The sequence below is a fragment of the Silene latifolia genome, chromosome X, assembly GCF_048544455.1.
Source record: "Silene latifolia isolate original U9 population chromosome X, ASM4854445v1, whole genome shotgun sequence".
Taxonomy (NCBI): domain Eukaryota; kingdom Viridiplantae; phylum Streptophyta; class Magnoliopsida; order Caryophyllales; family Caryophyllaceae; genus Silene; species Silene latifolia.
Window position 1 is genome coordinate 84,872,472 of NC_133537.1, and position 72,089 is coordinate 84,944,560.

Genomic DNA, 72,089 nt, shown 5'->3' on the forward strand with positions numbered 1-72,089 from the left:
ACGTAAACTAATTAATCTAGGTCAAGGCGAAAAGGAGTTCGGGGACAGAAGTCGTCTGGGAACAAAGAAGAGACATCTGCGCCCTTTGGAAGAAGCGCGCAGACGCTGCGTCTGTTCCAAGGACGAACTCGGGTCGTGAAGCCAAAAGCGCAATTGTTAACGTTAATTGGTGAATTTAATGGGTGATTTAGATTATGTACCCGGATGAAAGTGATTTCTGATTATTTAACATGTGATTTGAGTCATAAAACAATAAACATGGATGAGACGGAGACGAAGACAGATTAAACATGTGAAGGGTCGATGTTAATGAATGATCCAAACAAGCGAATAATTAACTAAACATGATGAATTGATGGCGGATTAACAATGAACATGATGAAAAATATATCAACAATGAATCCCAGAAACTCAACATGAACGAATTGAATCCCTAAAACCCGAATTGAATATTAGTGACGAAAACCCGCAAATATGAATTACTTGGGATTTAAGTCGGAACAACAATGAATAAAACATATTAATGATGAATGAATAATTTATTAATGATCATGTGAACGAATTAATGAGAAAACAATTGAAAGCAAATAAAAAAGCGAGAGACGAATTACGAGAGACGAAGAAGAAGAAAAGAAGCGAGGAGCTGGCGGCCTCATGAAGAGGCGCAGCAGTGCTTTGCGCTCCTTTGAAGAGGCGCGGCGATTCTTTGCGTCTTTTCTCGACTGTCTATCTACTGGAAATCCGCAAAACAGGTTTTAAAGACGGTTTTAGAAATCGGTTTTAATGAGTACTTTCGACATAAACCTTACAATTGTGATACGATAAATAAAATATAATAAATAAAAGGAGAGATTACACCCTCAGACTTACATGTTGACGGAACGAGAAGAACTAAGAAAATCGATTAGTGATGCTCGACGCGAATGCAAGGAAAGAGTGCCCTCTTAAGAGGAAAACGATTTAGCAAGTTGATTAATTAGATTGATTGAGTGTAGTGGTCAAATTGGTCGGTCATGCAACGGAGAGGCTGGTACCCGGAAAGATCCGAGCTTACGTGGTCGAAGGTTCAAGCACGTAGGCGCCAATTAGTAAGAACAAAGTCTAGAATGCAAAGGGAGAAGAGAAGGGCGGACACTCGCGTGAGAAATATGAGGAACGAAAGCTCCTATTTATACTAATCACGTGAAGGAATAGGGTTTCGGAGACTCTTTGGAAGTGAATCTCGGAAAGATATAAAAAAGATACGTAAATCATGCAAAGAAGGGCCTGGGAAGGCGCGCGCAGCCCACTGCGTCTCTTGGAAGAGGCGCAGTGCAGTGCCTTTGTTCCCGGGGGTTTCCTCCGCTTAAGAAAGATTTCGCGTTTAAGTTATGGTAGGACGGATTTAATTTGATTATCTTTTGAATATTACGGGATATTATTTGCCAAAAGATAAAATTTGATGAATATGGAATAGAAATATCCAGGAACATTCCGAACATTCCGACTCGGGATTTAACAAACTATCGAGAAAATGGAGACGGTTTTTGACCGGACTCGAATGTACTCTAATTATCGCCAAAACGACCGTATCGGCACGTAGATGACAACTAAGAGGTTGACATTTATATTTGAGCAATCACTTGACGATAATCTTACGAACTGTCACTAATCGTTCGCGAATCAAACATGCGGCCCAATCATCACGGGTGGTTTGCGAGGGGTGCGAAACGAGGTGTCTCTGAGCCCCCACTTTGACCGAGGCTTGGACAAGGCGAAAGTCAAAGTATAGCCATCAGTCAATCGAAGATTACAACCTGACGACTATGGCGACGCGAGGCGGCTCAAGGGGTCTGAGCCAAGGACCTGCCGTCGGGACCTTTTTAGAGCCTGTCGACTTTCGGGGAGGGTCGTTTAAAGTCCATTAGACTACGTAAGGAGGCTCGCCAGCCATAAGAAAGGACTATACCTGAGACTTCTTCCTCGAGATGCTTTCGGAGGTGCATAGGAGCTAAGGTTAAGACCTAAAGGTAATATATGAACGTGCTAGGGTGTGGGACCCTAAAGGAAAGCATTGACAGGAAGGAGGCCAAATATGAGTTTTGACCTAAAGGTAACTAAGGTTTGGGTATAGGAACTTACGGAGAACGACACCTGTCGAACTCCGCGGGGAAACAAGAAACATTGAAAGCGGCGGGACGTTGGTAGAAAGCTGCCGGGGGAATCCGCTTGCGTTGGTCTCGAGCGAACTCGGCGAAATTTGGAAGTTGAATGCTTGCGTCGGTCTCAAGCGAACTCTTGTTGGGGAATATGTCGACGACTAGGAACATCTTGATCGTCGGGGGAAAGTCTTGAGTGAGGATCGCAAAATACTCTGCTGGCCGGAATGGTTGAGCAATCTTGCGAAAATCTTTGCTGCGCGGGATAAAATGAATTTGGACAATCTTTGCGAAATCTTGCCGCCTTTGGATAAAATGCGGACCGAACGAAGGGAAATCATCGAAACGGACCAAAGTGATAAAATGTCATCGAAGAAGAGGCGCACCAAAGATGGGCCCACGAGTAACGAACTCATAACGGATTTTTGAAAATCCATCGGGAGGGAAACAAAGGAAGAGGCGCAGCAAGAGCTGCGTCTCTTGGAAGAAGCTTGGCCCTCTTTGCTGTCTGTTCCCAATTCAGAATTCGCGTAAAAACGCGAAATCGAAAGGTTTTCATTTCATTATTTGAAACATAAATCCTTCAATTTCTCTCTCAACTCTTCACCATTTCTATCAAGGTTGGATTCAAAAGCTTGCTTGGAATATGACTAATCGAGGTATGTGCTTTAATCTTGCATTAATCATTCATTTTTGTCGAATTTTGAGCCGCGAACGTTAGGGTTTTCGACCCTTTTGATCGAAAATTTGGGGCTTTTCCCCCAAATGGATTTGTCATGCCAAATTGATACTAGAAATGAGTAGTAGGCAATGTTAGGAACATAACCATGTATTTACTTCGAATTTTCATCAAGTTTTGAGCCCTTGAGCGAATTTTGAGACGGTTTCATGACTAGATCGAAAATTGCTTCGAAAATGGCCTTAGGATTGCCCATTTGTGATGAAATTTGATACTTGGGACCCTTGGATGATGGGTAAACTTCCTGTCATCTCGGAAATTTGGTTTGTGACAACTTTTTGCAGGACACTTTTTAGGGCATAATCGCCGTTATAGCGAAATCTTTGCCGAATTTTCGACTCGAACTCGGAACTAGGCTTTGACTTGGACTTGACTTGACCCTATTCATCACATGAGTGATTGGGTTTGGCGGGAACATGGCCAAGGATGGCCAGAAAGGGGCGATTTCTGGGCCTTGAAGGCTCGAAAACTACTTAACAAGGGCTTGTCGCCATGTGACGCGACCTGGATTTGCTTTAATCGTTGCAGGTGACGATGCTTCTTCTTCTGGGAGAGATCCCATGGATATAGACGCCGCTGCTGTTGAGGAGGCTTTAGAGCAGGCCTTCACCGCCGCGGTGATGGGGCTGCAGAGGAGGTCCCCGAGGAGGAGGTGGCGACGAGGAAGAGATCCGAGACGGGCCCACCTCGGACGAGGGGGTCGCCGGCTGAGAGGTGCTCTGCGTGGGCCGAGACCGGGAGAGTAGGCACCTTGTGTGGGCTGCAGAGGGTCACTTGTCCTACGGGACGGTGAAGAGCTTGGTAAATAGGAATTCCCTAACTCTTTACCTATCCTTTTCCATTTTTGTTCAAATCTCTTCTAAATTTATTCCAAAACTAAAGATAGCTTTGTTTCAAATTTTAATAGGAGGCCGGAAACATCCGGTCGTTCTCGGGGTATACGACGGCGATGGAGCACTACGAGCTACCTGCATCGGAGGAGGAGAGAGCCATGATTGAGCGCGGAGCGTTTGGTCCTCTGGTTCAGATTTGGAGGGATATCGTGAAGAGGAAGCTGCGGGCCAACCTTAGCCTGGTTCGCGCTTTCTTGGATCGGTCGGGATACGACTTCCACATTTCACCGCCTTTTGGTGAGGTGGGAGTCTCCTTGGAGGACTACGGCATGATTTACAGTCCGGTGCGGGACTCGAGGAGATGGTGTGGCCGGAGGCTGGCATGAGGGCGGATTCGGCCGAGGCGAGGAGGTTGATCGGCTGGAACTTGTCGCCGAAGGCTGTTGCGGTGCGGGTTTGGTACCAGTACCTATGTTCGAGATTACTTTGCGGGGAAGACCCCGACATCGGTGGTGATCGATGGGAGGGAGACGGACCCTCCTCCTGTCTGTACGGCCGAGCAAAGGGCCGTCTCGTGGCTCAGTGGTTCTTGTCTTCGATTTACCTCGGAGACAAGGGTGAGAGGTTGTCGACGAAGCTTCTCCCCTTTCTTTCGACCCGAGTTCCTTAGGGCGTTGGGACCTGGTCTTTGCTTTGGTTTTGCGGTCCTCATCCGCTTTATGAGGGCCCATGGTTCGTCCGGAGTTGATGGAGAAGGGGACTTCTCCGGTATTTCGGACCGGGCCTTGTTGGAGGTATGAACCTTCCTTTAGATCAACGTAAATTCCTTTCTTTTATCAAAGATCGAAAGATCGTCATTGACTATTCATTTTACGGGCGTGGGTGTACTCTTACTTTCCGGACCTCGCGCCCAAGAGGACGGAGCCGTTGGAGAGGGCCTATCCCGTGGTGAGGATTGGGTCATGTCGGACGAAGAGCAAGCGTTCTTCTCACAATGTCTACCGGCGGGATGTGAACGCCCTTCACCGGTGGCGGCGTGAGTATCCCATTTGTATTCATTCACATCTTCTCATATTTTGTTTTCAATTGATCATAGGAATGACCTTTGCCTTCATATTGTGACAGTGGGTGCCCAGACCTTGGGCGGAGTACGCTGGAGCGCCTCCCTTTGTTGCTGAGACCCTTCGTCCTAGGAGTTCGAGTCGGCTGCTGTTGTGGACGTCGATGGGTCTGTATGGTATCCGGGCGAGCGGTTAGCTCGTCGGTGCTTTCGGGCGCGTTGACGGTTCCCGTCGATCCTCCTAGGACGATGTTTAGGAGCCTTCGAGGCCGAGAGGGAGGCGGACCTGGCGGTGCCGGTGGCGACGACCTTCTTCTCCCTGAGGAGGATTACTCGGCGTTCCTTTACGGGAGATTGGCCTATTGGCCGGTAGTGGTGAGTATCCTTTGTTTTTGATTTTGAAAATTACGACGAAGGATCATCGATTAACGAGAGTTGTTTTGTCCTTGTAGGAGGTTGAGGCGGCGGGCATCGAGCCCCCAGAGTACCCCGAGACCCTCGAGTACACCGACGCGACCGGGAGGACGACGATCTCCGAGTTACGTGACTTTGACGTAGCGTGACGGATCTTGGCCTGGATGATCGGCAAGACATCGATTCGGAGGGTGAGCTCCCATTTTGCATGGTTTTCGTGTAAGAACACGTTTGACTGAATTTGTTTAATTTCTTTGAGGATTTCTTTGAAATGCGGTCGCGCCATCTCGGTTCGTGGCACTATGGAGGGTGGCCAACCGGCTACGAGCTACGGCCATTGAGGCACTCGTCGGCGGTCGGGGTCGTCAGGTATGAACCTTTATACCCATTTTTCGATCTTCTTTTTTTGATTTTTGGTTTTCCAATTGAGTTGATTGACGTGAGCCAATTCGTTCTTGTTTGCGGGGTGACCGCGAGTCGGGACGAGAGTTGGCCCGAGCTCGGGAGGAGACGGCTCGCTTGTCGAGGAGCTCGAGTTTCGGGATGCCGAGATCGCCGCTACGATGGCGAGATTCTTTGAGTTGGAGGGTGCCCAGCAGTAGCTTGTGTAGTTTTGTAGATTTGTACATTTTGATTTTGAAACATTTTTGGACTTGGTTTGGGGCGCAAGCCCCGATTTTCTTGGATTTTTGATTTGGTCGGGCGCAAGCCCCGGTTGCTTGTACATTTGGACTTGTTCGGGCGCGAGCCCCCGATTTGCTTGTACATTTGCTTTTTTTTGTATATATGATGGCACGAGTGCCTTTCTTTGCTTTGGGTTGTTTGTTTGTACTGCAGTTAGTTCTTGAACAGTTTGGTAGATGACGGTTTACGCCGTCATGTTACCGGAATTTACATGGACAATCACGCGATTCACACATTTTATATACATATAAGGCCTTTAATTAGTGCAAAATGAGACTCAAAAGGACCAAATGCAAAAATTTTTTAGGAAATGACCTAGGAAATGACAAATGACCGGACGGTAGGGAGGGTTACCCCTAAAAAAAGAAAAAAAAAAAAAAAAAAGAAAAATAGAAATTCATAAGTTAGAAAATGTAGCAAAAGAAATTAAGAAAATGAAATAAATATATGAAAGTTTGAATAATAAAAAGAATTAAATGGATAATTAAATACACAAATGTGATAAAACGGCGAAAATGTCAATGTCGCCTCGAAATGCGTGCCCGCGAAATTAGGAAATCCCAAAACATGGTAAACTTCCGTAGTTTACCCAAAATAAAATCCCATAGGAATAGGAAATCACGCGTGTTATAGAATTAGGAAAGATCCAAACGCGGAAATCACGGGGAGTGAGCACGGGGAAGAGGCGCGGCATGGCCGCGTCCTGTGCCGCCTTTGTTCCCGAGGGGTTTGTTCGACGGATTTTGGAAACAATAAATTAGTATAAATAGAAAGCGCTGCGAAGCTTTGAATCATATAATTCTTCCGTCTTTTCTTCGTTGCTTCTCCTAAAACTCCTAAAATAAATTTTCAAGAGAAAATTATCATCATGAATACTTTGGAGGTTCGCTTGAAGGAATGGACTAATGAGTTTTCGAACATGGAAAAGCACGACATGGGTGCTTATAATCTTGGGTCTTTATTGAGTTTGAAACTCATCAAGGTAGTGAAACCGTTCTTAGATGCTTGCCTTGATTATTGGGATCCAAATTATCATGTATTCGCCTTTCCAGGAGGTGATATTTGTCCTTTTCCGGAGGAAATTTCGCTATTGGCGGTTGGGACCCCGAACACTTACCTGCCATCCCTTCTACTGCTCAAGGGTATAAGAGTAAGTTTAGAGATTTGCTTGGACTTACTAGACTTGAGGTGGATCGCCTTGTTACTTCGAAAGGCGTGCGGATGTTGGATTTTATAGACCGATTCATCAACAGGGCCGACCCTACTGTCTCTTATGTTGCCAGGAGGAGAGCATTTGGCTTCTGTTTGTTGCATGTGTATGTCTTTCAGGGACATGTTGATGAGGACTTGAGAGGTGATCCTCGCCTTTTGAGCCTTATTGAGCAAATGGAGCTGCGCAGGAGCCCAGCTTGTCTGTGCTTAGGGGAGATCATTTTGGGTTTGGATAATAGGAAATCCAACCGCGATCTTCCGTTCTTGGGAAGTCCCGTTATCCTACAGGTAAAAGACACCTTCCTTTCTTCTTTCTTTTCGTGTTTTTTTTTGTTTTTTTTTTTTTTTTTTTTTCGTTTTTTTTCTTTTTTTTTTTTTTTTTTTTTTTTTTTTTTTTTTTTTTTTTTTTTTTTTGGTGTCTAATACCTGTCTTGGTAGGTTTGGCTCATGGAACGGCTCCGATTGCTTGAGCCCCCAGTTCATGCACTTTCCTATCATGCTCGTATGATTTCGATGAGGACGAGGTTGTACATGGTGGATTTCACTCGGGTCTGTGACTATTGGAAGAACAAGCTAAAGACTGATGATGGCCCTTTGATCAGGTGGGTTGTACCGTGGTGGCACCTCAAGTCTGTCACTGGGGTGTCTTCTTTAGATCCCACTAGGTCCGTGCGCATCCCTGGATTGGAGTTTATGGTGTGCATCTTCCCTGAGAGGTTGATGAGGCAAGTTGGGTTGAAGCAGATGATCCCTAGGCTTGACACCGTCCCGCAGACTGCCATGGCGTTGACTACCGAGAGCCGAAGAGAGTGGGCTATGAAATGGGCAAAAAGAAACATGTGGTTCCTGAGCTTCTCCTCCAATGCTTTGTGGGTGTCGGATTCTTATCTGAGGTGGAGGAAGGCTGCAACTTCGGAAGAGCGCGAAAGACTGAGGAAGCGCGAGCCCGTTGATTACAAGGTGCGCGAGGGAGAGAAAGAGAAAGAGAAGCATCTGACCGAAGGAGAAGAAGAAGCCGGCTTTCAAGTCATTCATCCTTCGAAGAAATCAAAGACTACTCTGTCGCGAGAGATGGTGGTTGACAAGAACGGGAGGGTCGGGCCTCGAGAAAGACCGTTGGTGATTAGGTCGAAGTGGTGCAAGAGCGCCGGCTCGGGGGTCGTGACAAGAAATATGACAAGAACGACAAGGGCAAGGGAAAGATGGAGGAATAGCCCAAGTCTTAGTTATTATTATTTGATTATTATTTATTATTGTTGTAATAAAAAGGAGGGATTTTTAGAATCCTAGCCTATCTATTTTTATTATTTGTCGTACTATTTAGAAAATGAAATAAAAGAGGTTAAATGGTTATGAAACCGTTGGCATTTTCTTTAATTATTCTTGTCGAATTTCAAGTGCAATGCAAATGTCCTTCTATTTACATTTATTTTATATATAATGGTGGGTTGAATCCCGTGAAGGATTGCCTACGTATTCACTTAAAGAAAGTGAAATCAAACCCTGGCGCGTAGTTCGAGTAAATGTAAAAGAATAATTGTTCGAAGCAAGAGCTTGTAATGAACACAGAAAATAAGCATGAGCTTTGCTTACTCGGGAGGTGCGAATTTAGTTTGTTTGATGATATGAGGATGACAAGTTTGCCAAGATGCAAGAGCATAGTGACATTCAAATGGGCAGGGGCGTTTATTTAGTGCCACAAGAGCGACACGTAGGTTTACGCGAGGCGCGTTTGTCTTATCCTAGGCATAGTATCGTTTCGAGTTGGTCGAGATTTGTGGGGTTTGAAAACTCATTTCCATCCAGTCCGTGATTCTAACCGCACCCCCTGGGAGTATGGATTTGACTAGATATGGTCCGGCCCAATTAGGTTTGAATTTCCCTCTCGGGTCGACAGGTAAAAGAGCTCTAACCGATTTGAGAACTAAATCTCCTTCTTTGATATTTCTTGGCCTAACTCTCTTGTTGAAAGCTCGTTTGATACGTGCTTGATATGTTTGGACATTATGTAAGGCACGTAGCCTACGTTCATCCAAGAGGATGAGTTCTTCGTATCTGTCCCTTTTCCAATCGGCTTCCGGGATTTGACTTTCTAGCAGAATACGCAAGGATGGTATTTCTAGCTCAACTGGTTGTACGGCTTCCATGCCGTAGGTCAAATAGAAAGGAGTAGCCCCAGTGGGCGTCCTGACTGATGTACGATACCCCCACAAAGCGAAGGGTATTTTGCTTGGCCAATCTCTATAATTGTCAGTCATTTTCTTGAGGATCGTGACGACATTTTTGTTAGCAGCCTCTACCGCGCCGTTAGTCTGTGGTCGATAGGGCGAGGAGTGATGATGCTTGATCTTGTACTTGGCTAGCAACTGTTCGGTTTCGGCTTGGAAGTGGGACCCATTATCGCTAATGATTTCATGTGGGCAACCATATCGACAGATGATGTTGTTTTGTATGAATTTGGCTACATTTTTGGCCGTGAGAGCGGTGTAGGAAGCCGCTTCTACCCATTTCGTGAAGTAGTCAATTGCTACTAGGATGAAACAAGTGACCTCTGTTCTACTGGGGTTATTTTCCCAATTATGTCAATTCCCCATGCGGAGAATGGCCAAGGAGATGTCATCGTATAGAGCAACGAAGGAGGGACATGTTGTACGTTCCGAAGATTTGTGATTGTGGCAATGCCTCGCATATTTGATGCAATCGGATTCCATTGTGGTCCAATAGTACCCTAGACGTGTGATTTTCTTTGCCATCATAGGTCCACTCATGTGAGGACCGCATTCTCCATCGTGGACTTCTTCCATCACCTTTCGTGCCTGTGAATGATCAAGGCAACGTAGGACTACACCAAGAGGTGTTCTTTTGTACAATTCTCCTTGCATTAGGATGTATTGGGAAGCTAGTAGGCGTATAGCTCGTTGTCCCCTTTTGTCCATTTCTGGTGGATAGGTACCGTTAAGCTTGAAGTTTAGGATTGCTTGGAACCGGGGTTCTTGTGCGATTTCTTCTTCATCGGTAATTTGATGGACATACGCCGGCTCCGACCGTCGTTCGATACACAAAGGCATTTCCATCATGTAATCTGGCATGTTTATCAAAGATGCAAGTTTCGCAAGAGCGTCTGCAAATTGATTTTCCTCTCGAGGTAGGTGTAAGTAGGTTACATGATCAAAGAATTGAGCCACTTGGTCTATCCTGGCCTGATAGGGTGCAAGGCTTTCACTTCGGATTTTCCAGGATCCTGTAACTTGGTTGATGATCAGTGACGAATCCCCGTGCACCCGGAGGTTTTTGATGCCTAAGCTTACTGCCGCTTGTAGTCCAATTAGACAAGCCTCATACTCTGCGGCGTTGTTTGTCACCTCGAAGTCGAGTTTGACAGCGATCGGTGTATGCTCACCTTCAGGAGAAATGAGCAACACTCCTATCCCAAATCCTCTTAGGTTTGATGCTCCATCGAAGTATAGATCCCAAGAATCTACATCAGTTTGAAGTATATCCTCGTCGGGAAATGACCAAGTATCTATGGTTTGTGCGTCGTTGATGGGATTTTCTGCGAAGAATTCGGCGACGGTGCGACCCTTTATTACTTTCAGTGGCACATATTTGAGGTCAAATTCTGAGAGCATCATGGTCCATCTTGCCAGACGTCCGTTGAGAACGGGTTTCTCGAAGAGGTATTTATTTGGATCCATTTTGGAGAATATCTTGTGAGTAGCTAAGCATGTAATGACGTAGCTTCTTTGTTGCCCACACAAGAGCGAGGCATGTCTTTTCGAGTTGTGAATATTTGCACTCGTATTCCAAGAACTTCTTACTTAGATAGTAAATGGCTCTTTCTTCACTTCCTACAGTTTGAGCTAGCATAGCACCCATGGCGGTTTCAGTTACTGTGAGATATAAACCAAGAGGTTGATCTCGCTGTGGTGGCATGAGCACTGGTGGTTTAGCCAATATCTCCTTGATTCTGTCGAATGCCTTTTGACAATCGTCGTCCCACATGGTGTGGTCTGTTTTCTTGAGCTTCTTGAAGATAGGCTCGCAAATCATCGTAAGTTTCGATATGAATCGACTTATGTATTGCACTTTTCCCAGAATCCCTCGACTTCTTTTTCTGTTTGAGGTTGTGGCATTTCAATTAGAGCTTTGATTTTGGAAGGATCTATTTCTATGCCTCGTTGGCTAACGACGTACCCTAGGAGTTTGCCAGATGTCACCCCGAATGTGCATTTTTGAGGATTGAGTCTCATGTTGTACTTTCGTAGCCTTGCGAAGAACTTGCGAAGGTTCGCAATATGTCCCTCTCTTTCCTTGGATTTGACGATCATGTCATCTACATATACCTCGACTTCCTTATGCATCATGTCATGTAGAAGTGTAGTCGCGGTGCGTTGGTATGTAGCCCCGGCGTTGATCAATCCGAACGGCATTACTGTATAGCAATAGGTTCCCCATTGGGTGACGAACGCGGTCTTATGCATGTCTTCCATGGCCATTTTGATTTGGTTGTAACCCGCATATCCATCCATGAAGGATAGTAATGCATGGTCTGCAGTATTGTCTACCAATATGTCGATGTGAGGTAGAGGGAAGTCGTCTTTTGGGCTTGCTTTGTTTAAATCCCTAAAGTCAACACAAACTCGGATTCTCCCATCCTTTTTGGGCACGGGCACTATGTTAGCTACCCAGTCAGAATACTCGGAAACTTTGATGAACCCGGCTTTGAATTGTTTGTCAACTTCTTCCTTAATCTTCAGAGCCCACTCTGTTCTCATTCGTCGAAGCTTCTGTTTCACAGGTTTGAAACCTGGCTTAATCGGAATCCTATGTTCGGCGATATCCCTGTCGATCCCTGGCATGTCTTTGTAGGACCAAGCGAAAACGTCTTTGAATTCATTTAGGAGGTCTATGAAATCGGTTCTTTCGGTTGAGCTCAAGGTAGTCCCTATCCTAAGTTCTTTGGGTTCTAGTTCGGTTCCAACATTGATGGGTTCGGTGTCCTCAATTACAGGTCCCTCTTCCCCTTCCTGTAGTATTTCTTTGGCTACGTAGGGAGGTATTTCGGTCAAGTCTGGGTTTTGGTCATCCTCAGTATCATCATAAACAGAATTGCACTCAAGATAACGCAAAGAGTAAGCAGAACCTGATTTATTCATATTAAGATTTGAGTAAAGTTGAAACAAAGAAGCCAACGATCCAAGGATAGTGGCGGCAAAGGGACGATGGTGGGGCATTTCCCGAACTACGTGACTACTCGAAAATAAGCTAGGAGAAACGAGGGGAGTGGGGATGACGACGGGAGTAGACTCTCTAATGACTCCTCTAGACTCGACTCGACTCCGACTCCGACTCGATTCGAATTCGTCGTCTTCGGTTCTTCTTTGAACATCTCTCCTTCTCCGGTGGTGAGCTTGAAGAGTCTTCCTTGATTGTTGGTCCATTTGATTGATTTCCTCCACCCTTTTCGCCGCTTTGTGTCGATTTACGTGATCAATGCGGTGGGGTTGAAGCGATCGTCTTGAAGTATCGTAGTAATGATCTCATCCTGCGCGGCCCTAACAAATCGGTCCTCTCCAAACAGGAGGCTAACAGCTTGTTCGTCTAAGCAAGGTGCTTGACGGTTTTTTGACGGTAGGAACCGTTTCTGGAGGGATGAAGTAGCAATCGTGAAAGATCTCGATTCCGGCTAACTTCTTCTCGAGGTAATGCCAAGGTTCGGGAAATCCATGAAAGAGTTCCGAACTTCCTTCTTGGACGAAGTATCCATTGAGGGTAGGAAGATATGGCCTCATTTGGACTCCTACATACTTGCGGTTTTGGACTTGGGCGAGCATTTCGAGAACTTCTTCTGTTGTGGGTTTGTACCCTAGTCCAAGTGGTATTCTTGATGAGTTGCCCTTCTTATATGGCGCGAATGTGTTCTCCCGAATTGGGTTCAAAGGCATTCCAGGGAAGTATCCCTGGTTCTTGAGTATGTGGTTGACCACCAAGTTGGAGTAGGGATTATAGTATAAGGATGCCAACTCACTTTCTATGACATTTACGCTTTGGAAGCCCCCAAGTTCGTATATGGGATCCGCAAGGACTTGATTATTTGATTGCTTCTCGATTATGGCCTTAATGGGTGACGAAGTGATTGTCACAACTTTGCCATTTAGTGGGATCTTGATCTTTTGATGAAGGGTGGATGTTACCGCTTTGGGAGCATGAATCCAAGGCCTTCCCATAAGTATGTTGAATGAAGCTTCGATGTCCACTATTTGGAAGTTGACCTTTCGTTCGATTGGTCCCGTTGCTATGGTTAGATTGGCAAGTCCTACCACTTTTCGTCGTGTACCGTCATATGCCCGTACACCTTGATTTGTAGGAGTCGATCCGACTCTTTCATGCCTAGTTTGTATGCCGTTTTGAGGGGTATGACGTTGACAGCGGAGCCATCATCTACCAAGGTCATTGGCACATTTTTCTTTAGACGGATGACGATGTGATATATAGAGCAAGGTTGTGACTAGCGCCGAAAGGTGGCAAGTCTTCGTCTGAGAAAGTAATAGGATTACTTAGCTTCGGGGATTCTTGGAAGACCAAGTTGACTACATCTTCAGGAGTAGAGTTATGTGCCACATTCAATTTGGCCAAAGCTTGCAGTAAAGCTTGGCGGTGTGGAAATGAGCTTGCCACTAGTTGCCGGCCGAAAGATCAGCCTTGGTTCTTTGTAATTGCTTGAGCAAATGGTCGGTGGGGTCATCTTCGTTGTCATTTGGTGTGATGACGTTGGTTGGACCGTTTTGAGTAGTGTTTTGGTATGGACGACCCGAACGAGTTAGGTGATCCACATCTTGGTCTTCGCCATTTTGGACTATTTCCTTGACTAAGGAGTTTTCAATGAGATATTCATCTTCATCGTCATCGGCCCAAACCCCATTGATCGCGGCTAGTTCCCTCATCCTCATGATGTCACTTTCTAGTTGTATGATTTGATCGACTAGTTTATCGACCACGGCGACTACTTCTTGCATAGTAGCATTTTGAGAGAAGATCAACGGTACGCGTTCTTTAGGTGTTGCATTGGGATCGCGCAAGATCATTACCATGCTTTCTAATTCCCACACTTGTCTATCTACACTCCTTGCCCAGGCGATGAAGTCGGAAATGGTAGGGAGATGGTAGAGTAGAGTCTTTCTTTCTCAATTGCCGAATTTCATCCTCGGCGGGAGAAATGAGATGTGAGCAATCTAAGGTAGATTCATCACTTGTAATCACTAGAACTCCAAGAGGATTCTGAGTGTTATTAGGCTTACCTCCTGGTGGAATTGGAAGTCGACCATCTTCAATCATATCTTGAAGCACGTGTTTCAACTTGTAGCATTTTTCGGTGTCGTGCCCCTTACCCCTATGGTATTCACAGTAGGAATTTTCGTCCCAGAACTTGGACTTCCTTTCGGGTTCGGGAGTAGGTCCAATGGGTTGGAGTTTGCCTTGCTTCACTAGCCTTTTTAGAGCATTGGAGTACGTATCTCCAAGGTTTGTGAACTTCCTTGGTGGGCTAGTTTTCTTGGATGGCTCGAGAAGGTTAACCTCGTCGGTCTTGCTAGTAGAGCCGTATGAACGACTTGTGGACCCTTGATATCCTCGACCTACCGTTTTGGACAAGAGCCCTTTGCGGATGTCATCTTCAATTCGTGTCCCCAACATGGTTAAGTCTTTGAAAGTCTTGATGTTTTGATATCTCAAATGGTTGGCATATATGGGCTTGAGATTGTCCACGAATTTCTCCACAAGAGTGGCCTCATCCAAGGCGTTCTACTAGTTGAGTACTAGTCTTCCTCCACCTACTTAGAAAGTCGGTGAATCCTTCTTTGTCATTCTGGGTAAGAACCTCTAGAGTGCGCATATTGACTTGGATCTCGGCATTATCCGCGTATTGTTTTGAGAATTCGATCGCGGCGTCCTCCCAAGTAGCGACCTTCTTGTGATCTAGGGTATAGAACCATTGCTTCGGGATGGTGTCGAGAGATGAAGGAAAGATCCTTAAGAACATCTCGGGTTTGATGCCTTTGATAGACATGTAATCTTTGAAAGCTCGGATGTGGTTTAAAGGGTTCTCGTGTCCTTTGAACTTAGGGATATCCGTCATGCTAAAGTTAGTGGGCAATTTGGAATTGACGGCTTCATACTTACGATTGTTCTCCTTGTAAATGTCATCCCCCTTAAGGTACATCAATTGCTCCTCTAGGTATTGGAGTCTTTTCTCAGCTGCGGTCATCCCTATGATTTGATTCTCATCCTTAGATTCGTCATCGGAAAATTGTAGTACTTCACCTTTAATGGGAGGCAACCTTCCCTCTACGTCAAAGATACGGCCTTCGATGAGCTCGAGGCGGTCATAGGTTTGGTTTTGGGTAACTTGCATTTGGGCGGTAGCGGCTAGGATTCGATCACTATTCTCTTGAAGTTCTTTGGAGGTTCGTATCATCACTTGACCCAGGCATCTTGGAAACTGGACAAGAGATCGGCGACGAATCAAAACACGATCGACCATTCTATCACACTTGCTAAAAGAGGAAAAGACTTGACTCATGAAGTGGGTGTGTGCCACTTGTGTCGAGTGAGTTTTGAAGAAAGACAAGGTCTTTGAAAATGTGTGTCCTAGCCAACTGTAGTGTAGTTGTAGGAGTGGACTCGAGGTGAGGTTTTGAAATGGGCTTGTGGCCCGAATTTTGACACGACAAACGGACAGAGTTTTGACCGGATTTCGTACTAATTAAAGGCCCTATTTTCGAAATTCTTGATTGAAAACGGGTTTTGATTTTTGAAAGTTCGTCATGGTTTTGTTTAGAATGGTGATCACATAAGGTTTGCACATTTATACAAGCATTATAACGGGATGCTGAGTGCGTTTAGAAGGGTTTTGGTTTAAAGGGTGGGTTGCCATACCGAACCATCAAACCCGAAGTCTGTGGAGAGGCTCGTGCCAAACAAGAGTAAGGCCGATTCCTAGTCCATTTCCTCAAGTAGTGAAGGCCCTTGATACAAACAAGAGTAAGCACCATGGTATGGATGACGTCAATCGCTATCCATCTTTAGGCCCAAATAAGAATTAGGACCGTTTAGACGGGACAATTGGTCGAATGGGTTGGGTTGGGCCTAGGAAGGCCGAATAAACGGTCTAGGAAGACCGAGTTATGAGAACCGACAATTGTCTTGTACAAACTTATTCCCTAACCTTGTTCAAGTTTCACCCTAGCTACACGTAAGTGTATAATCCCCAATGAGTCGCCAAAGCGTGGACAGCGGGCCGCCCACGGGGCGCTTGGGAGTGAAGGGGCTCGAAAACAAGCGTTTGCATTTTGTAGGGAGTCGCCACCAATTTTTATGGGAAATTGGAACCGTTCGAATACCTCGTGTCATGTCAAGACACAAAGTAGTGACATGAACACTAAGCAATCGTTACCCTTAGCATTCTATGTCTAGAATGACTCTCGTGGATGCCAATGAACACGGGTGCTCACGGAGATCTGGAGTAAGGGGTGAGGGTACGTATTAGGAAGCTCTTTTGATCGAACACCTAATCCCGCCCGCCTCGATAGCGGCCTCTACTAATGATTAGGGAGTTTATTCGTACTTGATATATCGTCGGCTATATGCATGTAATGCAACATCCAATAGATTAATCCTAACATGTGAAATTAGCTAAGTCGGTGAACAATTAATTAGGCAAACAATTGGGGTCGAAGTTGGAATTAAGGTTGATTTACATGTGAAAGCATACAAAACAATGAAATAAATGAAATAAATTACAATAATGGAAATTACATTAATTACATTGGATTAGGCGGTTTATGTCGAAAGTACCTTTAAAACGGATAATTTGATAAAAAGGAACAAAAGAATAAAACAACAAATTAACGAACGGGAATTAGCGATACTACGGATATTAGTTAATTGATACGTAAACTAATTAATCTAGGTCAAGGCAGAAAAGGAGTTCAGGGACGAAGTCGTCTGGAACAAAGCGAGACATCTGCGCCCTTTGGAAGAGCGCAGCAGACAGCTGCGTCTGTTCCAAGGACGAACTCATTCGTGAAGCCAAAAACGCAATTGTTAACGTTAATTGGTGAATTTAATGGACTGATTTAGATTATGTACCCGGATGAAAGTGATTTCTGATTATTTAACATGTGATTTGAGTCATAAAACAATAAACATGGATGAGACGGAGACGAAGACAGATTAAACATGTGAAGGGTCGATGTTAATGAATGATCCAAACAAGCGAATAATTAACTAAACATGATGAATTGATGGCGGATTAACAATGAACATGATGAAAAATATATCAACAATGAATCCCAGAAACTCAACATGAACGAATTGAATCCCTAAAACCCGAATTGAATATTAGTGACGAAAACCCGCAAATATGAATTACTTGGGATTTAAGTCGGAACAACAATGAATAAAACATATTAATGATGAATGAATAATTTATTAATGATCATGTGAACGAATTAACAGAAAACAATTGAAAGCAAATAAAAAAGCGAGAGACGAATTACAGAGGACGAAGAAGAAGAAAAGAAGCAGGAACTGCGGCAGCCTCATGAAGAGGCGCAGCAGGTGCTGCGCTCCTTTGAAGAGGCGCGGCGATTCTGCGTCTTTTCTCGATGTCTATCTACCGGAAATCCGCAAAACAGTTTTAAAGACGGTTTTAGAAATCGGTTTTAATGAGTACTTTCGACATAAACCTTACAATTGTGATACGATAAATAAAATACAATAAATAAAAGGAGAGATTACACCCTCAGACTTACATGTTGACGGAACGAGAAGAACTAAGAAAATCGATTAGTGATGCTCGACGCGAATGCAAGGAAAGAGTGCCCTCTTAAGAGGAAAACGATTTAGCAAGTTGATTAATTAGATTGATTGAGTGTAGTGGTCAAATTGGTCGGTCATGCAACGGAGAGGCTGGTACCCGGAAAGATCCGAGCTTACGTGGTCGAAGGTTCAAGCACGTAGGCGCCAATTAGTAAGAACAAAGTCTAGAATGCAAAGGGAGAAGAGAAGGGCGGACACTCGCGTGAGAAATATGAGGAACGAAAGCTCCTATTTATACTAATCACGTGAAGGAATAGGGTTTCGGAGACTCTTTGGAAGTGAATCTCGGAAAGATATAAAAAGATACGTAAATCATGCAAAGAAGGGCCTGGGAAGAGGCGCGCGGCCACGCTGCGTCTCTTGGAAGAAGCGCGGCCAGTGCGCGCTTTGTTCCCGGGGGGTTTCCTCCTGCTTAAGAAAGATTTCCGCGTTTAAGTTATGGTAGGACGGATTTAATTTGATTATCTTTTGAATATTACGGGATATTATTTGCCAAAAGATAAAATTTGATGAATATGGAATAGAAATATCAGGAACATTCGAACATTCCGACTCGGGATTTAACAAACTATCGAGAAAATGGAGACGGTTTTTGACCGGACTCGAATGTACTCTAATTCTTTGCCAAAAAACGACCGTATCGGCACGTAGATGACAACTAAGAGGTTGACATTTATATTTGAGCAATCACTTGACGATAATCTTACGAACTGTCACTAATCGTTCCGCGAATCAAACATGCGGCCCAATCATCACCGGGTGGTTTGCGAGGGGTGCAGAAACGAGGTGTCTACAACTGTTCAGAGCAGTCGATCGACTTCTCCTTTAGGTCGATCGACTGAAGTTCGTGAAAGAAGAGAAAATCAATTCGCATACCTTATACCTTATCTTTTGGCGATTTTTGCTCCCATGTTTTATTCTTATCTTATGGGGAGTTAGTTGATTATTTTTACATCTGGAGATTGTGAGTTTGTGCTTGCTATAGCACCGTTTCGTTTGATTATGAGCAAGAAGTTGGATGTTGCCATTTGGTTCCGTTCTGGTACTAGCTTGATCACCTGTACCTCCACTTCACCATAAAATGTTTTGCCCCTTATTACCCATACCTCACATATCCCATATTTACCTCGGCATGTGTTTTTGGTCATCTGTTTGGTTGGAATGCATATGTACGGTCATAGAGGTCATCTTCATAATTTATTGCTGGCATGTCTTCATAGGTCGTAGTTAGGTGAGAGTCTCTACAAATTAATTCTTCCTATCTTACATATATATCACCTGTGCTCACTTGAGTGATTTGAGCGACCCGCGAGAGTCCAATTTGATAAGTCTCTATAGTCAACGGTTCAGCAATTTTTTTAACGACTTTATAATTCGTTTGCATGATTCCCATTACTAATTGATTGTTGGTTGTGCATTAAATTGGTTTAGGCTTTACAGTTGTCAATTCGCTCTGAGATTGAACTCGTTCCATTAGGTCATTAGATCGAGTCTAGTTCTTGCTTGGGGACAAGCAAGGTTTGGTTTGGGGAGATTTGATGCGTGTCATTTATATGATGTTTTACATCTCTTTTTACACGCATTTCAGAGCTCATTTGTTTAGTTTATGCTACGTTTCTCCCTATTTCCGTCTACTTCCGTATTTTGTACTTTATTGCAGAAATGTGAAGAATTCAACGGAAATCGAGCTAAATCCGCCCCCGAGTAAGCTGCATTGCAAATGACGTAAAGGAACCGCTTAAGGAACGAGCTTGGTGCGCAATCCAAGGCCCAAAGGGCAAGTCCACGTATTTTAAGAAGTCAATTAGCACTCGGCCGATCGATCGACTAGACCCATCGGTCGATCGACCAACTATCGAGGATCGAAGCTACTGTTGCTTTGAGATCCGTCGATCGACTTCCCTTAGTCGATCGACCACATCGCTGCTTCAGACGAGAATTAAAAGATTGAGAAACTTGAAGCCCGTGAAGTTTAGGTTTAGGAAATAATTGTTACGTTAGTTTGCTATATAACGTAACCTAGAAACATCAGAATAGGCATCTAGCTTTTATCGAATTACATATCAAGTTTTACACTAAGTTTTCATTCAAGTTCTTTAACGAATAGTTAGGGTTTGGGGATTATTGTGAGCATCGGAATTTCGGTTCTTAATAATCAATCTTTCCCCTGCAATTCGGTATTTCTCCTGTTTACTTTCAGTTTATTTATTTTGCTAATAGATTAGAATTGCTAGTAGATTCCCGAAACCGTCTTGATTATTGCATGTTAATTGTTTCCTTTCCTGTTTTGAGCATGAATTCAGTAGCTAGTTTTATCGTTCATGTTGTTGTTTCTGCCCTTAGCATGAGTAGCTAAATCTATAGTGCTAGGATGTAGGCGATTTATGGCATAGGCGGCACTAGATTGAACACGGATGAACCGCGTGTCGATCGATCGATCGACATTGTTGGTCGATCGACCGACCTTGTAAGGTTATCCTTCGTTTTAATTGTTCTTAATCTTGTATTTAACAAATCGAATGCATGCGACCAGTTAAATACCTATTTTGTGACCGACCCATTAGATCGAAAGATAGGGAAGGTTATTTGACCGTCAATTAAATCGACTAAACTGTGCTAAGATCGAAAGATAGGTATAGTTTAGACCATTAGTCACTTTTCAGGACGAAAGTTAGTATTAGTGACATTAGGGACCTATAGCGAGATCGAGAGATGCTATTTGTTAGGAATGGACCGAGAGGACCTCTTATTTCCCGCCTTACCTGTGTTTGATTGAGACCGACTTAGTTTTTCTTTGCCTTTAGAAGCTATAATGACCCGATCATCCTAGTACCCTTCTTTTATCTGTTTAAATCGTATTTTTAGTTTATTTTCTTTTTATTGTTATTAGCTATAGACCAACTCAAATCAACCCCCATAATAGTTACCTCGGGATCGAACATAAATCAACTAAAGTTTACAACTGCCTCCTTGTGGTTCGACCCTGTTACCACTAGCCTAGGTTAGTCTTAATAGGAGATTATAAATTTTATCTTTGGTACTCACAACGACGGGTATCACCTATACAAAGCAATCCGACGTCAAGACCGCTACCCAACTCAATCATCCCCTCCCTATGGTGTAACCACTCTCAAAGGCCTCAAGGAGATGAACCATGGTGAAGGAGAAGTGAAATGGCGGCATCTAGGTTTAGGAAGAAAGGTGGAGAAATGATTTGGGTTTCACGATTTTACGATATATAATTCCCCGCTGAACTCACGTTACTCGATCGAGTAACCCACTTAATCGATCGAGTGGCCTCTACTCGATCGAGTGCTCAAGATACTCGATCGAGTAGCCTCCGCTAGATCGAGTAACACGAACTCAAAGGCTGACAACGTCACAAGGTTTAACTCGTAAGGTTTCCAAAGGTCTAGATAGGTGTCTCAGGTTAGTCAACGTCGGTCAACGAGTCTCTAAAAGGACGGGTATTATACTTGACGCTGGATTACTTTGTATAGGTATGTTATCATCATCATCATCATCATCATCATCATCATCGTCTCCCTTCGATTCAGTTGTGTTTATGGTAGTAGTAAAAGATGGTTATGCTGGTTGTTATTGGTGGTTATGGTGGTTGTTTGTTGTCTTGTGGTCGTGCGTGGAATCGCTGCGGTTTGCTAAAGGTAGGTTTTTCTACTCAGTACTGTTGGTTGTCTAGTGTGTCGATTATATTGTGTAATTGGTTTTAGTATCGTTGATGGAGCTGTGGATTGGTTGTGATTGGTCATTGTGATTATTTGTTTGTGGTTCTCGAGGTGCGTCCTCGGCTGAGTGGAGTCACTTGCGGGAGTGGCTTCACGCCCTTGATTCGCCCTCTGTGGAACCCGCCACAGAAGGGGATGTTCACACTAAGGAACATGGGTTATCGCTCAGATGAGATGAGCGGGGCTTAGGTGGGAGCGGTTGCGGTCCGCCACTGGCGGTGTGGATTACTGGTTGCGATTGGTAATCTGGCAGGACTGGACCTTCGGGCAGTCATAGATATGTGGGTGATTGGAGGAGGAGGAGGTGTATGCGTGATACTGTGTTTGCTGTGTCTGCTTTTGTATTTCGTTCCTTTAGTTGCTGACCTTGTGTGGTGTTGTTGTGTTGTCTTCTTGTGTTGTGTCTGCCGTGATCCACTATGGTGAGTAGTCAATCTTAGCAGGTTGATGTTTGGATCATAGCTGGGTGCTTGGAGGGACGAGTTCACCACGAGTCATGGCAGAGATAGTTTTACATAGTTGATAGTAGTCACGAGTTGTATCTTTGTTTTGTTATATCAGTTGTAAATTGATATAACTGTTCTTTTATCGACATTTGATTATTACTATCCTCGGGCAACCAAGATGGTAACGTCCTTATCTGTTAGGGAAGGTCTTGTTAAGGTTCCTTGGTAGATGGGGGTGTTACATATATATTTTCATACTCTACATAGAGACCCATCCTGATATACTTTTTAACAATAATTTTTTCATTTTTCATTCGCTCATGTAAAAAAAGCTCTTTTTAAGTAAAACGATCGTCAATTACTTGCATTTTTTTTTCAAGAAATAGCTTATAAAAAAACTCATCCTTAAAAGCATAAACTGTTTTGTTAAAGATAGGCCAAACAAGCTCAAAATTGATCTATATATACTATTATACATGTATATGCATTATTAATGATGGATAAGTATTTTTAGACAATTTGATTTATAATAAGATGTGAGATATTAGTGATATATTGATTTTCCATTGAGATTTTAGCTTGAGATAAAAAGGGGTTTGATTTCACTTAAAAACAAAATTAAGGGGGTAAATTACTACTACTATACAAGGCAGAGTTAATGGATTTAATTCCACCTTTAAGCAAAGTAAAAGGGGGTTTATTTACCACTTTTGGGGGTTTGTAGGCGATCACTATACTTGAGGTTTACTCAGTCCACATCAAAGATAGCGGCTACAACTTATCTCGTCATCAAAAAAAAGAAGTGGAGAAGTTTGAAAAATATGTTACCACTAACCATCCCTAACATGAACATACATCACGTGTCGTCCGTATAAGTAGTATGCTGACCACATGAGAAAATGTTGCATGGTCAAAGTCATACTACTCAGACTTTAACCGCACAACTTTTCCTCATGCTATTAACATTTAAAAAAATGTCAGTGGTAACAACAAATAACGAAACCAAATTATATATACACAAAAATTAGAAGTATTCCATTTAATAAAATTAATCCGACCTGTCCAAGTTTGAATGAGCCGATCCGCACTCAAAAAAGGAGCATGATAGACCCAAAATCCGATTTGCTCGATCCTATCCAAGCCGCTCCGAATATTTATTAGAACATATTAATCGTTATTGTTAGGGTACAAATTCATGTCCTACATCGGTAGAATAAAGATGAAATATCATCTTTATAATTGTCTACAAAATATAATAGTACGAGGCCTTTTGGGAAGGAACCCAAGAGTAAATCCATGAGGGCTTGGCCCAAAGCGGAAAATATCATACTATTATGGGTTATGGACACAGATACAACAGAGGCCTAACACAGGATATTCACGCTTCCGCACAACAAGTGGTATTAGAGCCCTAGGTTCGACTTGGGCTAGACACGAGGATGCATCAGCAGGCCCAAGACTTGAAGTTGTACACTGTACGACATGTAACTCCTAGATCGGGGTGAGTTCTTGAGCAAGCCCGGTCCAGGGTTAAATGGATGAAAGACGTCATAGATCTTGTGGGACAAAGACCATTTGTGTACTAGAAATGTTGATCAGGTGGACCCTTATCAGGTTGGGTGCCACAGGTCTAGTGGGTCCTTTTCAGGTTGGATGCTAGAGACCATTTATGTTCTAGGACTTCTGAAGTGGCGGATCCGGTCCAGGGTATATTGGATGCAGAGGATGTTCGATATGCATGTGTAGCAAATTCCCAAGAAGGGCACTTGGATATGCAGGCTCAGGAGCATGTGGGGGCACTCACTTGACGAGGCGGTGACACGTGGTGCAAGACATGGCTTATGGTAGCAGATGGCTCATGGTAGCAGCATGGTGTGTCGGTTATGGGGAGGTTATCAAGACTTGTGATGTTTCGGGTGTCTAGACGTTTGGGCTGTAGTTTGTGGGAGTAGAGTTCTCCATGTCGGTCAAGGTCCGAGTCAAGATGATAGTCCTTGGTTTGAGGGGAGGATTGTTAGGATGCAAATCCATGTCCCCACATCAAATACAGTTTTTTGCTTTGTAAAGATGGAAGATTATCTTTATAATTGTCTACAAAATATAATAGTACGAGGCCTTTTGGGAAGGAGCCCAAGAGTAAATCCGTGAGGGCTTGGCCCAAAGCGGACAATATCGTACTATTATGGATTGTGGACACAGATACAGAAGAGGCCCAACAAAGAATATTCACGCTTCCGCACAACAGTTATTGACAAATAATGACTTGATAACAAGTCACTTAAAAGTGACCGGAAACTGACATGACCAATCCCAATCCAACTCGAATTATTCAAATATGAAATGAGATGACCTGAATTAACCTAACCAAACCAGACTTGATTGAGCTGTTCAACCCATTTAATAGGTTTAACAATGGTAATATTGTCAATGATTATCCTAACACAAACAGATAAGTCTTATGCAAGAAATTGGGTTTCAATTATCAATTCATCATAACATTAGAATTTTAGAAACAATTCACGTGCTCCAAAGCTTCATCTCTCTTATTTTGAACCCTTCTTACTTCATCAAATAAAGTTTTTTGCTTTGTCTTGAATACTTGTTTCTAGCATTATATTTTTTTCTTGTTGAAACGTCAGTTTCAATTGCATTACGTTCTTCACTGTCTTCGAATAATTTTTTTTCTTTGAGTGTTTGGTTGAGAAGTTTGGAATGGAATGGTATCTAGTTATTCTAGTGTTTGGTTGGGGTATTTAGGAACGGAGTTAGATCCATAGGATTCTAGTTCCACCCCAACCTCTTGAAATTTCATACTTACCTCCTCCTTATGTATTCAAACTCTATTCTTTTATGTTTATTTTTCTAATTGCAGCAGGAGCCATGGATCAGGCCTCTACTTACTTAGAGCAAGGCCACAGCTTAAGAAAACCAAACGTTAACCACACCAACCATGCCCTGATTTCTACCACTACCAGGCCTGTTTTGGGAGGTCACAAGTATCAGTACAAGCCCAACCACTAGCTGCCACCATGGCCAGCTGAAACCTTGTTCAAATAAGCTCAGAAAAGTCCTAGGGAGCCAAGCCTAATTCACAATGCAAACCACATAAATTTCAAACTGAAACAAGTTGTAGAAAGGGACAGAAAGCATAAAGTAGATTGCCATATATTTCTGGCTAAACAAAGGGAAAGCTGTTGACAAGGCCCTTTTGGATTGTTTTTCCATAATTCAGATATCACCTAGAGCCAAGGTCAAGGCCTCAATTAACACATCTCGTCCTTATGCTCCCAGCCAAAGAAGAACAGCAGCCAAGGAAGTAACCTGTCACTATCACCTGCAACCTCTTTTGCTTTTATTTCAGTTTGCTTTTAAATCATTTTGTGATCATTTGTAAAATATTTCCATCACTTTGTTTGTATCCTAGAAACTAATCCTGGCAATTAGATGGGATTTCTAGGGTTACTTTGTAACAAAACTCCAAGGAGAGGCCTATATAAGACCCTCCACCCCATCTGCATTGAGGCAACTTATGATGAATTAAAAACTTGAGAATTCTCTCAAATTTGAATCTCTTTAACTTATGCTTAGTATGTAGTTAAGAGTCAGGCCTGTTAACATCTTGTGCTTAAACTGTAGATGTTGAACAAAGTTTGTTAGTGAAGCATATTCAATTCTGTGCTCAGACTATGGGTTGTTTAGCTTTGCTGTTGGTTATAAGTTTGATTTTATCTGTGCTTGCCTGTGATATTTTCCAAGTTAAGTCATCCAAATTGTTAACTTGCTTCCCCGTGAATACTCTGTGGGATTTGGGTTGATAATTATATCATTTGGTCCTTGTTCAAATTCAAATACCAGTTTTGTGTCAAACTGCCAGAGTTCATCTGTCAGTCAGTCTTTAGAAATTTATTAAAAATACTTAGATTGTCTCTAAAATCATGAAAATTTACTTAGAGTTACTTTACTCATTGAAGTGATTTGTCACCAAGTTTCATGAATTTAGGAGGTTATTTGCTATTTATTCAAATTTATAAACTTTGTTGCATTAAGGAAGCTGTGTCTAAGTTCTTGCCAGAATCACTTCATTTCTGTCAAGTCCTTGGGTTATACACTGCAGTTTGGTAACTAGAGCCAGGTTATAACAAAATTACACCTTTTTGTTAGTCTTGCGTTGAGAGAAGTGTAAGTCCATTATCCCTAACTACACCAAAAACAAAAAAAACAGCCATGAGTGAAGAGAGTCTTGCTGGTATTGAAGCAAGAATAGAAAATTTAGCTAGAAATGTTGATGTCTTAGTAAATGCTGTACACACAGTAATGGAAAGGATCCCAAATCCTGATCCAAGGAGAGAGCCACCAGGCAGAGGCAGAGGCAGAGGCAGGGCTCGAGGGATCTATGTGGGAGTAAGGAGAGGCCAACAGTTCCATGAGCATGAGGAATGGTCAGACTCAGAGGAGAGCCAAGCTGGGCTCAATGAAGAATCAGACAAACATCTCAAGGTAGAGATTCCTGAATTTACGAGTAGTCTTAATCCAGATGATTTGTTAGAATGGATTAGAGACATTGAGAAGATCTTTGAATATAAAGGTTATAATGATGTTAAATCCTTTAAAGTTGCTGTCTTGAAACTAAAAGAGTATGCCTCTCTATGGTATGATAATCTGAAACACCAAAGACTTAGAGAAGTAAAGGAACCTCTTAGATCTTGGTCTAAGCTTAAGAAAAAGATGTTGAATAAATTTGTCACAAAAGATTATACTCAGGATCTCTTTATTAAACTGTCAAAACTTAGGCAAGATGAGAGACCTATTGAGACTTACTTGAGGGAGTTTGAGCAGTTAACCTTGCAATGTAAGATTAATGAAAAACCTGAGCAAAGGATTGCTAGGTTTCTAGAGAGTCTTGACAAGAATATTGCTGCCAAGGTTAGGATACAACCCTATGGTCTTATGATGATGTGGTTAATATGTCACTAAGAGTTGAGAAAATGGGGAAAACTAAAACTGTAGTGTCTAAGACCACTACTAGACCTGCATTCAGACCATTTACTGGTGTCAGAATTGGGAATGCACCCAAACCAGCTGCCCAACCTGCACTAGATAAAGGTAAGACCCCCATGAACCAGAAAACCAACCCACCTGTGACTGAGGGAAAGATCAAATGCTTTCAGAGTAAAGGATATGGTCATTTTAGGAAGGATTGTCCTTCTAAGAGGACACTGACAGCAATGGAGGTAGAAGAGTAGGAAAGAGAAGGATTGGTTGAGTATGAGGAGGATGAGAACCTGGTGTTAGAACAAATGGAAGTTGAGGATAAATCAGGCCAAGATCAGGTTGTAGCTCACTCTGACACAGGGCGTAATTTGGTCTTATGGAGGGTAATGCACTCACAACAGGTACCATTGGAAGCTGACCAGAGGTCTTTGATCTTCAGAAGTAGATGCATAGTTCAGGGAAGGGTCTGTAACTTGATCATAGATGGAGGGAGCTGTACCAATGTAGCTTCTATCACTATGGTCAACAAACGGAATCTGGTGACTCAGGATCACCCAAATCATTACAAGCTGAGATGGCTAAACAAGGGAGCAGAGGTTAAGGTTGATAAGCAATGTCTGGTTCCATTCTGTATTGGGAAGGTGTACAAAGATGAAGTGTTGTGTGATGTTGTACCCATGGATGCTTGCCACCTACTATTAGGAAGGCCATGGGAATTTGACAGAAATATAACTCATCAAGGAAAGGAGAATGTTTACAGTTTCAAGCATGAAGGTAAGAAAGTCACCTTGACCCCATTACCACCAAATCAGAGAAACTATGGAAGTCCAAACATGCTAGAAGAGATCAATGGTGTGCTGTTCTTATCCGAGGCAGCCATGGTCAAAGAATTAAAGCAAGAGCAACCTGTATTGATCTTACTGTCAAAGGGAGTAATGGAAAAAGAAAGCTCAAGAGTGCTTGCAGAAGTTGAACCCTTAATTCTGAGGTACAAATATGTGCTTCCAAGGGAGCTGCCTAGTGGACTACCACCACTAAGAGGGATTGAACACCATATTTACCTTGTGCCAGGCACTATACTACCTAACAGGCCTGCTTACAGAAGTGATCCAACCGCTACTAAAGAACTTCAGCCGCTGATTGAGGAGCTGATGAACAAGGGGTTTGTGAGGGAATCCCTGAGCCCTTGTGCTGTGCCTGCTTTTCTAGTACCCAAGAAAGATGGCACTTGGAGGATGTGCACAGATAGCAAGGCCATCAACAATATAACAGTCAAGTACAGGTTTCTAATTCCCAGGCTAGATGACATGCTTGATGAGCCGAGTGGTGCCAGGGTCCTTTCCAAAATTGATCTCAGGCAGGGCTACCATCAAGTAAGGATCAGGGAGGGAGATGAATGGAAAACTGCCTTTAAAACAAAGCATGGGCTATATGAGTGGCTTGTGATGCCATTTGGGCCATCAAATGCACCCAACACATTCATGAGGCTAATGACTAAAGTGCTAAGGCCTTGCTTAAGCAAGTTTGCTATGGTTTACTTTGATGATATCCTGGTGTATAACAGTACTCAGACTGAACATCTTAAGCACCTTGAAACTGTGTTCAGGATCCCCAGGGAATAGAAGTTGTTTGGCAAATTGGAGAAATGTACCTTCATGGTTAAGGAGGTGACATTTCTGGGATACATTGTGTCTGGGAGATGCATCTCAGTTGACCAAGAAAAGATTACAACAGTTTAATCTTGGCCGATTCCTCAAACAATTACTGAAGTGAGGGGGTTCCATGGGTTAGCATCATTTTACAGAAGATTTATCAGAAACTTCAATTCAGTTGTTGCACTTATTACTGAGTGCATGAAAAGGGAGAGTTCCATTGGACTGAGAATGCTCAACAGTCTTTTGAGAAAATTAAGAAGTTAATGTGTGAAACTCCTATTCTGAAACTACCTGATTTTGATCAGCTATTTGAAGTAGAGTGAGATGCAAGTGGTGTGGGTATTGGAGCAGTCCTGATTCAAGGCCAAACGCCAGTGGCATATTTCAGTGAAAAATTAAATGGAGCTAAACTGAAATATTCCACATATAACAAAGAGTTATATGCCATTGTCAGGTCTGTCATGCATTGTAGTCACTATCTAAAACCTAAACCTTTTATGCTGTATTCAGACCATGAAACTTTGAGGTTTATCAATAGCCAGCACAAACTGAGTCATAGGCATGCCAAATGGGTTGAGTTCTTGCAATCATTCACCTTCTCCAGCAAATACAAAGAAGGTAAGCTCAATGTTGTTGCTGATGCACTGTCAAGAAGGCATTCATTATTGACAGTTATAGGGCAAATAGTCTTAGGCTTTGAATTCATGAAAGAATTATACAAGGATGACCCATATTTATCTGAGAGTTGGATAACCCAGACTGAGGGAGACCAGGCTCAAGGAAGCAAGTATTTGCTGCATGAGGATTTTTTATCCCATAGCAATAAAGTTGTGTGTACCCAAGGGCTCTTACATGGATCTGCTAATCTAAAAGGTACACTCAGGTGGCATGGGAGGACATTTTGGAGTCCAAACGACACTGGAGATACTGCAGGACCAGTTCTATTGTCCTAGAATGATGGGAGATGTCCAAATTGTTCTCAGAAGATGCTCAATATGCCAGAAAGCCAAGAGCTCATTCTAGGCCGGGCCATATACTCCATTGCCAATGCCTGATAAGCCATGGGAAGACGTGAGCATGGATTTTATTGTTGCATTACCCAGAACACAGAGGGGAAAGGATTCTATGATGGTAGTTGTTGACAGGTTCACCAAAATGGCTCATTTTGTGGCATGCAAGAAGACTGAAGATGCTACCTGTAATAATACGGATTTATGAGCTGTTGGGTACTCTATCGAGTAAGGCTTACTCTATCGAGTAAGTGAGTTTTGCGTATGAAACAGTGTTCTGTCTGATGTGTACTCGATCGAGTAGGGGCCACTCGATCGAGTAAGTCACTTACTCGATCGAGTAAGTTGGTTTTACGGGTCATTTTGCCGGGTTTTGATAGCAACGTGAGAATGATATAAAAACATAATCCGTCAGTTTCTTTTCACTTTTACCCTACTTTAACTTTCACAAAGATTAAAATAAGTTACGTTGCTTCTCTCTTTCGCATTGCTCTCAAATCCCAAGGCTTGTGTCGTCGGAATCCAAAGTCCTTTACACCGTTGAGACTGTCGCATTGTGGTTAAGATCCTAATACCATTTTTGTATTATTTCGTTGATTTTGGTTGAAATCCTAATTGGGTAATTTGGCGGTTTTGGGAGTATTTTGGTAGTTGATGGTGATTGTATGATTGTATGATTGATAGGAGGTAGTTTCGTAGAGGAGCGTTTTTGGTTCGCTGTTGTGACGATATTAGTGATTGCATTTCCAGGTAGGGTTTCCCTACTTAGTTATTGGTTACATTATATTAGATGTTTGGTTGATTGTTGTTGGTTGTTTACTGTTGTTGATCTTTATCATATTGGAATTGGTAATTGGTGATTGTTGGTGTATAGTTGGTTGTTTGTGTTTGTCTGTGGTTCACGAGGTGTATCTTCGGCTAAGTGGAGTCACTTGCGGGAGTGGCTTCACGCCCTTGATTTGTCCTTTATGGAACCCGCCACAAAGGGGATGTGCACATTAAGAAACTTGGGTTTTCGCTCGGTATTGATGAGCGGGGCTTAGGTGGGAACGGCTACGGTCCCTTATTGGCGGTGAGGATTACTGATTGCGGCCATAATCTGGCAGGACTAGACCTTCAGGCTAGTTAAAGTCGTATCACCTCAATCAAAATAATCCCAAAGGGACACTAAAAATGAAGATAGTGAAGTCAGGGGTCGAACCACAAGGAAACGTGACAAACTACTTATTACTTATGGGTAGATTCTAGACTATTGGGTCACAAAGTTGATTTATTTGGTTTGTAGTAACAAAACAACTGTAAATTAAGAGGATATCAAATATATAAAATAAGTCTAGGGATTCCGATTCACAATGAATATCAATTAGGGTATTTAAGGTCAATTAACTAACATGGACTGACTATCTAAGGCTATATGTCTTGTCGGTACTATATATCCTTTAAATCTGCACTTAGCACTCGGTCGCTATTACTAAGTCGTTCTACCTAATTATTGTAAGCCTTTCTTAGCATTAATCCAGTCGGCAATAATACTAATTCGCGACACTAACTAATTAACCCCGGCCGGTAATTAATCAATTAGATTGATAAACAAATAATAGACGATAGTCAATCCAAGAAGCTTATAAATTCATTAACCCCAATTAATATTCATCGATCCTCTTCAACCCTAGATGGAGAATTAGATATGCATAACAATAGAAAGAACGATAAAGATAATTAATGAAAACATAAGAATAGAGATTAGAAATACCGAACAATGATTAATTGGAAGATTAAAGGTTTGAACGATCTTGCAAGCAATAATATAAAAGAGTTTGTAGAGAAGAAACCTAAACTAAAGTAAACTAAACTAGGATTTTAGAATATATATTGAAAAGCATAACCTAATTATTGTGTAGGAGTTTCCTATTTATACTATTACATAATAATTAATTAAACCCATTTAAGGAAAGTTTCATGAAAATTGCGTCAAACTAGATACTCGATCGAGTATTGACACACTCGATCGAGTGACTTCAACAACTTCAGCTTCTTCATTTCTTCTTCTCTTCTTGTTTTCGTCTTGCCGATTCCGCGGTGCTCCATTTTACTCTTTTGCTCCCCAAATGCATCCAATCTACATTAAAACACCAAAAGGCGGAAGTATCGACATTTTTAATATAAACGGCATATAAATAACATATTATAACACAAAACCGTCCCAAAAGCAACTAAGGGGAGGCATAAATGTTTATGTAATTATGACTCATCACTAGTCAGGTGATTGGTGATGTGACGGAGTTGGGTGATTGTTGTATTGTTGATATTGCTTTATCTTATATTGTGTAATCAGTAACTGACCCCGTTTAATTGTTTTAAAAACTGTGGTAATCCATTCGGGGATGTTGAGCAGTTATTGAGCATGTATGAGATGGATCACGCGAGGGATAGCTCGGATCGAGTCACCACGAGTCTGATAGTAGTCTTCCACTGTGTTATCATTAATACTTTTGTTACTTTAGTTGTATTTTGGTTTTAGAACTGTTTTACTTTACTTTACAGTTGGTTTTGATGTAATCACTTTAAACTTCATGCTTAAATTATGTTTCTTGATGGTCACTTTTGATATACATTGCCTCAGGTTACTGAGATGGTAGCACTCTCATGCATTAGGTGGTCTTGGTAAGGCACCTTGGTGTGTGGGGGTATTACAAAGTGGTATCAGAGCGACGATTTTGGAACCTGTAACTAATGAATCTAATGAACCTAGGGAGTCAACTAAAATGAACCCGAGTAGGAGTTGTTATGAGCTAATGCAAAGACTTTGGAGAAGTCCTAAAGTCGCGAACTCGCCCTACAACTTTGAACCGGCCACTATGGGGTGTCATGGGATAGCTATGTGTTTACTAATGTTCAATTGAATATGTTGGATGAGTATGTCATATGAAATGTTGGATGAATGATTGTGGTGGAATGGAGAATGTGATGGAAAAAGGTGAAGTAGATGTATGTGATGAAATGTTGTGAATAAGCATGTTGTATGATGGGAGTGATTTTTTTATGTTGTTATGTTAGTAACATGTGAATTGGGTATTTGATGTTGTATATTATGTTATTATTTTTACGTAAAGTTATAGAATAAAAACATGCGGGTAGTACATGATTGGTAAGTTGAATATTGTATGTGCATGATGGATGTTGTTGTTTGGCTTTTGTAGATAGTAACATGTGGTTAGGGATATTGGTTTTATGAGTATTGAGTTGTTTTTATTTACTTTGTTGTTGTTTAAGTTGTTTGCAAGGAATAATCAAGTAGTTATGTTGTCCGATTACAGAGAAGTTGTCTTTAAATTGTTATAACTTGAGATGAATATAGGATATTGATGTGATTCCACTTGGAGGTGATAGCTTGTTCTCTTACGTGTCACACGCCCAAAATGGCCAATAAACAAGTGAGATATGACCGTTTTACGAAAATTGGGCAGTGTTAAGAACTGCGTAGGGTACTCGATCGAGTAGCCCTTACTCGATCGAGTGCACCTCTAAGTACTCGATCGAGTAGTCTTTACTCGATCGAGTGCACCTCTTGGTACTCGATCGAGTACCCCTTACTCGATCGAGTAGACCTGGTATTTTATTATACGTGCTTCTGATCTTCACCTACTCGATCGAGTAGGCTGTACTCGATTTAGTAACCCCTATTTTGGGTCATATGCTTATATTTTACCTCGTCGCATATCATATTTAATTGAAAGGTGTTCCTTTACTCCTTTATGCATTGTTTTACATATGTGTTGGTCCTGATGCGTAAGTTACCCAATCTTATGATGTAAGAGTAGCACCTTATGATGGGTATGAGTTTGGTGGGGAGGACATGAATTATATGTGGTTGTGATGGATAGTGGAAAAAGGAAAGGGAAGATTGATGAGCTTTATTGAGGCATGGAGCATATTTTGTGAGACGTGGTGAGTGATATAATTGCGAGTTTGAGTAATGTAAGGTATGTATATGGGCTAGGGGTGATGTAAGTGTAAGGAACGTGAGAATGAAAAGGTTAAGATGAGGGATGTGAATAGTGGCAAATTAGGATGTGTAAGGATTTATGGAGGGAGATGGTTAGGATTGTGTTGGTTAAGGATATATGTGATGGAAGGTCGTTATAGAGGGATGGAAACGAATGGTGTATAGTGAGATCGAGTTATGCCGCGATGTGTAGGTAGTGGTTGCGTTTGGGAATTTGTATCATCAAGAGGTGAAACCAATGTGTAATTTCCTTGGGTAATTAATGGTATGAAATGAATTTTGGTTTCTAGAGGCGAAAAAAAAAGATGCAATTAATTGAAGAGTAAACCTTGATAGTGTGAACTGATTGGTGGCAAGTGTGAGTGGGTAACATGATGAGAGAGGGTCCATGGTAAGGAAAGAGTGAGAAGGTAACGACATGAATTAGTGGATTTTGAGTTTTGAAGCAATGAGAAGGTAACCAGAGCAATAAAGAGTTGGGTAGTAGGAGTAAGGAGTTGAATTGTTAATTGCTTTTGTCAAGTGTAAAAGGAAAAGAATGAGGGGAGTAAACTAAGAGAATGTTGACCGGAGTTATGCGATATGGAAGTAAAGAATCGTCAAGATGTAGAATACTATCATGAGGGTGTGAGTTAATGGTTATATAAGAATTTTAGGATGACATGTTATGCATGAGTTTCGAAGAATTAAGGGAGTAAGAAGTTGGTAGAGTATCTGCACGATATGAGATTTTGGTGGAGAGTTAGGTGATGATACAATTAAGGATAGAATTGGGAAGAATGTTGAGGTAAATTTTGTTGATGGATTTGATGCTCGTTATTTGGGATGCTAACCGAAGATAGGAAAGGAACTGTTATATTTAGAGGTGAGTGTAAGATATTTGTTACACGAACAGTGGTGATGTTGTCACTAGTGGTTAAGGGTGATGACTAATAAAAAAGGTAACCATCTTAAAGAGGTTGATTTTGTAGAGGCCGGATTGGTATGTATGGTTGTGATGGAGTATAAGATGTGGTTATAGGAGGCGATTGCTAGCAGTTCGGTATTAATGATATGAGGACTTTGGTCAAGAGGTGATAGTTATGCGAATAGGAGAATGTGCTATGAAGGGCATGTGAGTTAAGCTCGGGCGAGAGATAACCTTTATCAAGTGGTAACTTACGGGATTAGAATTGACTAGTTAGATGTGATTACGGGTCTATGATGTGTATAAATGTTTGTGTGAGGTTCTGACCTCACGAGTAGTGTTATGGTGTGATAGTTATAAAGTCGTTATCTGAGTGTTCCGCGTCATATGTTGTGTATGGTAACCTAATAGGATGATATTCAAAAGTGATAGTTTGGGTGATCTGGAAGGGCTAGTTATACTTGTATGTGTATTCATGATATATATAAGTGGTAGTGCGAGGTTCTTACCTCATGAGTAATAGTATGGATGATATTCATAAGGTTATTATCTATTTATTCCATGTAATATGTTGCACTGTGATCTAGTAAAGCGGTTTGAAGGAAGTTTTCTCGTCAAGGAAGTTATACTGAGTCAGTGTTTATGGGATTGTATGAGTTTCGATGACTATCGATATGGTTGTTTTGCCTCGGGTGGCGATCTGGGCATGGTACTTCATGTTGTGATGTGGGTACTTTCGCGCTGCGGTACGGCTGTTGGTGGCAGTGTTGCGATGCCGTCATCGGTTGTGGTGGAGTAGACGGGATACTTAAGAGACGAGTGGTCGAAAGTGTATACCAGTTATATAAATTGTTTTTTTGTTTACTGGTGTTTCCTTTGAGTTTCGGTTTGGACATATAGACTGTTGTTTTGTTTATTGATGTTTCTTAGCAGTGTCGGCTTGAGAATGAGGGTAGAGTATGATATGAAAGGGAGTTGGTTATGTTTCCGTTGTTGTCATGGTATAGTAATACTCTGTTAATGGGACATAGTTGTGAGAAGTCGTTAGAGTACTTTTGATATTGTTTTAGATGAGGCATGGGTTGACATAGTTGTGGCACAAGAGATTTGTGGAACATGTGTGGTATTGAACTGGAAACTACAGATGGTTTATAACCTTTTATTGGGGTAGTGAGTACGGAGTGTTGGGACTTAGTATCATGTTAAGTTATGGGTGAGTTTTGTGGTAATAAAAGAAAAGAACTTGAGAAGCTAATATGAGTGTGTGTAACAATTGTGGATTGTAAGTTATGATCGTGGGGATGAGTGCATATATATAGAAGTATGTTGTTTTACGGTAATGTCGAAGAGTTGTGTGGTGGTTTTGCTGAGGATTTTATGGTATTGGTTAGATGGAGTGCAGAATAATTTGAGGTATGAGAACTGTTAGAGAAATAGAGCCCTGGATATAGGAATGGTTGTAGGTGTTGAGGTTATAGTCGGTTATCGTTGACATGCAGTGGTTGTAACACCCGCCATTTTTGTAATCTATTTTCGTAACCGTATTTTATTTACGATTACGATTTGATTTGTATGACTCGGAATTATCTGTGAGCTAGTTCTTTTCTTTCTTTGAATTCTTAAGTTCTCTTATGTCTCGAATATTTCCTTGTTTTCGAGAATTATTGTTATGTCTAACTATTTCAGCTTCGTCTTATTTATTCATTTAATCGTATTCTGATTCTACTCCGAGTTAATTCGTTGGACTTCGAAAATTATTTCTACTGAACCCTATTTTTATTCTTACTCATTTCTAATCTCATATATTTTAATTCTTATTTATGAGATTTGAATTTTTATCTTTTAATTCACGGTTTTGATTTATTTATTTAATTAAATTCGTTCTTAGTTGTTTTGCAGTCCAATTTTTCAAATGGACCGAGTTTTATTCAAATGATCATTTTAAGATCAAAATCCAAGCCTTTTTCGAGATATTTTAAAAGGTGTTTAACATCTTTTTATTTTATTTGCTCACATAATATCTTATCATTCACATTTCTATCCCTCCAGCAAAAAAAACAGTGGAACGTAACCCTACTGCTTCCGCCGTTGTTCTTTGCTTGCAAAAATAAAATTTACGTACGTGCTTGCCTTCTTGCTTCTTTATTTCCGTTTTACAAATTAATCTACGTACGCGCTTGCCTTCTTGCTTCTTTATTTCGATTGACCTTTCCTCGTCATCCGTTCATCCTTTTCTAAGGGTTTGTAGAGGAGATATTGAAGGCTAGCATATGTGGATTCGGATTCCTAACAAGGTAACTACGACAGTACTCGGTATTACATCGATTTAATTGTTGTAGTTGTATGTATTATTGCATTTTTGTCGTTTATAAAGATTTATTCATTAATATGATTTTTGAACCATATAATTTCTGATCCCTTAATGTTTATAAATTATTTTGACTATGTATAAATTTTATTTTGTCAATAGGAATTTATTTGGTTGATTTGCAAGTTTTATGTTTAAACCGTTTAATATGATATAAAGATGATATAAATTCGTTTTTGTGATTTCCAGAAGGTTTAAATTATTTTTCTGGGTTCAATGATAGATTTTAAAATACCATGAATTTTCGTGGTAATTATTTTGGAGTTTTAGTATTTATTTCGTAATTTAAAGTATTGACGCAGTTTCTGCGATTATAGCGATTCTGTTCGGTTTTAATTATGTTAAAAATACTAAATAAAATTTTAAATTTACAATATTTTAGTATATGGCAGAGACATGGAGTATTAGGTTGTGTATAAATTTGTAGGTCTTCAATCATTATTTTCGATTTATGGTGTATTTTACAAGTTTGATGAAAACCGTTGTTAAATCTGTCAAATATGTTCGTCTGTTTGTAAAAATCATATCACCTGTTTATATTTCGAATTTGCAAAAGTGTAAAGAATAAACTCCTGTTAATTTAAAGTGTGGAGTCTGCATAAACAATTTCATAATATTTAGACTTACTGTTTGGTCAGAATAAATTATTTGTGAATAGCTCGCCTGTAAAACGCGTTTCTGACTTCTCTCAAAGATTCATTTTTAAAAGATATTTTGCTTTTGATACAATAGCTAATCTTTTTCTCAATGAAGATTTATCATGTTTAATTATGTTTAAAATTATGCATTGCCTTAAAATGTTTTCTAAAAATGGATTTATGAACTGAAACATTATGGGTGACGTTTTCTGACAGTTTTTAGAAATGAATTTTTAGACCCCTGATACTTTCCTAATTTAAAGTTTGTTAAAAAATGAAAGTTGTAGCCAAAAGCTACAGGAGATCATGAAAATTGGCCTTACGTCATTTCTATTTTTCTTTAATTAATTATGAATTTTACAATATTGTTGTTTAGTTTTACAAACTAGTGTAAAACTCCGTCTCATTAAAGCCTAAGTAATAAGTCTTTACTAAAGTACCTTAAGTCAAAGGATGGTCTTTAAAGTTTAATTTCAGTAACTTAATTTATTTAAAGTACTTAAATAAATTTTATACTTTTGGTTTTAAGTTTAAGTTTTCTAATTCGAAGAAAATAAAAGTGTAGTTCACTTACGAACCAATTGAATAATATACTATATCACTTGGGATATTTTTAAGTTTGGAGTAATGAAAGTAAAGGCAAAGAATAATAAACTAAGGCATACGGTTTTACTAAAACAGCTATATGGTTGGGTATCCTGCGGGCGGTACATATCGTCGTAGAGTCATGTACATGTACTTAGACTAGGACTTCGCACTGCGTGTGGTAAGTCGTGTCCTATTATTGTTTGTTGTCTAGTTAGTGAGCTTGGAGTTGGTCATCTTAGCGTGACACTGGGTTCCCGAAACTAGTAAAGATGCTGCGGTGTCAAAAGTATAGCTAAATTAGATATCTAGCCTGAACTAAATTATTTCCATTCGATCTTTTGAATATTTTGCTTTTATGCATGCAGCACGTTGGTTTTAACATGATTTGGTAATCATATTTTGTTACTTATGTTTTATAACATTTCAATTTACTTTAATATATTATTTGCATCTTTAACATTTATATCATGTGATATGGCTGGGAGAACGTCGAGTTACTCCCCACTGATTGTGGCTGTTATGTTTATAACATGATGTATTAGCTTTTTGGGGATTTCTGTGTGAGCTAGCGAGTAGTTTGCAGATCCTACTCTGTTTTCTGCTTTCTTTTATGGTTTTTAGTTTTAACACTTTTGAGGAATTTTATTTTCGCCCTTTTTATAAAAGTGGGATTTGTTTAGACATTCTCAATTTTATCCTTGAGAATTTTATACATTCTCAATTTATAACAGTTCGAACTTTTATCTTTGTTTATTTAATCCCATTCGACAGTGTTTCCGCCACTGTTTTGCACTAGATTTTATAGGGGATTACAGTTGGTATCAGAGCATCACTGCTCCCGACGCTCACACATTGATCTTTAGGAAAATGCCTAATAAATGATTTGACTAAATAAATGATTTAGAGAGAGATGGGTAGAAATCAATAAGGACTTGGATGTTAGACTATGTGTTTCTGCAAAATCAATGACTAGCATTGAATCTATGTTTTATTTCTCCGATGAAGAAGATGAATGATGGTGGACATGGACGTGGTGTATTCCCGGACCAGAACGCGATCATTATGGTGATATTGAACTCGCTCCACAACCTAGCTGACCGCGTGGAGAACTTGATGGGACAATGGTAGTTTCAGCCCAGATTCTTTCCAGCTCAAGCTGCAGACAAGTTGGCCAAGAGTAGACTCAAGTCTCACGATGGTGCAGTAGACCAAGAGATGATTACACTGTGGATCTGTTAGACGAAGTGACCTAAGACTCGTGTGTTTATTTCTCTACAAGAAGATGGTGCGACCTAGTGAGCCCTCTTGCAACTCTAGAGCCTTGAAATTCCTTCTCTGGTCTCAGACCTTGTTAGTCTATGATCATCTTTCTTCTTCCTTTACTTTTTCCTTTTAGTCGCTTCCTATATCCTTATTATAAATTTTCATCTCCTATTCTGATGAATAATCCTTCTTTGTGATTCCTCCACCTTGGTATCTATTCTCTTGAGATTCATTGGTTAAACTGACTCTTCTTGAAGAAATGTGATGAAAGTTAAGTAAGTTTGAGGTTTAGTAAAGTCTTGTTACTTATGGTTTGAGGATAGTGAGTTTTACCCTTAATGCCTATCTTGTGAGAGCTTTCATTCCATAAGGATTAACTTGAATGGTGGCTAGTGGATTATGGACTTAGGATTTTAGCTTGGATGTTGGCTTTGAAGTATAAGCAGCTTGCATATTTTGGTCTAGATGTGATTAAGGTATTTATAGTAACCATGTATCATTATTGGTTGACCTAGATTAATCTCAGTTTTGATTCTTATGGATTTAGATTGTTGAGTTCTGATGTAAGGTTGTAACCTTGGGACTTTTGGTTGTGTGACTTATCTTTATTTGGGTTGTTTAGTATTAACCTTGGAAATAAGGAGTGTCTTAGCTCAACTGCAGTTTGGATTGATTATATTGATTTGAAGAATAAAGAACCTGAAGTTGGGAATTATGCATACCTATCATATCTTAATGTCTTAACCTTAGTACTGGTATTTCTCGGAGGAATATTTTGGTATGAATTACCTTAAAGGAATTTGTTGTTTGATGACCTTATATGATCGAAATTGTTGCTTGGTTGAGTTCTTAACCCCCTAGCTATTGCGGTGGTATGATTGGGAATTTAATGAACTTCTAAAAGACTTTGATGGACTTCTAAGAGAGCTTTATTTTCTTTAGATTGTACTTGTGGATATTAGAGGCATTGTTGCTTTCAGTTCAGAGGAATTCTCATCAGAGCTTTGTTAGACGATGTTTTCTGTTTGGTGTTTCGAGGAGTCTTATGGATTTGATAACTTGAGGAATTTAGTTAGTCGGTTGGATGTTGAAATACTTGATGGATTTTTACCATGATTTTTTGACAGGATGATCAGTTATGTAAGGATTTGAGATGGGAGTTGTGTTAATCGATAATCTTGGAGGATGTAGACTAGGAAGTTTGGCAACTCTGAGCTTGACAACTTAGTTGCCTAGTGTTAATAGCCTTGGTTTGTTTTCGATGGAAATAGGAAAAAGCTTGGGTTCCATAGAGAAGTCGTACCAAGAATCTTGAGATCTTTAACCGCTTCTGTAATCCTTGAGAGAGCTTTGTATAGCTCTTGAATCTCTCATTCCCACTTCTTCACCTGAGCATCTGTTACTACCTTAACCTTGGCTAAAGTTTGAAAACTTTTTACCTTTAGCCTTTTTCCTCGAATATTTCTGTTTTATCCAAGGTTTGACTCCTATTAAGTTTTGATTATCTTTGAAATTTATGATTTTAAAGTGTAAAACTTCCATTTTTGTTTTACTCTTGGTTAGTATCTAAATTTTGTCCTGTCTTGAAATGTTTTTAAAACTCGTTCGAAAGTATTTCGGAATTATTTCGAAAAATTTTGTTTGGATGCTTCTAAAACTTTCAAGATTTATGTTGTATTTACAAATTCGATTGTACAAAGGTTTTAAGTAAAATTTGCACTCCTTCTTTTGAATCTCGAGATGTTTATCCCCTTTCATAATCCTTGAGAGCGTTATATATGCCTCTTAAATCTTTCTCTCCCTTGCTTTAGTTTCAAAACTTTTGTCTTGATTTACCGTTGACCTTTTTCCTCGGATATTTCCATTTTATACAAGAGTTTCTGCTTTTACAAAGTTTGGTTCTCGGAAATTTTAATTTTGAGTTATGATTTAAAATTTTAATTTTAAGTTATGATTTAAAAACATTTCATATTTAGTGTTACTCTGGATTAGTGGCTAAACTTGGTTTTGTTTCAAAATGTCTTAAAACTCATTTGGAAATATACAGAAATTGTTTCAAATAAAGTTATTTAATGCATAAAAAAAAAACCATTCAAATGTTATGTTGTATATACGAATTTGATTTCTCGTGAACCTTTTTCTTTGAGAAATTTCATCTTACACAAAATATTTTGACTTTTATAAAGATATATTGATTATCTTGGAAATTTTGAATTATGACTAGCTTCAAAGTTTTGAACTTCTCTTTCTCTTTTAGTTTTGAGTTATCATTTAAATTTGGTTTTGTTTCGAAATGATTTGAAATTCGTTTGAAAATACTTCCGAATTTTGTTTTTCAATACTTTGATGCCTTGAGAAACTTTCAAAAGTGATGTTGTATTTTCAAAATTTGATTTGTTCAAAGGTTTTAAGTAAAATTGGCACATTTACTTTTGAATTTCGACATTGGTGGATGCTAGGACTTGTCATTAAAGACGTCTAATGACCGGTTCAGTACTTTCTGATGCATGGTTGTAAGATTTGATTTTTCCAATGTTGACTTACCCTTATCTTGGACGACAGAATCCTGGTTCGCGACAGTATTCCCTCGTTCCATGAGATGAGACAAGTGATTTTTAATAGTTCAATTTTGAAAACTGGTTTAAAAATTGTATGACCTCAACAATGATTTCTCGAATTTAAGTGTCAACTGAAATGATTTAAAAAAAAAAAATCTTGTTCTTTAAATTTTGTTTTCTACTTTTAAGTTTCGAGGACGAAACTTTTTCTTAGTGGGGGAGGTTGTAACACCCGCCATTTTTGTAATCTATTTTCGTAACCGTATTTTATTTACGATTACGATTTGATTTGTATGACTCGGAATTATCTGTGAGCTAGTTCTTTTCTTTCTTTTCTTTCTTAAGTTCTCTTATGTCTCGAATATTTCCTTGTTTTCGAGAATTATTGTTATTTCTAACTATTTCAACTTCGTCTTATTTATTCATTTAATCGTATTCTGATTCTACTCCGAGTTAATTCGTTGGACTTCGAAAATTATTTCTATTGAACCCTATTTTTATTCTTACTCATTTCTAATCTCATATATTTTAATTCTTATTTATGAGATTTGAATTTTTATCTTTTAATTCACGGTTTTGATTTATTTATTTAATTAAATCCGTTCTTAGTTGTTTTGCAGTCCAATTTTTCAAATGGACCGAGTTTTATTCAAATGATCATTTTAAGATCAAAATCCAAGCCTTTTTCGAGATATTTTAAAAGGTGTTTAACATCTTTTTATTTTATTTGCTCACATATTATCTTATCATTCACATTTCTATCCCTCTTGCAAAAAAATAGTGGAACGTAACCCTATTGCTTCCGCCGTTCTCTTCTTGCAAAAATAAAATTTACGTACGTGCTTGCCTTCTTGCTTTTTTATTTCCGTTTTACAAATTAATCTACGTACGCGCTTGCCTTCTTGCTTCTTTATTTCGATCGACCTTTCCTCGTCATCCGTTCATCCTTTTCTAAGGGTTTGTAAAGGAGATATTGAAGGCTAGCATATGTGGATTCGGATTCGTAACAAGGTAAGTACGACGTTACTCGGTATTACATCGATTTAATTGTTGTAGTTGTATGTATTATTGCATTTTTGTGGTTTATAAAGATTTATTCATTAATATGATTTTTGAACCATATAATTTCTGATCCCTTAATGTTTATAAATTATTTTGACTATGTATAAATTTTATTTTGTCAATAGGAATTTATTTGGTTGATTTGCAAGTTTTATGTTTAAACCGTTTAATATGATATAAAGATGGTATAAATTCGTTTTTGTAATTTCTAGAAGGTTTAAATTATTTTTCTGGGTTCAATGATAGATTTTAAAATACCATGAATTTTCGTGGTAATTATTTTGGAGTTTTAGTATTTATTTCGTAATTTAAAGTATTGACGCAGTTTCTGCGATTATAGCGATTCTGTTCGGTTTAATTATGTTAAAAATACTAAATAAAATTTTAAATTTACAATATTTTAGTATATGGCAGAGACATGGAGTATTAGGTTGTTTATAAATTTGTAGGTCTTCAATCATTATTTTCGATTTATGGTGTATTTTACAAGTTTGATGAAAACCGTTGTTAAATCTGTCAAATATGTTCGTCTGTTTGTAAAAATCATATCACCTGTTTCTATTTCGAATTTGCAAAAGTGTAAAGAATAAACTCCTGTTATTTTAAAGTTTGGAGTCTGCATAAACAATTTCATAATATTTAGACTTACGGTTTGGTCAGAATAAATTATTTGTGAACAACTCGCCTGTAAAACGCGTTTCCGACTTCTCTCAAAGATTCATTTTTAAAAGATATTTTGCTTTTGATACAGTAGCTAATCTTTTTCTCAATGAAGATTTATCATGTTTAATTATGTTTAAAATTATGCATTGCCTTAAAATATTTTCTAAAAGTGGATTTATGAACTGAAACATTATGGGTGACGTTTTCTGACAGTTTTTAGAAATGAATTTTTAGACCCCTGATACTTTCCTAATTTAAAGTTTGTTAAAAAATGAAAGTTGTAGCCAAAAGCTACAGGAAACCATGAAAATTGGCTTTGCGTCATTTCGATTTTTTTTTAATTAAGTATGAATTTTACAATATTGCTGTTTAGTTTTACAAACTAGTGTAGAACTCCGTCTCATTAAATCCTAAGTAATAAGTCTTTACTAAAGTACCTTAAGTCAAAGGATGGTCTTTAAAGTTTAATTTCAGTAACTTAATTTATTTAAAGTCCTTAAATAAATTTTATACTTTTGGTTTTAAGTTGAAGTTTTCTAATTCGAAGAAAATAAAAGTGTAGTTCACTTACGAACCATTTGAATAATATACTATATCACTTGGGATATTTTTAAGTTTGGAGTAATGAAAGTAAAGGCAAAGAATAATAAACTAAGGCATACGGTTTTACTAAAACAGCTATATGGTTGGGTATCCTGCGGGCGGTACATATCGTCGTAGAGTCATGTACATGTACTTAGACTAGGACTTCGCACTGCATGGTAAGTCGTGTCCTATTATAGTTTGTTGTCTAGTTAGTGAGCTTGGAGTTGGTCATCTTAGCGTGACACTGGGTTCCCGAAACTAATAAAGATGCTGCGGTGTCAAAAGTATAGCTAAAGTAGATATCTAGCCTGAACTAAATTATTTCCATTCTATCTTTTGAATATTTTGCTTTTAAGCATGCAGCACGTTGGTTTTAACGTGATTTTGTAATCATATTTTGTTACTTATGTTTTATAACATTTCAATTTACTTTGATATATTATTTGCATCTGTAACATTTATATCATGTGATATGGCTGAGAGAACGTCGAGTTACTCCCCACTGATTGTGGCTGTTATCTTTATAACATGACAGGTATTAACTTTGGGATTTTGTGAGCTAGCGAGTAGTTTGCGAGATCCTACTGTTTTTCTGCTTTCTTTTATGGTTTTTAGTTTTAACACTTTTGAGGAATTTTATTTTCGCCCTTTTTATAAAAGTGGGATTTGTTTAGACTTAACCATTTAATTTTATCCTTGAGAATTTTATACATTCTCAATTTATAACAGTTAGAACTTTTATCTTTGTGTATTTAATCCCATTCGACAGTGTTTCCGCCACTGTTTTGCACTAGATTTTATAGGGGATTACAGTGGTGATGAGGATTATGGGAAGTATAGCAAAGGATCTAGTATTAGGGGGTTACGAGGACGTAACATTTATCTTAAGAGGAGTAGGATGCGACAAAGAGAGTTTGATGGTTGTACATGTTGCGGTATAATTGGAAGTTTTAGTATTGGTGTAGCATAAAGGATGGATTTGTGTTGTGGTTGATTTTATTAAAGGTCATGGCCGTGCTTGTAGTAGTATGATCTTTAGGAGGGTGAGTAAACTTCGATAGTGTTAACAGTTTGGGCGACGATGTTTATGTTTATGAGTAAACTTCGAGGACGAAGTTCATTTTAAGGGCGGTAGAATATAACATTCCGTTTGGTGGTTGATCTCGCTGGGTGGATTGTCTTGATATTAGATTTGCTAGTAAATAATATGTTAGTGAGACGGAGCCTTGTGTGGCATTTGTGGATGGCATTCAGTAGTGTATGGAGTTAGTGTCGGGAGGCTATAATGTAGTTGATACGATATCGTGAGCTATGTTGTGAAGCTATGCATAGTTGGTGGAGTTAGTGTTAGGAGTTCATGTTTTATAGGTTGGGTTTAAACTTCGGGGACGAAGTTCATTTTTAAGGAGGGAAGACTGTAATATTACGGATTTATGAGCTGTTGGGTATTCTATCGAGTAAGTGAGTTTTGCGTACAAAACAGTGTTCTGTCTGATGGGGGCACTCGATCGAGTAGGGGGCACTCGATCGAGTAAGTCACTTACTCGATCGAGTAAGTTGGTTTTACGGGTTATTTTGCCGGTTTTTGATAGCAACGTGAGAATGATATAAAAACATAATCCGTCAGTTTCTTTTCACTTTTACCCTACTTTAACTTTCACAAAGATTAAAACAAGTTACGTTGCTTCTCTCTTTCGCAATGCTATCAAATCCCAAGGCTTGTGTCGTCGGAATCCAAAGTCCTTTACACCGTTGAGACCGTCGTGTTGTGGTTAGGATCCTATTACCGTTTTTGTATTGTTTAGTTGGTTTTGGTTGAAACCCTAATTGGGTAATTTGGGGGTTTTGGGAGTATTTTGGTAGTTGATGGTGATTGTATGATTGATAGGAGGTGGTTGCGTAGAGGAACGTTTCTGGTTCACTGTTGTGACAATATTAGTGACTGCATTTTCAGGTAGGGTTTCTCTACTCAGTTATTGGTTACATTTTATTAGATGTTTGGTTGATTGTTGTTGGTTGTTTACTATTGTTGATCTTTATCGTATTGGAATTGGTAATTGGCGATTGTTGGTGTATAGTTGGTTGTTTGTGTTTGTCTGTGGTTCGCGAGGTGCGTCCTCGGCTGAGTGGAGTCACTTGCGCGAGTGGCTTCACGCCCCTGATTCACCCTTTGTGGAATCCGACACAAAGGAGATGTGCACATTAAGGAACTTGGGTTTTCGCTCGGTATTGATGAGCGGGGCTTAGGTGGGAACGGCTGCGGTCCCCCACTGGCGGTGAGGATTACTTGTTGCGGCCGTAATCTGACAGGACTAGACCTTCAGGATAGTCAGGTGATTGGTAATGTGACGGAGTTGGGTGATTGTTGTATTGTTGATATTGCTTTATCTTATATTGTGTAATCAGTAACTGACCCCGTTTAATTGTTTTAAAAACTGTGGTGATCCTTTCGGGGATGGTGAGCAGTTATTGAGCAGGTATGAGATGAATCTGAAGGAAAAGTAGATCTCATTATATAACATATTCATATATGTTTTATTTTAATTTGTCATAAAATTAAATGGTGGATCTTATGCATGCAAACATCAATAGTTAAGAGAAGAAATCGGTTCCTTACATTGCATGTTTCGGATATTTGGGCACTAGTAAGGTCACCTACCTTACTTAGTTCTTGAGCTTTCCTTATGGATGAACAAGATTCAAAGGTAGAATATCTCTCAAAGACATATACCCAAGGAAAACTCATAACAACCAACATTATTTAGATCTAGTAATAATATTAGTTTTACTATAAAATTGACACAAAATAAATTGTGTTTTTCTCTTGAATATCTCGGTCAAGAGGGAGTAATTTTTGTGAGTTTATTTCTCTAGAATTATCATAAATTGTAGAGAGTTTTTGTAGATTTTCTTACACTAGAAAATAAGATGAAAAGAATGAATGAATAATGAAATGAACCTCTCCTCTTTCTTTTCTTTCTGGGCGAAAAATATGGCTTGGGTAGGTTGCCCAATACCTTTTATTTTTGCTCTTCTCAAAAGCTTAGGTTTGCATGGCTACTTGTTAGCTTTCATCATTGTGTTTATACTTAAACAATTAACACAATTTCCACTAACTCCCTCCATATTTCGGTATGTATCAATAAAATGGGAGGTCCATTTTATTTTTGTTATTTGTCAATTTTGTCACATGTAACATGTTACATGACATGTCACAATGTAATGTATTTTTAACATATTAAAAATCAACATACTCATAAAATATGTCATTTACAAAATCGACAAGTAATTCGTAATTACTTGTACCAAAAGTGTTTCCGAATTATAAACTACAACATTCTGTATTTATAATAATTCATTCATTCCGTTTTAATTGTTTCTGTAAACAATAATTTCATCTAAGTAATAAAATAATTCGATTACTTAGACCGTGTCTCATTTAATCATATTACAATAAGATACGTAAATTATACTCACAAAATCATCCGTCAATTTTAAGCAATTTAATTAACTCGTATCGGTATACGATTAATTAAATAATCAATTAAGAGTATTTCCCTATAGGTATGACCTAAGGGGATCAACTGATCACCACCGTCGCACTACGTAATGTCAAACTCTAGTCACCAATCATTACCGATATGTGTGGACCAGTTGATAGTAAAATATTACATCCCACATATATTCTTAAAATGATATTTAATAATGATATTTAAATCATGTGATCGCACTATTGTTGAGGACACATTTCCCAACAATCTCCCACTTGTCCTCGACAAGTGTGCGTCACCAATTCTCTTGTCCTATTACTATCTCCCACTCAATGCAAGGTGTCTTTCGGTTCGTACTTGCAAGTGATCATATCGAGAGTGGTTTCCTCGATCTGGAGAATAACTGATTGACCGGATTTATCTATCATAGATACCTTCCGAGCGTGGCCACGCATTTCCAGTTCATTACCCCTCGAGTGGCCCTGAGATATTGTTTTAACCCTGACAAGGGGGTGGACAATTCCTATTGCACTTATTCCCTTTGACTAGCCACAACCATCATAACCCAAAATATGCCCATTTGACCCCATTTACGAAGGTCGTAGTAACACAAATCAAAGTTAATCTGAAATTGTGCCATCTTAGGCGAACAGTCTTTAGTCAAAAGAATCGACCCATTAGAATACTATAGCGACTCTCGCCACGACCGGGCTATATAAATTGCCGTAACTCTATAAGCGGTCATAAGGCCCGACAAAGTGTTCCTAACAGTCTGCCTATGTGATCGACTAGTCATCTCACATGACTCTATGGCACTTGAACTTGCCATCAATCGCATCACACTCTAGTCACTTCGAGACGTCACCTCATACAAGCGACTATGGGCTAATATTATGTTAATCCGGGTTCACTTTAACGGGGTTCAACGTTGTCTCTACAACCCGTTTGGATGTAACAAAGTATAATAAAAGAGTTTTAAAGTAAAACTCGAACGACAAATGCAATTATCACATATGAATAGTCAATGCCTGATTACTATTTCATGTTCTATAATCTAATTTGATCTTGTACGTAGCTGTTCATTTCAATTCAATTGAAATGACATGACTCATCATGTTTAGCCTTTGAGAAGGCTTTGGTTAGTAGGTTTTATCAATTTCTTGTACCTTACTCAACCTTACTACATACTCGTTTTCCTTTGTAATGTATACATTTGCATTACAAAACTTCCTGAGTACGTGTCGAGATCCAATCAAGACATAAGCCCTCTAGCCTAAGAATAGCTCCCACTATTTTCACAGTGTGCGGGACTCATCCTTCTTGCACATCTCATGATTGCAAGTGTACTCAATTTCCGTTATAAATATCTCTCATTGTTCTTTATTGCCTAGAACGATTCTAGAAAATCTACTTCTTAATTAACATTGCCACAATGGTATCTTAACCATCCTAATGTGTTTTGATTATGGTTTTGTCGGAAACCATGCGCAATCTCAATAGTCAATTGTCACTTGTGTAACACCCTTACACAAAATTGTATCATAAACACTTTGTATCATAGCCTTAATGCTTCTGCAAGCACTTAAGGGTAATCTTTATGGCTTACTTGGTAAAGATTACTTAAATTCGATTTTGAAAATAATTCATCATACTCAAAGTATATGAAGTGTTACACATCATTACTTATTTAATTGATCCAAGAAGGAAGCAAATGTAATCAATCAAATATGTTCAATTTAATTGAACTAGTCATGAATCTTATCAACGTAAGACTTCTTATTGACGCTAATATCATGTGGATTTATCTTCATAAATCTGGATATTAAAGATGTATTATATTACTCCAAAAGTCTTAAATCATTCGCAATGATCAATATGTCATTCACATATAAGACTAATTAACATTTTCGTAACTCCCACTAAACTTCATGTATAAACACAACTTCTCGACTTATCGGGAAAGTTTTTATACCATGATCAAATCATTGATTCCAACTCATTGATGTCCTACTTAAGATCCTCTCTTAAGTTTCACATTATCTTAGGATTGCAAGAATCTACTAAACTCAAGACATGTATTGAATACATTCCTTCTTTTGAAGAAGTGGGTTTTAGGTTCACTTGTTGTATGAATATCCTCATAATGAAACACAATCCCTAAGAAGATCCAAATAGACTTAAGCATTTCAATTAGTGTAAAACCCTTTGCAACCAATCTTGCTTTGAAATCTCTCTTTATTAGTGCAAAACCCTTTGTCACTATTCAAGCCTTTTTATTTCGGATTTTCATGGCTCTAAGCCTTGTATTGAGTTATGACTTAAACACTCTCATGTCTTATGTAAGTCATATGTTCATTACTTTCCAGAAGTAATCAACTTGAATCAAACGATTACTTTTGTAAGTTATAAGCTCTTTACTTTCTTAAAAGTAGCATGAATTCATCATTTTTAACAAGTGATGAATTTAACCTCCTAGGTTTTGAAGAACCAATGTCTTACACAAAACGTCTCATGTAGCCAAGAAAGACCAGTTTCTTGCGACATAATATTCTCTGTGGCATTCTTTGTGGCTCTTGAATAATTTCTCCCACTCTGTCTTCTAGAAATAAACTTGTATTTTAGAAAGACAGCTTCACGAGCCGCAAACCCGTCGTACTCGTGATAATTGGAAAGGGAAAAATGAGCATTTGTTTCTTGTGAAAACTTACAAACATGGTACCCTTACCATTTCATATCTCATATGATTCGATTTAGTGGAAAAATAATTTAGACAAAAATAATAAAATCCCCAAAAGGATCAAGTAACTCAAAGTAACTTGATTGAAGTCCAAACCATATCGAATAGCGTTTGATTTCTTATCCAACCACACATTAATCCATAATGCGTGCTAAGAGAGATTAACTTGTGATACTATATCACATTTCCTTTGGCTTATATCAAAGTCTTCACTTTGATAATCCCATCATGACTAAATCGTGATTCCTTGAACTCTTTGAAATTCTTCAAAGATTTCTCTATTTACCTTATTAAGTGAACATATTAATGTCAACTTAAATTGTTGGTAAAAGATAATGATCAACCTATTTTGGATCGATGATTTACAACCTCGATCTCCTTTTCAACCAAAAGGCTCGAGACATCTTGCTTTGAATACAAGATACGCATATACCATTAACAATCTAATGGTTTCAAGAGTACTCGATAACTCTTTCCGTTCATCATTCCAAAATTTAAGGTTTAATCTTGGGTTACCAATTTGAGTCTTGCATCATCTTCATGATATATCATTCTAGTTTGGTTTAGAATATAATCACCTTGATAATGGGCTAGCCATACATCAAATCGTGGTGTATAGGGTCACAAAAGTGAAACCTCTTTTGTATCTTAACAAATTTGTATTCTTATTTAGAGTTTATGTAGTTAATAGTCACAATTAAGTACAACTCCAAACCCAAAAACTAGATTTAGTACACAATGACTCTATCTCTCGACTTCATGGTTGCTAGTCGTCATATTCTAATCATCCTATGTATCAAACATAATGATGAAAACCACCACCGGTTTCTAATATTGACGAAGTAGTACTAGCACAAATTTTATGTTAATCAAATAAAAATTTAAAGAAGAAGGTCCCATTAGATGTCCCACAACTAACTTGTTGATTCTTCAATAATTTGGGGTAGTTTCCTTTCTCGTGTCCAACATTTAAGACAATGGAAACTTTATCGGTCGGGATTGATAGGTTTAGTATCGCTATTCTCAACAACTTTACTTTTAACATTACCTTGTATCAATTCCATTATAATCTTTACTTCTTGAACCTCGTCCTCATCTTAACGGTTTAAGAGAATGCTCCCACTTATTTCAATGAGTCTTTGCTTTGAGAAGCAAAATTTAATTCATGAAGATCACGCTTCATTTGTTCGTTTTAGTCTTAAAACTTTCATTGAAGTGGTTGCGCTATTTTGGTCAATTACGAATTCTTGACAAAACTAATTACCAAAACAATTTATCGGTTCAAGGTACTTAATTCATTTAAGTATATGAAAAACAATCCATTGTAAGTAGATGTGTTAGTCTAGAATCAAAAACCTGTTTGATAATGAATAACTTTAATCTATACTCTTTGCAAGAGATCCTTAGCAATGGTTCATGTGAGGTTTTAGAAGCAAATTCATATTTGTCTTTAGTTACGATGTTTTAATGGATATTTGAATCAAAAATCGAAATGATATCGTATATGAATTTTTGTAAAGAAATAGAACAATATGACAACGGAATAGAGAAAACAAAACATTCATCGTTATAATAATACTTGTTGATAACAAGTAAAGCATTTACATAGTGACCTCTACCCAACTATGATAAATGATTCCGAGATCCAAATTCATATTAACTTGGGCACGGTAGGGCCGATGAAACCCTTATCAATATAACTCGGTGGATTAACTCTTTAATCGATTCTACTTTTAGAACTCTCGGTCGATAAAATTACTCTAAAATTTATCTATAGCCCAAAACACATCCGACAAGAGCATGGTATGGCCGATGAAACCCTTATCGAAAAACTTTTGTTGAGTTCAATCCAAATTTCGAATAAATGTGTCCATGATCCAAGTCCACATCAATTTAGGCACGGTATGGCCGATGAAACCCTCATCAATATGAACTCGGTGGAAAGACATTTATCACCCACTTCCCCTACGTAACAAGGTTTGTACCCCGGTAGGGCCGAGTGCACTCCCTCGCGAAATAGGTTTTCATGGTTTCTACTATTTGGTAAGGCTATGTCTCAATTGATTGTTTTAGCGAGAGGTCATGTCAATTTATTATCTATCACGTTTTAAGTTAACTAAAGCGGTGAACTATGATAATTTTAATTGACACGGTCGATAAACTCGATGAAAGAAGATGCATGTTTTAGTTATGGCGATTTAGCGATGCATGCGACATATAAATAAAATGCAAACATAAAAATAAATCCTAGTATGGCCTTCCTAAAATAGAAAAAACTATTTAACTATTACATATTCGGAAACCAACTCCATTGGTCCCTTGAACTTCGGTTGTGGCACGCATCTCGAGGTAACACCGTCTTTATGTATCGCCATTCTTGAAGAAATCCGTCTTTGGGAACTCCGAAGTAAATTAAATTACATAGCAAATTACATAATTTCCTATTATACATTTGTAACTAAAATAAAATAAATCTATTAAATTACAAAACGGTGATACGAGATCACAATAAATTACAACCGAATCGATATTCCCATACATTTCGGGAAATACCAATTAAAACTAAGGCCATACTAAGTAAAAATTACATAATTCAAAAATTACATAAATTAAATTATGACAATCATAAAGGAAATGCAGCAATATAATATGTAAGAACATGCCCAATTTTATGCTAAATCGCCTTTAAATAGCCAATATCGTATATTACTTGATTTTTACGGATTTGCGTGATTTCAACATTTTATAATCACAAAAATTACATAAATTCATATTTATGCATAAGTTAATTACCCTAACTTCTTAGGACTCAAAATTAGTCTCCACTAACTATTTGACCATAATTAACTCATATTTCTTAATATTGTTCATAAAAGGACTCAAAATTACAATAAAATGCTATAAACTTCAAATAAATCACAAAAATTTCAAATAAATTCAAAATTTGAAATTTAAACTCATGAACATTCTGGAAAATTACCATGACACTCATAATGTTCAAAAACTTAGGTTAAAAATTTCGAAAGTTATCGGGAAAAACAATGTTGCGGTTTATCGGATTTATCAATAAAAATCATAAAAACATGAGAAAAATTATATTCATCAACTTTTCAATTTTAGATCTGAAAAAGATAATAAAATGCAACATGTGACGTTTTTCCTTAGTCATGAAGTATGTTTTAGCAATTTTTCACTAATTAACTCACTATTTATGCTATTTTTCATCAAAAATCCATAAATCATGCATGAAGACTTCATTATAGCCTATTATTTTACACACATCTTATAAAATTTCATGTGACAACATACTAAATTTCTATGACCAGATTCGAAATATTTCTCATATTAACCTATTTTTCATCTAAATCCGATTTTTATCATGAAAAATCCATTTTTCGAGCATAAGAATTCATAAAATTATGAAAATTTCCAGTTCATCTAAACATAATATATGTGAAAACATATCTAAAAACCACCTTAAAATTCGAAGTTTAGCTAATTTTCGTCCAAAAATGACATTTTTATCATAAAAATCACATTTTAATGCCAATATTATATAAATTGAACAATAAAATCCATAAATTAACCAAAATATCCTAAATACATTTTAGGATCAGAAACTTTAACATGCAAAAATTAATTTTGTGATATATCATAATAACACAAATTATACAAGTTTTATATGTTAATCTTTATAACTCGGAAAAACTTTTAACCGATTTGCATGCAAACAACCATGGCTCTTGATACCGATTGAAGGAAAAGTAGATCTCATTATTTAACATATTCATATATGTTTTATTTTAATTTGTCATAAAATTAAATGGTGGATCTTATGCATGCAAACATCAATAGTTAAGAGAAGAAATCGGTTCCTTACATTGCATGTTTCGGATATTTGGGCACTAGTAAGGTCACCTACCTTACTTAGTTCTTGAGCTTTCCTTATGGATGAACAAGATTCAAAGGTAGAATCTCTCCCAAAGACATATACCCAAGGAACACTCATAACAACCAACATTATTTAGATCTAGTAATAATATTAGTTTTACTATAAAATTGACACAAAATAAATTGTGTTTTTCTCTTGAATATCTCGGTCAAGAGGGAGTAATTTTTGTGAGTTTATTTCTCTAGAATTATCATAAATTGTAGAGAGTTTCTGTAGATTTTCTTACACTAGAAAATAAGATGAAAAGAATGAATGAATAATGAAATGAACCTCTCCTCTTTCTTTTCTTTTTGGCCGAAAAATATGGCTTGGGTAGGTTGCCCAATACCTTTTATTTTTGCTCTTCTCAAAAGCTTAGGTTTGCATGGCTACTTGTTAGCTTTCATCATTGTGTTTATACTTAAACAATTAACACAATTTCCACTAACTCCCTCCATATTTCGGTATGTATCAATAAAATGGGAGGTCCATTTTATTTTTGTTATTTGTCAATTTTGTCACATGTAACATGTTACATGACATGTCACAATGTAATGTATTTTTAACATATTAAAAATCAACATACTCATAAAATATGTCATTTACAAAATCGACAAGTAATTCGTAATTACTTGTACCAAAAGTGTTTCCGAATTATAAACTACAACATTCTGTATTTATAATAATTCATTCATTCCGTTTTAATTGTTTTCGTAAACAAAAATTTCATCTAAGTAATAAAACAATTCGATTACTTAGACCGTGTCTCATTTAATCATATTACAATAAGATACGTAAATTATACTCACAAAATCATCCGTCAATTTTAAGCAATTTAATTAACTCGTATCGGTATACGATTAATTAAATAATCAATTAAGAGTATTTCCCTATAGGTATGACCTAAGGGGATCAATGGATCACCACCGTCGCACTACGTAATGTCAAACTCTAGTCACCCAATCATTACCGATATGTGTGTGGACCAGTTTGATCAGTAAAATATTACATCCCACATGTATTCTTAAAATGAGATTTAATAATGATATTTAAATCATGTGATCGCACTATTGTTGAGGACACATTTCCCAACAGAATCACGCGACGGATAGCTGGGATCGAGTCACCACGAGTCTGATAATAGTCTTCCGCTGTGTTATCATTAATACTTTTGTTACTTTAGTTGTATTTTGGTTTTAGAACTGTTGTACTTTACTTTACAGTTGGTTTTGATGTAATCACTTTAAACTTCATGCTTAAATTATGTTTTTGATGGTCACTTTTGATATACATTGTCTCGGGTAACCGAGATGGTAGCACTCTCATGCATTAGGTTGTCTTGGTAAGGCACCTTGGTGTATGGGGGTGTTTGATGTGACCATAATTAGAGCATATTTAGTCCCCGAATTAGCCTTGTTCCCATGCTTTTTAGTGCATATTTGGGTCATTTATTGTCTTCAGTTCTTTGTTTTGCATATTCTTTGAGGTTTTGTGTCCTTGGTAGGAAAGGAGTGCAAACCTTGCATTTTCATGGCAAAATGAGACTAAATTGATCGAATCCAATGACCAAGCATCAAGGAGAGACAAGATTAGAAGGCCTTTGTACATATTATAGTAGTTGGGCAATGATGAGGAAAGATCCTTGCATCCCCAAGGAAATCCCCAAGGATTTTATGAAGAAAAGGGAAGAAAAGAAGAAGAAACAAGTCTGAGCAGCAATCCGTGCGGATTGTATTGAAGACGCCTGTCCCCAGCACCACAATCCGTGCGTCTTCCTTACAAGACGCCCGGGCAGCAGCTACCAGAAGACGCCCGTCTTCTCCCAAAGACGCCCGGGCAGAGACTCACGAATCCGGCCGTCCCGAGCCTAAGACGCACGGATTCCAAGACAGCGCAAATTCGTTTCTTCAAGCTTCAAGAAAGATGCCCATCCTTCAGAAAATACCGGCGTTTCCTTAAGTAGGGACTTAATCGTCATTTAAGCCCTTAGTTAACCTTAATGCATCCACCTAATTTCCACTATAAATACCCCATTAGTCTAATTAGAAGAGCATGTTCTTCTTATCAATTCTTAGAGTAGTTAATATCAATCAAATCTCTTTTTAGTTTTGTAATCAACAATTAATCAAGTTTTAATACAAGTTTTATTTCCTTAATCTCTCTTTTGTTCATTCTTTATTTTGGGTAATTGAAGATTATTTGGGTTATTATTGGGAGATTGACAACCTCTCAATCAAGCATCAAGTATTTCTATTATTCTTTGCTTTATTATTGGAATCATTAGTAGGTATAATTCTCTTAATCCCTTTTTAATTATTGCTAATTACTTTCATTTGTTCATCATGTTTCACTTTGTTGGTATGATTGACAACCTTGCTAGCTTGTTCAACATGATAATGAGTGAGTAGTTCCATAGCTAGGGTTAATGGGTAATTAGGGGAAACCAACATGGGGAATGATTCATGCTTAAATTAATATGCTTTCATGGTTTATTTGCTTGCTTGTTTTGATCTCAACTCATGCACATGTTATGTTTGATGAAATGCGAGCCTATGAATCCTTGTATTTTTTACCCATCACCTACCTTTTCAATGAGACTTGTAAGATATAAACCAACTCGAGTCTCATTAGACCATGCATGTTGTTGAGTAGGGAAGACTAAGTCGACTTGTAGGTGTTGTACAATCTAATCGATTCGGCTCCGGGACCCAAACTTTCCTAGGATTGTAAGATATAACCCAACTCAATCCATCACAACAATAATTGCTTGCTTATATTTTGAGAACATGTTTGTATGATCAATTCCCATGAATCCCCTATGACCCCATGATACCCTAGTGCTTTTTATCAATTGTTTACAACCCTTTCAACTCATCTTGCTTATTTACTTTCATTGCTATTTAGTTTAGTGACTTTCTACATCAACCCAAATTGTGACACCCCTAAGACACCACTAGTCTCAATAGAAATCTCATCTCAATTCCCGTCCCTTGGGATCCGACCTTTACTTGCCTCTTTACTAATTGTAGAGTTGTTAATGAAGCTATAAATTGTGTTTTGGTCTAGGTGCTCCTAACGACAAGTTACCGAAAAGATTTAGTCCGACCAAAAAAATGGCGCCGTTGCCGGGGACGGTGTTATCTTGATTTAGATTTTCTTATATTAGTTGTGTCTTTCTTTGCCTTGAGGAAGTAAAACTCCTCAAGGTTTGTTCTAATTGTTTTCAAGTTGTTTGATATTTTGCATGTCTAGAAGGTCACAAGGTGATTTGTTACCTTTTGATCGTGAAATTGAAAAAACTTTGACAACCAATAGAAGACTTGCTAGGAGAAATTTGAGAGGTATTAGTGAGGTTGTAGATATTCAACCAACTATTGAGTTCATCAACCCTTTTGCAAGAGAAGGTGAGGAGAACCCAACATAAAATACAACACAAAATCAACCCACAATGCCTAAGTTTTCATCACATTCCGTACCCACCGAGGAGAACCTACCCAATGGTACTCCCACACCACAACATTTGACCGGAAATTTCATTGCTAAATCCGCATTTATCCAATTAGTCGAAAGGAGCCAATTTGGGGGGATGCCTAGTGAAGACCCTCACTCTTATATGGAGACCTTTTGTGACTATTGTGATGCGATTTCTCAAACCGGTGTAACTCAAGACCAAATTCGATGGGTCTTATTTCCTTTTTTCTCTAATTGGCACCGCGAAACAATGGTTGAAGGGCCTTGATAAGGCCACTCTCGGAATTGATTCTTGGAAGAAGTTGGCTCTAGCTTTCTACAAAAAATTCTACCCACCGGAAAAGACTAACATGCTAAGAGCTCAAATTACGGGTTTTAAGCAAAAGGATGAAGAATATTTGTATGAAGCTTGGGAGCGGTTCAAAGGAATTTGTCTCTCATGTCCTCACCATGGACTTAGCGAGTGGTTATTGGTACAACAATTTTGGAACGGTCTATATGAAGATTCAAGGAACATTCTCAACATGGGATCAAATGGAATGTTCACCGAAGTTGATGATAATCAAACTTGGAACAAAATTGAGGAAATGGCGGTCCATAACTCACAATATAGTAGACCTCGCAAGGCTACTAGAGGAGGAAAGCATGAAGTGGACTCCGTTACTCAATTGGGTGCTCAACTTAGTGCTCACATTGATACCATCAATTTGAAGTTTGAAAAAGCTATGGCTAGACTTGAAGAAGCCTCAAAATCACCAAAGCATCATGTTAATGCCATGACGACATCTTCATCAATCCCAAGTGGGATATGTGAGAATTGTGGAACTTTGGGACATGACTCAAGTGAATGTAGGGGAACAAATGAACAAGTAAATGCTTTCCAAGCATACAAGAGTGGTACCCCTTATTCCAACTATTACAATGAAAACACCAAATTCCATCCAAATCTCTCATACAAAAGCCAAAATGTTCAAAACCCTCAAACAACATACAACCCACCTCCCATGAGAAACCAAAATCAAAGACCCTTTTACAACCAAAACCAAGGTTACCAAAATCAAAATCCATACAATCAACAAAATGACCAAGGTTTTGATGTTCAAAAAGCGGTCCTTCAAATGCAAAAGAATCAACAAGAATTTTTCACTCAAATGCAAAAAGATAGTCAAGCAAAGGAAACCACCATCAACAACATCCTAGCTCACACCAAAATGTTGGAAACCCAATTGACTCAACTAGCATCTTCAAGCTCACAAAGACAAAAGGGGCAATTACCACCTCAAAGTAATCCCCCAAGACATGAAACAGTTAGTGCCATTCACTTGAGAAGTGGTACAAGGTATGAAGCACCGAAGAAGCAAGTTGAGGATGAAGTTGTGGAAGCTAGTGATAAGGAAGAAATTGTGCAAAACTCCAAAGATGGAGAATCATCAAAAGAAGAAATTTCAAAGAAAAATGAAGACAAGGTCAAGAAGAAGGAGCCCATTGTGATTAGACTTCCTTTTCCAAGTCGTCAAGCCAAGCCCAAATTTGATGACCAACTTGGAAAGTTTATGGAAATTGTGAAGAATTTGTAAGTCTCAATTCCTTTCACGGAATTAATCAATCACGTGCCGGCCTATGCGAAATACATGAAAGACATCCTCACAAAGAAGAAGTCGATCCGGAAGCTTGAGACTATCACCTTCACTAAGGTGAGTAGTGCAATACTTCAAGGGAGTTCACCTCCAAAACTCAAGGATCCGGGAAGCTTCTCAATACCGTGTACCATTGGCGACACCATGATCAACAAAGCCTTATGTGATCTAGGGGCTAGTGTGAGTGTTATGCCGTACTCGGTGAGTAAAAGGTTGGGGATGGGAGAGCGTAAATGCACCAATATCACACTCCAAATGGCCAATAGATCGACGAAGACACCATTAGGGATATGGGAAGATGTTCCCGTACGAATTGGGAAATTTTTCATCCCGGTGGACTTTGTCATTGTTGATATGGAAGAAGATTCCAACATTCCAATCATTCTAGGAAGACCTTTCTTACACACCGCGGGTGCGGTGATTGATGTGAAACATGGAGAGCTCACTCTAGAAGTGGGAGATGAGAGTATAACTTTTAATCTTGACAAAACTATGAGAGATCCCCGTTTACATGAACCATGTTTTATGATTGATCATTATAGCCGGAAGGATGATAGGAAGAAGTCGGAACTCCAATGGAAGAAGAAAATTGAAGATGCTCCATTCAAAGAGCAAGTGAATTGTAACAAAGAGAGCTTGCAAAGCTCACCAAAGTCAAGCAATTAAGAAGATGGCCTCATTGGCCAAAACAAGATAATGGGAGAGTTGTCTCTATCAACTCAAGAGATCTTTAGTGATCAAGTAGATGAAGTTTGTGGTCTTTGGGACGATGAGTTTGAAGGGATTTTCAATCCCTACATTGGTAATGCTATCGATCAAGACCGACAACAAGGGCAAAGATCTATTGAAGAACTTTATCACGACAATGAACAAGCTTTTGATTACTTTTTGAAGGTGTTGAGTAACATCAACAACACCTTGGACATGCCCCCTTGACATCTCATCAAGAATGAGAGTTTGGTGGAGTCCTCCCTAAACCACCATTTGTAAATATTTCTAACTCCCTAACTCGCATTTTAATTCTTAATTTGCATTTTTGTCATTTTTGGATTTTTATGCCTTGATCAAGATAATTATCATGTTTGAGAGAAGTGAGGGAGGGACTAATGATTTCAATTGATGTGTAGTGCTTTAGCTTAGTGTGGGGATAGCAATTGCCTAGGCTATTCATGCCTTAGTAGTGCCCCCACAATGAAGAACACGAGAAATTGAAGGATGAAAAATGACAAGGGATATGCAAGGTACACGGATGGAACTGAATCCGGGTAAAAGGGGTAGAATCGAGCGGTTTCAAAAGAATCCGCCCGTCTTCAGGCAATCCGGGCATATTGGGCAGAAGACGCCCGTCCTTCTGAGCTGAATTTTTGAAATTTTGTGACTGTTAACGAATCCGGGCGTCCTTCAGTAGAATCCGCCCGTCCTCAGAAAAACGCTCATCCTGATAGAGAAGACGCCCATCTTTTGGCTGAGGAAAACAAGAAAAATCCCTGGAAAGGAATGCGCCCGTCTTCTCTGAAAGACGCCCGTCCCGCATTTTCAAATTCGTCCGTCTTTGCTGCAATCCGCCTGTCTTTAGGCGAGAATTCCTGAAGCCCATCCAGACAGAATCCGGGCGTCCCGAAGGAAAACCGCCCGTCTTCCCCCTGCATTTCAAATTTTTTCGGGTTTATTATAAACCCCATCCCACATTCATTTCCTCATTCCTCCATTCAAAACACTACCCATAAACCCCATAACTCCAAAACCCTCATCCTCTCCATCACAAAAACAAGATTCCTCAACAACATTCACCAAAATCAAATTAAAACATCCTTTTAACAACAAATTAATCACTCCTCTTTCAACAAAAATCAAAACCAAGCACAAAATCTTCAGCCTTTGAGTCGATTTTTGAATTCATAAAGGCAAAGCCTTTCATCTTTAAATCGATTTGGGTACACTAGAAATTTAAGATTTTCACTCTTTTATTGGTTTAGTCATCAATGGCAAAGACAAAGGGAGCAACAAAGGCACAAAAGGAAAAGGCACTCTCATCAAGACAAAAGAGTTTTCAAGCAAAGAAAGCATTGGCTATGGTGGTAGCTAGCCCAAACTTGGAAGTGCAACAACAACAACCTCCCATGGAAGCAACAACATCTACTACTCCGGAAATTGCTCAACTTTCGAATTATCCGGAGGTAATTTTCATTTCCAAATCCCATAGGGACACTTTTGCCAAGTTTGCTAGAAAATCATTTCTATCAACCAAGTTTATTTGTGAAGATGCCTTAGATAAGTTGGGTGTCCTTGAGCAAACTAGAGCCTTCTTTAAAGCCATGGGGTTGGAGAAATTATTTACAACAAAAGAATTGACATACCCCTCCCTTACCTTAGAATTTTTGAGTTCTTTGAAAGTTAACAAGGTTGAGACTATGGGAACCATCGAGTTTCGCCTAGCTAATGTTAGTAGGCGCATCTCCTTTGAGGAAATGGGTAAAGCTTTGGGTCTTAGTGATTCACCGAGTTATTTCAAGAATGTTGGCAAATATGACCCCGACCCTCTTTGGGAGGCGATTTCCGGAAGGAAATTTGAGAACTTTCATGCAAGTCGCGCTCTATTAGTCCACTATCCGGGCATTAGAGTGTGGCACAAGGTTGTAGGGAACACCATCATTGCAAGAAAAGACACCAACCATTTCACCAAACTCGATTTTGTTCTTCTTGAGTCGGCCTTGAACATTGGAAGGGAATTCACCAAGCCTTTCAACTCTCTAAGGCTTTTGGTGGATAGATGGCTAAATGTTGATTGTGGGAAGCAAGGCACTACCGTTATTTTGAATGGAGGTCTAGTCACTCTTTTGGCTAAATACTTTGATCCGAACTTCAACAAGGATAGCAAGTATGTGGCGAAGAAGGGTGGTCATCTCATTGATATTGATACTATGATAAACAAGTACAAGTGGGTCTCTCATAACCCTCTTGACACCAAGTATGGGTGGCTCACTAGTGAGGCTAGATCTTTTACTTTGCCTTCGAAGATTTGTCGTTTAAGTGTCCACCGAACCAACTATCTCCTTCCCCTTTCAAAAGAGGCCGAATACATTTTCCGACAACAAAAGGGTGAAATTGAAATGACCTCCTCTTCCATTGTCACACCACCCTATCCTTTCAAGTACCAAGAGTTCAAACCCGAAGGTGTTGAAGCAAGCAAAGATTATATGACTCTTCTTATGCAAGAGATACACAAGCAAGCCTTCAAGGATCGGGAAGATGTTTAATTAGCCCAATATCCACCCCTCCTTCACTTAGCTAGGAAGGACTACTTGACCCTTCATGTCCTTTGCCTAGTTGGGCGGATAGGGAAGTCTTCTTTCCGAGTGCATCTAAGGGTGAGTTTCCGGGTGATAATGAGGTTGTCGGTGATGAAGAGGTTGATGATAACATTGATGAAGAAGCTAGTGAAGAAGGAGAAGAGGATGATGAGCAAGGTGAACAACAAAGTGAAGAGGGAAGTGGTGATGAGTCCACTTCTAGTGAGGAAGATGATGATAGTGATGATATGATGGAAGATTAGCAAGCTTTGGAGGCTCCTACCCTCTTGAGGTTTGTCTACTTCTCTCTTTGTTGTATTTTATTAATCTTGATCATTGTTGGAGTAGTCCTACCACCATAAAGGACTAACACCTCGGCCCCATTGAGGTGTTCTCATTTTATTGTTCCCACTTTTAAAAATCCAAAATGACAAAATTAGTTTCATGCATTGCATCGTGTGTGCATGAACTACACCCAACCTTAGGACATTAGCAATAATGTCTAACTCGGTTTGGGGAAGTACATACATACACAACGGGAGGTAATCTAAATTATCCTCTCCGTCATAAACAAAAACCATGCATCATGTAGTGTAGATTAGTGTAGCTTGCATTTAGTGTGGGGATGGGGAATTCTAATCTAACTTTTATTCATGATTTCTCATCATTTTGGCCATTGAGGACAATGCCCATATTAGTGTGGGGATGGGGAATTCTAATCTAACTTTTATTCAAAAATACAAAAAAATTGAAAAATTTCGAAAAACCATAAAAATTTAAAAATTGAAAAACCTAAAACATGTTATTTTCCTTTGTAGTGTAATCATGTATATATTATTGTATATATTGTGTTTGTTCTATCCTTGTTCACATTGATTGACTACGCCACATCCGAGACATGAGGATAATGAAGACCGCATAGTATGATCTTTCCAATCTTCTTTCTCCTCTTTATGTTAATGACTATGTGGCTTTATTTTGATTGATGCGGTATAACAATGTGAACTTAGGACTTGCATTTAGTTTATATGTCATATTAGTTGGTAGAATCACTTGCATTAGGATGTATATAATAGTTGCATCATAGCATATAGTTGCATTTAGATGATTTTTTTTTAAAAGTGCCTAATTGGGAACTTTGACAAGAGCAACTAAGCCATTACAAATACCTTTTCAAATTAAAACTTCGCCTATTAGAATGGTTGTAAAACACCCTAGATTGTGTCATACTAGTGTCTTTCGACCCATGACCCAAAGCCTAGTCAAGGGTTTTGCATGTGAGTCACCTATCCAACCCCGTGATGCGATGTGGACTTGGTTAACTTGTCTAGGTGACCTTGATTGACCTTGTGCTATGGCAACCCAAAAATACTTTCTATCAATAAGTTTGAAGTGCTCATTTCAAAGATTTTGTATGTGGAAACGTTTTATTGCCAAGGAAACCTCAAATGTTATGAAATGTTGAAATATTCAGAATTTTAGTTGTTTTGATTGATGGAGGCATACCACTTCGATGTGCTTTGGAGAGGGATCCATTGAATTGGGCCCCCACACGGTTGTGAATTCAACCGCCCAGAGACAGAGTGACTATCACCCCGAAAAGCTATTGTCTAGAGGTTAACCGGTTGCCTAATAAGCGATTGGCGAAAGCAAAGGACATTAGCACGGAAGGGACAAACCCCATCTCTAATTTTTAAAATGTGAAAGTTGAATGAGGTCAATTTTTGAATGCTAGTCATATCCACCCTTATTTACAATGATTTAAGCATTTCATTCCCAAAAAGCCTTTTTGTCAAGCCACTTTGTCGAGCTTGGGACGATCCATGACCTTTACTTTTGTAGAGAACGCGAGACTTGTCATGTCATATGCTACTAGCATCATGGGGATCATCATTCCACACCATCCGATCGCTCTTGACGAAAGTATTTGGAAATTGAGGACGAAAGTAGTCTAGTTTAACACCATTTGGAGGTGATTTAGTGCCATCCTCTTAGCCTTAGTGATTTGTTGAACTAGTATTTGTGACGGAATATATGCTCTTAAATTTGTTCTATTTTAGTTGATTCCGCCACTTGATGAGGAAGTGGCTTTTTCTTTTGTAGATGCATCCATTATTTGATTTTGTGTGCTTAATGTTTAGATGTGTCACCATTTTGGCAAGACCCACCTTGCCTTGCAAGAAGGCATCCTACCTCATGGTTGTCTTGTTGTGAGTTGAAGGGGCGGAGTGAGACCCGCTAATTGTTTCATATCGGCTATGTTATTAGGTTAGTTTAAATAATGGTCCTAGTCTTTGTCACCTCTTTACTCGGGACGAGCAAAGGTTCGGTTTGGGGATATTTGATGTGACCATAATTAGAGCATATTTAGTCCCCGAATTAGCCTTGTTCCCATGCTTTTTAGTGCATATTTGGGTCATTTATTGTCTTTAGTTCTTTGTTTTGCATATTCTTTGAGGTTTTGTGTCCTTGGTAGGAAAGGAGTGCAAACCTTGCATTTTCATGGCAAAATGAGACTAAATTGATCGAATCCAATGACCAAACATCAAGGAGAGACAAGATTAGAAGGCCTTTGTACATATTATAGTAGTTGGGCAATGATGAGGAAAGATCCTTGCATCCCCAAGGATTTTATGAAGAAAAGGGAAGAAAAGAAGAAGAAACAAGTCTAAGCAGCAATCCGCGCGGATTGTCCTGAAGACGCCCGTCCCCAGCACTACAATCCGTGCGTCTTCCTTACAAGACGCCCGGGCAGCAGCTACCAGAAGACGCCCGTCTTCTCCCAAAGACGCCCGGGCAGAGACTCATGAATCCGGCCGTCCCGAGCCTAAGACGTACGGATTCCAAGACAGCGCAAATTCGTTTCTTCAAGCTTCAAGAAAGATGCCCATCCTTCAGAAAATACCGGCGTTTCCTTAAGTAGGGACTTAATCGTCATTTAAGCCCTTAGTTAACCCTAATGCATCCACCTAATTTCCACTATAAATACCCCATTAGTCTAATTGGAAGAGCATGTTCTTCTTATCAATTCTTAGAGTAGTTAATATCAATCAAATCTCTTTTTAGTTTTGTAATCAACAATTAATCAAGTTTTAATACAAGTTTTATTTCCTTAATCTCTCTTTTGTTCAACCTTTCTTTTGGGTAATTGAAGATTATTTGGGTTATTATTGGGAGATTGACAACCTCTCAATCAAGCATCAAGTACTTCTATTATTCTTTGCTTTATTATTGGAATCATTAGTAGGTATAATTCTCTTAATCCCCTTTTAATTATTGCTAATTACTTTCATTTGTTCATCATGTTTCACTTTGTTGGTATGATTGACAACCTTGCTAGCATGTTCAACAAGATAATGAGTGAGTAGTTCCATAGCTAGGGTTAATGGGTAATTAGGGGAAACCAACATGGGGAATGATTCATGCTTAAATTAATATGCTTTCATGGTTTATTTCCTTGCTTGTTTTGATCTCAACTCATGCACATGTTATGTTTGATGAAATGCGAGCCTATGAATCCTTGCATTTTTTACCCATCACCTACCTTTTCAATGAGACTTGTAAGATATAAACCAACTGGAGTCTCATTAGACCATGCATGTTGTTGAGTAGGGAAGACTAAGTCGACTTGTAGGTGTTGTACAATCTAATCGATTCGGCTCCGGGACCCAAACTTTCCTAGGATTGTAAGATATAACCCAACTCAATCCATCACAACAATAATTGCTTGCTTATATTTTGAGAACATGTTTGTATGATCAATTCCCATGAATCCCCTATGACCCCATGATACCCTTGTGCTTTTTATCAATTGTTTACAACCCTTTCAACTCATCTTGCTTTTTTACTTTCATTGCTATTTAGTTTAGTGACCTTCTACATCAACCCAAATTGTGACACCCCTAAGACACCACTAGTCTTGACACGGCTATCGTGTACCCTGTCAAAGATAAAACCAAACGGTCCCAACTAAAATGTAGTAGAGGCAGTCGAGTATCAAATCCACAGGGAGGTAATGTAATTATCAGCTATCTAGTTCTGGTCCTAAAGTAACAATTGGGGGGTTTTGTTTGAATTGGTTGCTAAACTACGAGGTTTGAAGGAAGAGAAATAAAGTAGAGAGCAGTAAAAGCAAGGAAATAAGATTAAACTATCAAGAGAGAAAGGACATGTCGGGAATTCGGTTCACTACGGTAGTCTAGTGACTCAGCTGTAAATGATTCAGACGAACTAATGTGAGACGGATGTTGAAAGGTCCTTTCGATCCACTTTCTATCCTAAATTACCACTAACTTAACTTTCATCCTCATTAGGGTAGTCTACTGTTCATAGCAGGCCTATTTAGTCCAATCTTTCGATCTAGGATTAATTTTAGCCAGATTAAAGGGTGACAAAGAAGCGTGCACTCAACTAAGTCGAATAAATACAATTAAATTGCTTTGGTGACAGGGTCTCACAATTAAACCGCTTAATTCATTTACTACATCATCACATTTCTACCGCAGATCCCCTAATCCCAACATGAAGAGGGGTTTAGCTACTCATGTCGCTAATTAAACTAACAGCAATTAATTTCCCAGCAGTAAACATTATGAAATAAACGATAAATTGCATAAAAGAAAATTAGGGCAGAAGGATAATCGATGTAAACAAACAATTAAAAGCAAACAAATGATTAATTATTATTAAGAAGGAGAAAGGAATTACAATCCAAGCGAATCCGGCGTAAAGAACACAAAATCCGAGTGAAAATAATCCCAAAGCGAGGTTACAGTGAAGGAGAATAATGTACGTAGCAAAGTTTAACAGTAGAGAGTTTGATTAAATAATGAAAAGATAGCCCTAATTAACCTAGTAAAGCGTGCTTAAATAGCAAAATAAATAAGTTTAGCGAAATAAATACTCACGCGGGCTAATTAAAGCCCATAGCCATCAAAACTACTCGATCGAGTGGATTAAAACCACTCGATCGACCAAATCCTCAGCCAAATCTACTCGTTCGACCAGAAAGTCACTCGATCGAGTAGATGGTCTTTTTGCAAGTTAAGGGTCGAGTAGTAAACTGCTCGATCGACCATTCTGGTATGTAGAAACCACTCGATCGATTGGAAAAACTGCTCGATCGAGTGCTTCATCTTCATTTCAGCTCAAGTCCGCCACCGAATGCCTCGTAATGCGTGCCACGACGCTTCCAAATGCAGTATCTCACTCTAGAACAATCCCGTCTCCTCTAAATGCATGCAAAAAGGACGAAAAAGGGTACGATTCCACTACTTTCGCGTTCATTTCTACAAAATAGACAAAACGAACCAAAGTAGCCAATTCGGGGCAAAATACCGTAAAAATAGTATAAAAATGCATAGAAATACGTGCTGAAATAGGCTAAAAAGACTATACATTAGGCACGTATCAAATCTCCCCAAACCGAACCTTTACTCGCCCTCGAGTAAACTCAAAACTAAACTAATGGAACGGAAATGATAACTCAGAGCTAGCTTAACTTGTCTACTTGAACCAATTTTAATGCAACAAAAACTAACAGTTAAAGCTAAGCAGTCAATACGCAAACGAGTTATAAGCTGTTAAAAAATATAGCCAACCTATCGACCTTGCAAGACCAACAAAATCGGACTCTCTCGTGGTCACTCTTCTCTCATGAAGCAAAGGGTGAATGTTATATGTAAAAGAGAGAAGAAAAGACAGTCACTCACCTAACTGCGACCTACATATCATGCATGCAACAAAAATGAAAGACAATTCAAGTACTAATGCACACACTCCAACCAATAATGTCCGTCACAGCCGAGGGCTTACAAATAGTTTGGGAAAAGTGAGGTTCAGGTGAGAAAAGGCAAAATATGTTATGGTAATGTGGAGGTAAAAGCGTCAAGCTAGTCCCTAACAGGACCATAACAAAACCATCCGAATCTCAACTGACTGAAAAATCAACCACAGGTGCCCTTCATTTGGCACAAAACTCACTAAACTCAAACACACTCTCCTCAAAAATATAGAATAAGAATAGAGGAGTCAGACGGTCAAAAACAGCACCGTCTGAAATAACTAACTGAAACAACAAACTTCTTTTTTTTTTTCAAACCTTTCTTTTTTTTTCTCACGTTTTCCAGCTTTTCTCATTTTTTATCTTTTTTTTTCTTTTTCAATTTCACGTTTTTTTTTCTTTTCTTTTTTTTTTCAATTCCTTTTTTTTCTTTCTTTCCTTCCTCTATTTTCCAACAACTCCAATCTAAGAGATACGAGCCAAACTGCAGACGGAAACTCATACCACAAAAGACATACTAACTAGCTTGACTAGGCATGCTTAGTTTGGGATGTAGCTAATGGGTCAAAAAGGCAAATTTGGCTAATGTGGAGCTAAATGGGTGAAAAATATAAAGAAAGGGAAATTTGCGAGCACCTCCCTGCATGTGACACCAACCACAAACCCGAATATGTGCATTTGACGAGAAATTGAATGTCATAAATGTGCAAAATAGATGAACATGCTATGCAAGGAGTACTACTCAAAATTCCTAATGAACTGGTCATGAATGTCACCAGTTATGGGCTCTAAAATCTCAGAATTTTTAAGTAGTCCGCCAATTTATCAGGTCAAGTCTTAACAGGCAGCTATATTTGAACAGAAACTCGTAGACTATGCGTATGGCAAAGCTAATAACTATCAATAAAGTGCAAGGCTCAAGTAAAATGACAAGTTATAGTGCATTGTCATCATGGAAATCTACCGTTCCGACTCAACCTATATGCAAAAATAAACGTGAAATTGTTGAATTTTTTGAAATTTTCTAATTTTTTGATTTTTGATTTTTATGAAAATAAAGAACAATGCAAAACTGAAAAATAAACGTGAATGCAAAAACGAATGCAAATGCAGACTCAAAAGGATGCAATACCCTCCCCAAACCAAAACGGACAATGCCCTCGTTGTCCTCCAGCATACACCAGCAGATATATACAGGGGAACGGGAATATACAACCAACAAAATAAAAAACAATAAAATAAAGGAGACAAAATAAAAGAGTAAGAGATACATACAAAATACGAACTTCCCCAAACCAGCCAGAAAATTGGGGAAGTGAGTAGACCAGTAGCTACTCGTCCTCGTCGTCACTACTCTCATGGCCAACCTCCGCCCTGTACTCCGGGTTTCGCTCCTCCTCTCTCCTCCTCCGCTCCTCAGCGCGAGCTCTCTCCACTGCCACCTCTGGGTCCTCCTCCTCCTCGTCAGAAACCGGGTACCCCTCAGGTGGGTACCGGAAGAAGGAAGGGTGTGGCCAACCCTCCGGGATTGGTCTGTGTCGCCGCAAGTGGTACTCATACAGAGGGTGTAAGGCAAGAGCCATGTCCCTCTCCATACGAGCCTGACGCTCTGCAATATCACACAACAAACCGTAAACGGCGCCCCTTGGTCCAAGACCGCGAGCGCCACAAAAGGAGGAGGTGGTACGTAAGTAGCCGATAAGATCGACTCAGTCTGTGTCTGGTCAGTGGGAGGTGCAGGAGTAGGAGTGGTAGTAGTAGTAGTGGGAGTAGGGGTCGGTACGGGAGTAGCCGTGGAAGGCTGGGCACTCCCTGAAGGTGTAGACCCCTCTCCGGTCTCAAGCCGCCGCTTCTTGGCGGCGGGTGCAGTGGGAGTAGGTCTGGGTGGAAGGAGAAGGTGAGGTAGTGGTGGCAGATGATGGCCCTTTGCAACAGTAGGCAAGGGCTCAAGACGGGGGAGAGTCTCACAAGGTAAGTCAATAGACAAGGAGCCGTCTATCTTCCAAGTCTGGTAGTCTGGGGTAAGCCAATGCTGAGAGAGCATGGCATCCAGACTCAGTAGCCTCTCTCCAGCGAGGTACTGCAAGTCACGAGGCCAAACGGGGAAAAGGCGACGGGCAAGAATGGTGGCTATGCCACCGCAGGCAATGGTTCCCGTCTCCTTCAGCCCCTGGCTCCGAAGGTACTGGACGGTCAAGTAAGCTATGTTGAGGGTGAAGGGACCCTCGCAGTCAATGTTTAGGTAACCGCCCAGGATGGAGAGCTCGGTGTTGGTCATGTTGTTCGGCTCCTTTCGGCCGAAGATAGTGCTCCCCATCAGTCTAAGGAAAACACGGACAGGGGGTAGGTGGACCTGATGGAGCTTCCGCTCCCTGAAAGTGGTCTGGGCCAGACACCGCCAAAGCTGACGGTAGACCTTCCTCGGGGAAACAGTCAAGCCCGTAGAGGAAAGCTCAAGTAACCTACCAAACTCCCCTAGTGTCATCGGAAAGGTCCGGTTAAACAACCCGAAGGACACTGAAGAACTCTCGGAGGCAGCCTCGTGTGCCCCGGGGGAGAAGGTAAAAGAGCTGAGAAACTCGAGGCTCAGCTCTAAAAGGTACGGCCTCTCATAGTGATGAGGCCAGGCATCCCTGTGGCCCGTAGTAAGTCACAAACCGACTCGTAAATGCCGAGTCTCGTAAGCGCCGATTCCTCTAGAAATCGGGAAGGAACATGTACACACTTAAGCAGGTTATAAAATTTCGTACGGTGTAAAGCGTTGACGAATAATACCTGCGGATAATCTGGGTGAGGGTCGAGGGAGGTGTCCCCTCGGACCGTAACAGTGCGAAGTAGAAGTAGAAGCAGAAGCAGCAGCTGTAGAAGTGCTAGGAGCGGAAGTAGAGGTAATAAGAGCTGGCGTAGCTCGAGACTGTCTACGACCCCAGCCTCTGGAACTCAAGGCAGTAGCTCGTGAAGCGACGGTGTGAGGAACCAGTGGCGCTCAAGGGTGTGGATCGTCTGGCGAGTCGCCACGGGCGTAAAAGTGGGCGGTGCGAGAGGTAGTGGCTACGTGGTCACCACCGAAGAGGAACTAGCGGTGCTAGGCAATGTGGTGGTGACCGTAGAGGAAGTGGCGCTGAATCGTGCTAGTGAGCTAGCTGGAGTAAAAACTGTCCCTGCAGCTGAAACTAGGAACACAGGGGCTACAGTGGTGACTAAAGTGGAGGCAGTGGCAACAGCAGGGGCCACTGTCTCAGACAAAGACGGACTGGAGGACGAACTAGTAGAAGGTAAAGTACTAGACTCCATCCTGTAATCAA

The 72,089-nt window shown here is 39.3% G+C and overlaps 1 protein-coding gene and 1 non-coding gene across 2 annotated transcripts; one reads left to right on the forward strand and one right to left on the reverse strand.

The window, feature by feature from the left end:
• Window positions 1-28,797: 28,797 nt before the first annotated feature.
• Window positions 28,798-29,750, forward strand: LOC141617770 (uncharacterized). The gene is made up of 3 exons (XM_074434923.1): window positions 28,798-28,875; window positions 29,004-29,116; window positions 29,252-29,750. Exons 1-3 carry the CDS (start codon window positions 28,798-28,800, stop codon window positions 29,748-29,750), a joined length of 690 nt encoding a protein of 229 aa, XP_074291024.1.
• Window positions 29,751-58,425: 28,675 nt separating this feature from the next.
• Window positions 58,426-58,532, reverse strand: LOC141624835 (small nucleolar RNA R71). The gene has a single exon (XR_012534639.1). It is a non-coding gene; the product is annotated as a small nucleolar RNA R71 (small nucleolar RNA).
• Window positions 58,533-72,089: the final 13,557 nt, after the last annotated feature.

Coding starts and splice junctions, on each gene's coding strand:
- LOC141617770 (XM_074434923.1), top strand. CDS start 28,798: ATGGTTAAGGAGGTGACATTTCTGGGATACATTGTGTCTGGGAGATGC. Junction 28,876..29,003: donor ACCAAGAAAAGATTACAACA/GTTTAATCTTGG, acceptor GTGCATGAAAAG/GGAGAGTTCCATTGGACTGA. Junction 29,117..29,251: donor GATCAGCTATTTGAAGTAGA/GTGAGATGCAAG, acceptor TGCCATTGTCAG/GTCTGTCATGCATTGTAGTC.